This window comes from Tenebrio molitor, chromosome 4, assembly GCF_963966145.1.
Source record: "Tenebrio molitor chromosome 4, icTenMoli1.1, whole genome shotgun sequence".
Classification (NCBI taxonomy): domain Eukaryota; kingdom Metazoa; phylum Arthropoda; class Insecta; order Coleoptera; family Tenebrionidae; genus Tenebrio; species Tenebrio molitor.
This window is the reverse complement of record NC_091049.1, coordinates 16,105,631-16,177,719: the sequence shown is the minus strand read 5'-3', so window position 1 is coordinate 16,177,719 and position 72,089 is coordinate 16,105,631. Positions and strand designations below refer to the sequence as shown.

Below are 72,089 nucleotides of genomic sequence, written 5' to 3'. Positions count from 1 at the left end.
ATTCATTTTTGCCTAGTTTATTTGCATTATTCATGGAAAAAGTTCAAATGCAGGAAGAATAATTCATTAAATGTTTTCAGATTTCCAAAATTAACCAAATATCCTTAAATTGTGGTTGGATGCATGTGACCTAACTGATGTAGACGATGTTTCTCGTCTAAGAATTTGTTCTAAACATTTGTAAATAAAATCAAATTAGAGAAATCTGTAGCGCAAAAATTTGTGGACACACAACCTACAGCAGAATTTTGTTTAAATTTCAACAACATGGGGGATATTTTTAACTGCAAAAATAAATTTGCAAAAGGCGACTTCAATACTCCTTTAACAGATGAGACATACGAATCGTTGAAAATTCATGCCGAACAGTTTGAAACATATATATGTTCATTGCGCGATGAACAAGAGGTTCCCATTCTACAGACTGGAAGAAACGGGATTTCTTGGAATGATAGTTCTTTTAAGAAACATGTTCGCACTATATGCAAAAGTAAAACCTTTGGGAATGTCATATTTATTGACATATAAATTGTCTCAAGATTTCCTTGAGACCTTTTTTAGTGCAATTCGCTTTAGAGGAGGTTTCAACAATAATCCGAAAGTTGTTCAGTTAAAAAGCGCCTACAGAAGATTGTTAGTTCGTCACGAACTTAAAGAATTTGAAACGGGGAATTGCCTTTTCGAGGGGGTAAAAATTCTACATTGTTCTTCTGCAACAAAAAAAAAGCACCAGAAGCACCAAAAAGGTTCCAACAAAGTATCGATTTTGGGCATAATTACATCCAAATTATGTCAGATTTATCACCTTTCGTGGAAAATGTGTCAGAGTATATTGCGGGCTATGTTGTCGCAAAGGTGACAAAGAAAACCAAATGTGTCACGTGCCAAGAGCAGTTGGTCGGTGAAAAAATGCCAATTTTATCCAATTTAAAAAAGAGGGGACCTTATTTGGCACCAGCAAAAGACGTTTCCGACATTTGCGCAATTTGCGAAAAAATTATTCGGCAGTATTCACTAAACTTGCTGAAGAACAATGTAAAAGAATTTTTAATTAATAAAATTTTTAGTTATATCGGGGTTCCATTTTCAAACAAAATCATAGACGACCATGTTGAAATAGAAAATTTTTTTGATAACAAAAATCTCCTAAATAATCATCGGACAGAATTATGCAAATCAATTATTAATTTATATCTGGATGCAAGATTATTTTATGAGTGTAAAAAAACTGAAAAAAAAAGACATTTTACGAAAGAAATTAACAAAACTAGTGTTATTTAAGCACCAGTGATATTTGTAATAAGTGTAATATTTATATACCTATCTAAGTTTTTTTTTCAATAAATTTTTAACATAAGCAATGCTTCAATAATTGTAATCTAAATCGGATCACATAGTTCGCATCTCAAACTCGTTCGCGCCATAAACTCATATATTTGCTCAGCTTAGTCATTTATTCATGAATCCGATCTCAATTCGTGGGCCGAGAGTCAAATTTCATTGGGTCAAATTTCCACCAACTTCTATTATTAAATTCATTTATTTATTTCTATAATTTGTTGGGACCAAACACCACCACACTCGATTATTTGTTAAATAAAATTTAAGTGAAGTGTTCAATCGTTTTAATTCTATTTGGAAAAACCTTCCGAAGGTACGGCCTCTCGCTAGAACCTAATTAAACAAAATGAAAAATAAAACACAATGTAGGACCCATAAATATTTCTTTCTCATTATTTTTGTTTCGTATTTTTCCGCAAAAATAACATCCGAGGGAATGCGGCAACCAACAATACACCAAATGAGGAAAAAAAAAATCATCGAGGAAAACTCAAGGAAGTCGAAAGTTACATTGGAAGAAGCCACAAATATTAATTCCTAATCATAACCTCAGCATAAAAAATTGTGAATTCAGCCATGTTGGCCGAGCCGCCGGTTGGCGCTTTCACGAGCTACGACGCTCGAAGATTAAAAAATGTAACATTGCCGCACTTATACTTGCACATGCGTAGAATGGGCCAACTACCTAGGCCGTCCTTTACTGTTTTCCCACTTACAGCACATTGGGCAAGATAGGGAGCTGGCAGTATAGAAGTACTACATATATGTTGCAACGATATATTATAGGGAATTAATTATATTTTAAACGAAAGAAAACGTTAAACATCAAAATCAGCTCTTTATTATTCGGCGGTGTGTTACAGAATGCTTCCAAAAACTGAAACTAAACAGTTTTAAATGCAGAAGTGTGATAATTATGACATTTACGACCTAGCTGGGGCTCGATAGTTAATCACCCCAGCTGCATGCTCTTGACTTCGTCGGGGTTAAAATAAAATCCCACGCATTAACTCAAGTTCATAAAAATGTTGACGATATAAAAAATATAAATTCTAAACATTCACTTAAGCACATAAAATATTGTCGATAAATTATACAAAATTTAACAATTAATCCGAATACATGAAATTTTGACGACACGGCCAATCCTGCATGGAGCTCGCCCTCGAGTTCCTTCACAATTGATCGGTACCTGTAATTACAATACAATGAGCAACACACATTTACTACCAGTGTCATGTCAGACTTTCTTTTATTTCTACTTTGATTTTTATGAAACCAACGTAATATCCAATAATGTAACAATCACTCATTATGCCGACCTTGATATCGAACTATCAATGTGACATTCAAACAAAGCAATAAAAAAACAATTTTCGGTGTGCCAACTTTGATATCTGCGTACCAATGTGACATCGAATAACATCTTTTCGTGTGCCAACTTTGATATCTGAGTACCAACGTGACATCAAATAACATCTTTTCGTGTGCCAACTTTGATATCTGAGTACCAACGTGACATCAAACAACATCTTTCCGTGTGCCAACTTTGATATCTGAGTACCAACGTGACATCAAACAACATCTTTTGGTGTGCCGACTTTGACATCTGAGTGCCAATGTGACATCATCCGAACATCAGTAATAATAAATACCGTATCCTCTTCTTCAACCACCTTTTAAGGTGCTCCGTCGCGGCTGAGGTACACCTCAACAAGGGTGAGATCCGGTTCAAAAGGTACCTCCCAGGCGACTTTACTCCTAACTACTTCATAAGGGCCTTTACAACGGAGTGCCAACTTGTGTCGCCTGTTGACCACTCTCTTCAGAGCCACTAGGTCTGCAACCACGAAGATAGGGCCAGCTGGCTTAGCGCCCTTTTCTTGTCTTGCAGCATTCCTGACTAGTGATTTTGCTACTCCTTCGCGCATGATCCTCCTGTTGGGTGGTGTTTCTTTTACTGCCAAACCATTCAACGCTCAATTGTTGGAACGTTTTCGACCAAACAACCGGTGCAGTGGTGCAGACCCCCTGGATTTCGGCATCGTCGTGTTTGAGACAAGCTGGATCTTCCAGAGTCCCTCGGACCAGGTACATGGACCATCTCTGCACTCTACTCGCAGCACGTCTGCAATGGTGGACATGTAGTACTCCACTTGCTCATTCGCGCGATGTTCATGTGGTGCAACGAGGTGAAGGTTAATTCTAAATTCCTATAACAATCGTTTAGCAGATTAACAGAAAGCATTTATCGGTGATCAACCTCTTGGTCGTTCGGAACAAAGAAATAGTTTTAAATCAAATTTTCCCCTTTGGTAAACGGGTAGAGCATTAGCTAACCCAAAAGGCATTTTTAAAGATTTCATCTGAGTTCCCTGAGTAGTAATAAATAGGTTTTCTTTTTTTTTTTTAATTCAGTCTTTTTTTTAATCGGGATTTGATGGAACCCACTTGTCATGTGTAAAGAGCTAAACAACTTGTTGCCTTACAATCAATCGATTTGATTCTCAATTCGAGGCATTAGGTAAAACTGATCCTGTACTGTAATCGATTTAATGCGCGATAATCTACGCACATTCTGGAAGAACCATTCCCTTTTTTTTTTTTATTAATAAAATCGGACTTGCGTACGGTGAGCAAGAGTGTCAAACTATTCCCCTTTGAGATAAATCATCAATAATTCCACGAGACTTTTGCCTTCTTGCGTTCGAAATACGGTAACACCTGACCTAACGAGAACATTAGTCGTCAAACAAATTTTAAATTCACCCATTGTGACAGTCGAACAAGCGGTACCGGTGGTAAAAAGTGACTGAATCTCAAAAATTGAATCTTTTAGCGATTTAGGTGCGTTTTCAGGTAAATACTGCTCATTATTATTGTTGCTTTTATTCAATTGCGGTTCCTTGTATTTGCCTAAATTCATTATACCGGGTAATTTGTTTTGAAATAATCTAACTTCTTTATTGGGCTTACGATGAAATGAAATTAACTCCTTAGCCCAAATGTCGGTAACAAGGGTCGATCCGTCATTTTAGGAATAATATAAAAATCCACTTCGACGGTAAGTTCCGGAAATTACTACAAAACGTAACCTTTTCCGTAATTTTTACCTCCGAAATAATTGATTAATTCATGGTTTTTGCGGGTACAAAACAACTCCGGGGTTACAGCTGCAACCTCCGCACAACCGCACCGCCGACAAGTGACAGATCAGTTCCGGTATCAATAAGATAAGAACATCAACCGGTACTCCGCGAATGATGACACTGATGACAGTCAAACAGTCCGAAGACCTGCCGGAGCACAAGAACTTTACTGATTTTTCGTTTCTGCGACTACGGTGTTCGGCCTTTGCCGAGTACATGTCTCAAATGTCCGCGAAGACCACAATTAAAATAACATTTTTGCTGTTTTCTCGACGTGAACCGATCAAGGGGTGCTGACGCGTTTGTTTCGATAAACACGTGCGCCGACAGAAGTTTTCCCGAAATAATCAAATTCACAAAAAGTAAAGTAAGGTCTGACACTGATTATTTTTGAGCCTGTGTCACCTCATCTCGTGTTTTATTGCATTCAATACCCCGTCAATTAGCATTTACAAGTTCCAACTCGGTTAGATTTTTATTTAACGGGTTAAAATGAGCCAATTTCGTCCTGGCATCTGGCATACCTATTGTTATGACGTACTGCTAGCCAAACACCCTCCTTTTAGCAGGTAGTTTATTTTAGCAGGCAGTTTAGGGCATATTTAAGAGGACGCCACCACGGTGGTCGAAACAGTTCGTCTTATCGTCTTCTGAAAACTAGTCACGAACGTTGTACTTTTTAATTGTAAATAAATAGATTAAGGACAACCTTTAGTATTATTACACATTCGACGACAGGTAGCCCAAAAGAAAGTGTAGCGAAGTACCGACAAAATCGGGCTACACAACACTATCAAACGAGATACGAGGGAAAAGTACTGGACTTACTGTACATTCAAATTCCATTTCAAACCTTATTCCAAAGTCGATTCGCCTCAAAAAGAACAACGTAGTTCGATAATAAAATTCGACCATTTCCTGTCCGAAATCTTCCACCTTTTGAACCATTCCAAGGCCTCTCCAACAAGATAGGGCGACACCCGGTGTATTGTCTCGTACTCGTCCCAGCCGTACATCTTTTTCGCTCTTTCATTGTCGGTGATCCAGTCCCTGGCATTTTCCTCTTCTGGATTAAATATGGACAGTCGGATGCTCTCGTGTCCACGGGTATGGCTTCGCGTGGTATAATAGCAGCTTGTCCGCGAATGTCGTCCCCAGAATTCATCCAAAACTCTGATGTAGTCGACGAATCTGAAGTCGCACTGAAAGGCGCGAGCCTCAAACATTGCGATGTATTTTTCTTTATCACAATCACAACCACAACAGTTTTTCGCACAACACTCGAACGATCCCACTTCTGATATAGGGAATTAATTATATTTTAAACGAAAGAAAACGTTAAACATCAAAATCAGCTCTTTATTATTCGGCGGTGTGTTACAGAATGCTTCCAAAAACTGAAACTAAACAGTTTTAAATGCAGAAGTGTGATAATTATGACATTTACGACCTAGCTGGGGCTCGATAGTTAATCACCCCAGCTGCATGCTCTTGACTTCGTCGGGGTTAAAATAAAATCCCACGCATTAACTCAAGTTCATAAAAATGTTGACGATATAAAAAATATAAATTCTAAACATTCACTTAAGCACATAAAATATTGTCGATAAATTATACAAAATTTAACAATTAATCCGAATACATGAAATTTTGACGACAATATATTTGTCTCTCTATCAGATACATGCTATAGATGCTATATACGTTTGTTGTGTTGTGAGGTTAGGTAGTGTGGATGTTTGTGATATAATAAATATAAGTGACTGATAAAAAAGAAAATAATGAAGGCGTTTAAAGTATCGGATATACATTGGGAGGTGTTAGTGACTTTCATGGAAAATCACAGTGATTTTGCGGTTAGACGTTTGAATGTACCCTCTGCCAGAGACACCCATAAAAAATAACAGGAAAGGTTAACTATGGAACTATGGGAATAGGAGAAAGAAAGACTGACAAGTGGCAAAAGTATGCAGTAGAAATTAATTTAAGAGTAATAATGTACCTACCAACCACATTGTAGCCATGGACTGATTTCACGTACAATTTAAAACAAAAGGCTTAAACGTTTATGAGGAAAAAATTCTCCCGCTTTTGGGAAAAACATTTCATGAGGGACTTGCCAGGCGTGAAAGTGGTGTAAGTTCTTAAAATATGTTTTGAGAATCAATCAACAATCATATACCTTAAAGCATTTTAGTTTGATTTTACAAATGACCCAAAAGTTTGTGATGAGAATGTGAATGAGCTATCATCAACTTCCTCAATGTCAGTGACACCATCCACATGCAGCAACTCCCAGTAATAACATGCAGTTCAACAAAAATATTCAGAACTGCAATATCCAAAGTCATGATTATCACAATTATTTGAAGACGTCCACTAGTCGAAAAGGTAAGCGCCCAATGGATGAGATTTGTGAACAGACTTTAACGGTCCTAAAGGAAATCGGCAATAACTTGCAATTGATTGCTAATGGAATAATAGTTTTTATCTAATCCCGTGGGATAAATGACACTTATCCCACTCATTTGAGTGGAATAAGGAACTTCATTACCGGACGCATTTCATTACTCCACTCAGTGGGATAAGTGAGCTTCATTACCCCACTCAGTGGGATAAGTAAGTCATTATTCCACTGAGTGGTGTAATGAAACTGGTGTAAATAAATAAGATTTACCTTTTTTTTTTTAATTCGGGGCGGTCTTAGATAAAATTTTGTACATAACACGTGGGCTAAAGCATATTACAGGAAACTCGTGTGATTACAGATGAACTCGGGCTGACGCACTCGTCATCTGCAATCATCACACTCGAATCCTGTAATATTGCTTTTATCCCACTAATTGTGTAAATAACTATTATATAATTAGCGGCATAAAAGCAATATTACAGGACTCGAATGTGAAGATTGCAGATGACGAGGGCGTTAGTCCGAGTATATCTGTAATCACACCAGTTTCCTGTAATATGCTTTAGCCCACGTGTTATGTACAAAATTTTATCTAAGACCGCCCCAAATTAAAAAAATAAATCTTATCTATTGATTTTCGCCAGTGAAATAAATGAGTTTCATTACCGCACTCAGTGGGATAAGAATTTACTTATCCCACTGAGTGATGTAATGAAACTCATTTATCCCACTGAGTGCGGTAGCAAAACTCATTACCTCACTGAGTAAGGTAATGAAAATGCGTGAGGTAATGAAGTTCTTATCCCACTCAAAATTAGTGGGATTAGTATCATTTATCCCACGGGATTAGATAAATAGATTAACAGATGTTGTAGATAAAAAACTAAACTATACTATTTTCAAACTAAAGTCTGGTCAGTTGTTAAATTGTCAAAATACCAAAAGGACTGATCAGGGTGCAGGGTGGAGATGGGTTCGGTTTTCCGTAAGAACAGTGATAAAAAATATAAATTAATGCAAGAAGATGATAGTGAAGAGAAAATCAGCCGAATATATTTTTTAAGTGAACAATTTTCTCTTATTTTTAAAAAACAGAAGCGCTACAGTTCCAAAGTGATAATTACCGCCTTTTTCATTTTTATGCAATCAAAAAAATGCTAGGAAACGCTGAGATCGAATAATTTTCTTATTCTACCTCACCCAAAGTATATTCAACAGCTCACGGGTTCTTTGAATATATATCCTGAGAACGTATCAGAAAACAAACACTTTTTGAAATCAATTGGTGCCAAGTTAAACAAGGATTCTGATAGATGGGTTGTACTACAATTGGACGAAATTTATGTCAAAGAATCGGTGAATATATTTCTGGCAAAATAAAAGATTTTGCACAAAATTTAAGTCAATAGCAGAGGCAAAAACTATACAGGCTTTTCTTATTTCGGGTTTATTTTCAAATTATGACCATGTTGTAAATTTAACTCTTGTAGAAAGCATGACTAGAACTCGCCACAATGACTTGCAAAAGTAGACTTCTCGAAACTTGTGGCTTCAAAGCATTGTGCATAATTTCAGACAACAATAGGTTGAAGCAAAATATGTTCTCAATATCGAGACAAAATTCTGCGGATCTAATTAAAAAAAAAAAATACGGAGGCTGTGGAACTGACCGTGTTTGTGTTATGGTAACTGTCAAAATTTCTGGTGTGAGTTTTTGCAAGTGAAAACTTGTTTTCATCAAAAATGGGACCTGAAGAGGTAGCAAAAGCAGTTGCTCTGTCGGAAGATGGACGTAGTGTGCGATACATTGCTGAAGCTTTAGGTTTCCCACGAAGTACCGTCAATAATGTCATTAGACGATTCAACCAGACTGGCTCTTACAAGAGAAGGCCTGGATCAGGGCCGAAAAGATGTACTGACGAGAGAGATGATCGTTTTATGCGTATGTGTGTTTTGCGAGATCGGGGCATGACTTCCAATATTGTTGCACAGCGTCCGGCAAACAAACGTTTCTTCTCGTACGGTTAGAAGAAGGTTAAAGAGTTTTGGCCTTACCTCTAGAAAACCTGCAACAGCTCCGCTACTGCTACCACATCATCGAAGAGCAAGGTTGAATTTTGCTATGGAGGATACATATTGGACAGAGGAACAAGGGGGAAGTGTTCTCTTCACAGATGAGTCGCGATTTACGCTAAGATCTCCAGATGGTAGAGAACGAGTGTGGAGACGTCAAGGGGAACGCTATGTGGCTTGTTGCATTTCTCCACGAACACCTTTTGGAGGCGGAGGTGTTATGGTTTGGGGGGGAATTTCTTTAGAAGCTCGTACAGAGCTAGTGATCATAGAACACGGCTCAATAACCGCCAGAAGATACATAACGGAATGTCTACAAGATCATGTTGTTCCATATGCAGAGTTTTTAGGCGAAAACTTCATTTTAATGCAGGACAACGCTCGTCCGCACACGGCTGGAATCGTTAGACAATATCTAAATGAAGTTGGTATTGTTACATTACCATGGCCAGCGAGGAGCCCTGATATGAATCCGATAGAGCATGTATGGGATGAACTAGGGAGACGGATTCGACACAGAGAAAATATCCCTGAAACCATTCAAAGCCTGCGAATTGCTCTTCAAGAAGAATAGGAGCAGTTGCCCCAAGATGTGATAGCTAACTTAATACGAAGCGTGCCACGACGGCTAGAAACACTGATTGCAGCCAGAGGGGGTAACACTCGTTACTAAGAAGTGCAAAAAGAAGATTTTGCTGCATGTAAAAGTCTTTGTTTTCGTGTTTTGAATTTGTTGTTTTTCCAATTTTTGATTAAGTTTATTTTAAGTAAATGTTTCTAAGCAAATTGTGTCAATTTCTTTATAAATATTGCTAAAAGGCATTGTAAAATAACATGACAATCAATCCTCCGTAGGTGAACAAATTACTCCCGAAAAAAAGAAAAAAAAAAACAGGTGTCCCAAATTTTGTGTCCAACAGTGTAGTTGATCAGTATTATTTATGTTACCGGCACATAAAATACACGAAAGACAATCTATTCACCACCGCTGTTGATGCAGTCAATGCATGTAATTTCCCGGGATCCGTTTGGACGGCACGTCGGCGTCTGCGAGGAAATGGTCTCCAAAATCATGTTGCAGCAAAAAAAGTTGCATTAACACTTCGGCATAAGAATCCAGAATTGGATTTGCTTTGCAACATCTGCTTCAAAATGATGCTTTCTGGAGCAGAATCATTTTCTCGGACGAAAAAGTCTTTCAGTCGTCCCCCAATGGCCGATTAAGAATCTATTGGCCAAGGAATACCCGCTATGAAGAGCGATATGTTCAAAAGGCAGAAAGAAGTGGACGTTTTTCGGTAAACATGTGGGCATGGATTTCTGCTGTTCATCCTGGGATAATGCTGCATGTGGAAGATCGGCTTAACGCGGACGTTTACATTAGGATTCTTCACCATTTTTTCCAAATGGCGATTTCATTTTCCAGCAGGATAACTGTTCTGTGCACACTGCTAGGGCGGTAACGGGTTGTTTCGAGAATCATAATATAAACGTTCTGGACTGGCCAAGCCGCAGCCCTGACCTTAATCCGATAGAGAACATGTGGGGATGTTTAGTTAATCATTGAGAACGACGGCATTTAATATTTCGAAATAGGCAGAAGCTGTTAAATGCCATTACAGATGCATGGCACCAGATAGACGAAAGTTGTAGAGGCCAATGGAGGAATGACGATATACTAGTTTTATTTTGAGTTTTAGTTGCCGAAGGGAACAGGAATGTCCGTAAAAAGATAAAAGGGTGGGCAAAGGAACTACCCAGCATACAGAAGAGAGTAGTAAGCGAATACCTAGAGATAAAAGAAGAACTAGAAGATATGAAATACCGTCTAGAAGTAGAGAGGGAGAAACATAGGAGGAAATGCGAGGCGCTAGAAGCCAAGTGTGAAGCCTTAAGAATTGAGAATGAGCAAGCGAGGGCAGCAACCTGCAGTTCCTGCTCTAAAAGAGTCCCGGTGGAAAAAGAAATCGACACGAGAGCGTTGGACTTCAGTCAGTTCGGAGGGCTCGCTGAAGTCCTGGAGCGAAAGTGGACGAAGGAGAGCTACGAGCTCATCAATTTGGAGTACGGTGACCCATTAAGGCCCAACACTGAGAACCTCGTGGTCTTCTGCGACGAACAGCCAGACAAGTGGCCAAAATATATTAAGAGGGTAATAGATACCTACCCCGACGAGAAGGTGTCCTGCGAAGGGGGCAGCTACGGCGTCCTAGAACAGATAATGAAAATAAGGACATCCAAGGAGGCGAAGGGTTTACGAGGAGAGTAGGAAGTGTTTTGTGGCGGCCTTCCTTGACTCCTCCAAGGAAGACACGAACGTGGAGAAGGACGTATTCCACGTTACCAGGGAGATAAGGAAGCTGTTTGGCGATGAAACTAGCACGAATGTAAGAATGACGCTACCTCAAGGCATCCAGGAGGGGAAGATGAGGAAAATAGTCGAGGCCGCATTCAAAGGTTTCGCTGGTGCGGTCACAATTAACGCTCAAAAGAAACAGAATGGAAGCAGTACCCCCCGCAGAAGAACGTCAGGCAATGCCATCATTGTGAGCGCAAACGAGCAAACGTACGCGGAAACTCTAAAAACGTTGAGGAACCAGATCACGGACGAAGAAGTTCTAAAAGGGATCAAAAAGGTCCAAAAAACTAACAAAGGAGAAATACTTCTCCTAATTGAAGATAAGGCGGGAGAAAACACCGCGAAGAAAGTTGGAAGTGCGCTCCAGAGCAAGGGCCAAGAGATAAGGTACTCCATGAGGAAAAACGCACAAAACGGTCCACATTAGAGACATCTATGGGGTGGCGGAGCCGGAAGAAATCAAGAAAGCCGTGGCAGAAGCGGTAAACGAAAAGGACGACGGAAAGATAGAAATAAAAGCGCTGCGACCTGCTCAGAAGGGAACGCAGACAGCCACAGCGACGCTAGACCGCGACTGGGCGGACAAGCTCATCAGTATGAGAACTATCCGCATTGGAATGTGCATGTGCAGGATCCAGGAAAGAGTGGATCTGGGAAGATGCTATAAGTGCTGGTGCTATGGCCACATGGCAAGCGCCTGCCTAGGAACAGATAGGACGAAACTGTGCCTAAAATGCGCACAGGACGGGCACAAGAAAACTGAGTGTGGAAGGGAGGCAATTATGAAAGTGTTGCAGCTAAACGCTAACCGCAGTGTTGCCGCCCATGACATGGCGGCTGTAGTCGCAGCAGATAAGGAATGCGACTTTATCGCATTCAGCGAACCAATAGAAAGCGGAACACATGCCGGTAAGGGGTACCTCCAGAAGTTCTGCTCAACAAGAGCCGAAGTACACCGCTCCACATGCAACGTAGCATTGTGCCTTAATAAAGTAAAACATTGTTTTATTAAATTTCATAAAATAGTTATTTACGAACCAAGTGCGGGAAGACGATGTTCCCGCATGAGCGCATTTTTTAAAGCACGAGCGACGAAGGAGCGAGTGCCTTTAATTAAAGCGCGAATGAACGGAAGATGTCTTCACGCAAGTGGTTCGTACAATATTTTTTGTACGAAAATTAAATTAAATTTTTTTGTTTTAATACATTAAACATAAACGAACATAAAACCAAGTAGGCAATGATTTTGGTTATTGGAAACAATTGCTTCACTTGATATTTCAATTTTTGCAATAATTTGTGAATTTTGTAGGAACAATTTTCAACGATTATAAATCTTTCCGTAATTTTTTAATGGAGGAAAACCCAGGGAAGTTGTATTTTATGAACTAAATTTTATTATTATCGAGACAGATTTTTTTTTGAATGCCTCAAAGGGCCAGTGTTTTTTGCAATTTTTACATTCGAGTCGACCGGGAAGCACTCGTTTCGGAGAGAGCGTTGGATGTTGGAAGCGTTGCTTTCAAGGCTATGAGTACAAAAATTAAATAATCGAAAACATTCTTGAAAAAAATGCACTTACATGCCGGTTTCTCTGCCTAACCACACCCTCCCCAATCAAACCAAAACGCTCAAAAAATTTGAAAAAAAAAATTTCGTTATTTTTAGAGCATATTGCCTATGGTTACCTAAAAATATTTAGCATTTCTCGAAAATGTATTAATTCGTGCTGCAAAGGGATAGATATCTAATTCCACAGAAACGGATTCTGACGATTGCTGACAATGCGGCACTTTACCCACCAGCTAGCGTCCAACTGCTCGACTTACAACCTTGCAGGAATACAGTTTCCAAGAGATGACGTGAGCGACCCTTCTGGGAAATGCACATTGGCCCTGAGCCCTGACTCGTGGGCCTTTAAAACGCTCGCTTCGCGTTTTAAACTGGCCCACCCATGCCAAAAAAAGCCCAATTTATACAAGAACGAATTGAATACGTTTTTTTGTTCGGCGAGCCCCTTAAAGGCTTCATATGCTTAAAATATTTAAAATTAGCTTAACGTTTCATTTTGACAAGTTGTGACATTTATCAAAATCCGTTCACACAGGAGAAAATTCTCAAATTGTGACTGCCGAACAAAAAAAACTATTACATACTAAGTTTTTGGAAAATAAATACGAGGTGATTGCTCAATTATTTAAATTTAATTTAAAATTAAATTAAACAGCTTCATTGGACCACTACAGTTTAACAACCGACATCTGGACGGAGACTTCTCAATCTAGAAGTTTTTTAGGACCAACCATACACTTTTCCGAAAATTCGCCTATTACATCCGCAACTTTGGGAGTCTTGGAATTAAATTAAAGACATACAACAGCTTATTTAGAAGAAAAACTGAATAACATTTCTGCCGAATGGGAAATGAAAGAGTGACGGCGGTAATTAGCCATGGAGCCCGAAATATAACAAAACCAGTGGAAACTATTTTTGGAAAATGTAGGCCTTTGCATTGTTTTGCCCATCAATTGAATTTGGTAGTGGAACGAGCGCTATTGCATCATGACGATATTAAAGTACTTATCAAGAAAGTAATAGTATATTACATACCGAAGCGGCAAATACTCCATTCCTGTCGAGAGAACAATTGTTTACAGAGAGGCTTGCCCTCGAGGTGAACTAGTTCTCGAGACACAGGAATGGTACTTTCGCTGAGATTTGTATACTATTAAATATTAAATTAAATAGTTAGAAGTTTCTCGAGCTGTTACTCTTCTAGAAGGAAACAAAACACAGCGATATGTTGCGAAACAGCTGGGAGTAAGGCAATCCGTCATATGGAGGCTTTGGAGACGGTTCCAAAATACTGGAAGCGTTGCTCGTCTTCCTGGACAAGGTCACCACAGAGCAACGACGCTACTGGATGACCGTTTTTTGCGTTAACAAGCTCTTCGGAAACGTACAAACACAGCACGCAGTTTACAAAATGATCTTTTACGTGCCAGAGGTCTACAAATTTCTGACCAGACCGTAAGAAATCGACTGCGAGAAGCAGGCCTGAGATCCAGACGTCCAGCTAAAGCAATGCGTTTGACGAGAAATCAGCGGCAAGCGCGAATGCACTTCGCCCAAGAACATCATAATTAGCAAATTCGTCACTGGAGAAGGATTATGTTCACTGACGAGTCTAGGTTTGGTCTGTGTTCGAATGATGGCGACGCGCAGGAGAACGATTTTTGCTCAGTACGGTCCAAGAAGTAGTCCCGTTTGGCAATGGTTTCGTCATGGTGTGGGGCGGTATTTCAATCGACGATAAAAGTGATCTCGTCGTTATAAGAAATGGTGCTTTGAATGCACGGCGTTACATTGACGAGGTGCGGCAGACCCAGATACCACCTCGTGCACATGCTGGCGGTGAGAACTTTGTCTTAATCACACTACTGGAATTGGAAAATGCTCTTTTAGAAGAGTGGAGACAAATCCTCCAAGAAAACATCCGTAGACTTATCCGCAGTATGCCAAGACGCTGTGCGGCTTTAATTCAAGCAAGAGGGGGTCCAACCAAGTACTAAGAAATCAAAACCGAAAAAATAAACACGAAATGGCATCAAAAACAATTATGCCAATTCAGCATTATTTGTTATCTGCAATTTGTTAGAAACTGTTAGACTACGTCCACTGATTTTTGACTGACATTTTTTTAAATATCCTTAGATAACAAAATCCCCAAACCATAACATTAAAATATTAAGAAAGTATCATAGATTGTGTTGGTAATATCTTGAAGCATTCGCGCCACTGATTCTCATTGGTTGTTATGAAACCCAGGCGAAAAATAAATTACATGACATTTCAAATTCGAAATTGTCAGTTCTGTCAAAGTGGTTTAAGCATTTAGATTTGCGATTTTTCATCTTTAGAGCTTTGTCTTGCGATTCTCTGGTTTTAAAAGTTATTAGTTTTGATCGTGTTGCTGTTTTGATCTGTTCCGTTGCGATTTTTTGTGAATTTTTTTAAATTTGTGAAGTGAGTGCGTGTCTCAAGAATCTAATTACAAACATCGAAAATGATACAGAGGTAATTTTTGTTCATGCATTCAATAGGAGTACATATTAAATAATCTCTTGCTTGTGTTTAGCCATTTCCGAAAAAAGCTGGATATTTTAACTTCAGTAGCCAGCTTTTTCGGAAATTCGAAAATGTATTTTATTTTATTCCGTCGGGGACATTATTACTCGTGAAATACGCTGTATTAATAAAACCTAATATATAACTCCTACTGTACTAAAGTTTTCTTTCGTCTTTCCTAAGTGCAAACATGCAGAATAATAATAAAACATCACGTGTAAATCTGCTCTTTCCATTTTTTAAAATTTCGCGCCGGATCTATTTGTTGTAGCGTAGAGTGAACATTTTTAGTAACATTTATGTCAAGCAATCTATGAGTGGACAGAGTTTAGTACCACTGTAAAACTTTTTTAGGCTTTTGATCATAAATGTTCCTTCTTTTCGAATTTATCATTTTTATTAAATTCAAGATTCATATGAAATATATATTGCCTTTCAAAAGTTTGACCCTTTAATTATTTTGAGTGGTCAGATGGAAGATTTAAAACGTCAGCTAGAAGATTCCAAACGTCAGATGAAAATTGTTTTAATAAAACACAACAGACTTAACAGCATTTTGAGGATTGGTGAGAAGGCACTAATCATTAGATCTCTTGTACTGCATCAAGTTTTTAAAAACAAAACAAAGAAGGATGCAATTAAACTATCAACTGAATTTCTTGACAATGACCTAACCAAAACAATGAGTGAACTTGGAACTTGGAACAAAATTGGTCAAATGTTTGGAATAACAGGTAAGCCATTATTAAAGTTGATAAACTCGGTTTCTGAGATTGTTGCGGATAAGCCGTAAAACTGGGTTGTCATAAATCAATAATAATCACCGCTTAACACACATATGCAAATTCCTTTTGTCTGGAAGGTACTGCGCTCGGCTTACATTAACAAACTGGCCATCCTCGTTCTGAAAGCTGTGTGCGGGCGTAAGAGTGAGAAAACATGATGTTTGGAAGATGCTAAATAAGGGATATTACTTTAGAGCACGAAATCCAAAAAGTTGGATTGTAACATATTAATATCAGTAGAATGGCCTAGGTGCTTATAATTAATTATTCATGAAATGTTTTGGACGCACTAGAATCTGTCAGCGCTTCGGTCGTTTTATGGCTTAGCCGCATAGGCCTCACAAACAGAGTATATACGTGTATTGTACTAATGTACTTTTGTAAATATTTAAAAGGTGATGACGCTGTTATATACTTCAAGGGATTAAGGGAAAAATACCTACGAATAAAACGTAAAAAAGCCGAGGCTGAAAGAAGCGGAGCCGGGGCGTATTGTAAAGAAAATTGGCATCTGTTTGAACTACTGAGGTTTTTGGACGAAGTGTCCTAGAAAGTATCGACTTTAATGCTTACTTAAACGCCGTTCAAAAATCAAAAAACCATTGTGGTGCAAATAACAAATAACACACATTTTTCATGACATTTCCTATTACATATAACATTTATCACAGTGACAGATAAGTCATTTACACCACATTGGTTTTTTGATTTTTGAACAGCGTTTACTCAATAAAAATGACATTTTCTATAGGACCATTGGTAATATCCTAAATAGTGGAAATAATTGAGGGGTCTACAATCAAAACCGGATATATCCATTTTTACTCAAATAGAGTTAAAGTAACGCTTAAGGTATAAGATTATATGGCCCTTTAAAAGTATTTAACCGGAGATAAACGTTCCTTTTGTCGCAATTGCAGTAGGCCAGCCCAACCATAAATCATGCTTCAATCAATTCTCTGTTGTGAATTCCAGAGCCGGCCTCAAAACTAATGCGTACCGACGAAATTATACTTATTTATTAAATATACAATACTATTACAAATCATCTTTACTGTTTTCAAGACACAAAGTACTAAAGGGAATTTCGTTACAATAACAAAATTTACAATAAACATCAAAAACATGTTCTTTCACAAATTTTTAATCCCTGCCCTGAACGAAGGAAAAGGGATGCAGCTGCACGAGCCGAGACAACCATCTTAACGCCAATATTGGTTTCCATTATTGGGATAATTTTAGTGCTGCCATATAATCCTATATCTTAAGCGTTACTTTATTTGCGTGGTTGTTTTCGTCTTTCCTTTCTTTATGGTATAAACGTACTTCATTGCAGCAAGATCGGTTATATCCACGTCTTTTAGGTAGTTGAAATCGGTGATTGGAATCAAACTCGGCAATATCCATCACTGTATCAAAACCGGCTACATCCTTTTTGAGCAATCAACGTTTAGTTAGTAATCACGTGATGTTGGTCCACGTGCGCGCCATGCTGGTAAAATGTTAATGTTGTCATACCTTTTTAGGTGTAGTTTCTTCCTGTGATTCAGTGCAATATTTTGTAGTTTTTGCAATAATTGTTGTGTTAATCAAAGTTTGTTAACATCATGGAGGTTAACGTTTCTCCAGTTACCACAGGCTTAACAAGGAAACGGCAAAAGAATACAGATCAGTGAGCGCGAAATGTAGCAAACAAATGAAGTTACTTGCACGTAAAATTAATTATTATCCTTTAACTATTCGCCAAAAGGTTTACCCGTGCACCCAAATTGTCAACATAATAAGAAAACTAAATTTAAATGTACTTCCTTGAAGAGACTAATAACACTGTACTAAGTACTGAAGATGACCCAGAGGAAATTCGAGTAGAGTTCCTATTAGATGACATCTCACAAGATGATCCAATAGAAGCTATTGTTGTGTCACCTTTAATCATACGCACTGATTCATCAATAAATACCGATACAATAAATAGCACTTGTGACATGCATTCTGTGGATTTATCATCTGTGAGACCAGCAGGGACACCAACAACCTCAAGAAATGCCAGATTAAAAAGCCCTATGTATGTAAATAGACTACTTGGAATAGGTATCATTATATAACTGAAACTATTGCTTTGTAGAGTAAAAAAGGGACATAAGTTTGAAGAGAAGATGTCGACCGCATTGGACAACATAGCAAACTCTTTAAAAATTCCCAACAATGACTATATTAACACATTCTGCTCCACCACCTGGCGGCACGGCAATTTTGCCGGAGTACATACACTATTACGGATAATACTATCAAGTAATAATACAGTGCTTATCAACATAATTACCGGCGTCTCGCCGCCACATTTTGACTTTTTTGTGTTTTATGTTCTGTGTCAATGTTAAGGAATTTCCTCACGATATGACATGAGTATAATAATATACCTTTTTGAATTTCAACTACCAATGTGTTCTCTAAGTCCAAAATTTTTAAATTTTTAAAAAGAGATTGCGGTACTATTCCCGTTGCTGAAATTATAAGTGGTAAAATCGAAATTTTCTCTAAACACCAAAGATTTCTCATAGCAACGGAGAGTTCTAAATATTTATTAATTTTTGTGTTATATGTCTCTGTTACATTGTGTGAATTTGGAACAGCTATATCAAAAAGATATGCTTGGTTTTGTTGTTTATTTAAAATAATAATGTCTGGTCTGTTATGGTGAATATGAATGTCAGTTAAAACTGTACGATCAAAATATAATTTGTAATTGTCGTTTTCCAAACAACTTTCTGGTTTATAAATGTAATGTGGTTGTGTATCCTTTAATAAGTTGAATTTAACTGCTAAATTCATGTGTATAATTTTAGCGAATATATCATGACGTTTCTTATATTCGCTTTGAGCCTTCAGTTCCGCAAATCCTACATTTATCAATGATCGATTGCAAACCGCATATGTTGTAACGCGCTAAAGCGCCCCATTTTTGACAAAAAATCCCAAAGTCGTGATTTTTGTGTTGAGGGTTCCTTTGCGCTACGTGCTGAAAAACTCTCTGACTCTGCCTCAGAAACAATTGTTTAAAATACTCATTTCCGGTAATTCTTTGTTTATTTTGGTCTGTCAACAGTCTTCTCTCATAAAAATCCAACACACCACTTTTCCTGCGACCGCAGCATACGGCAGTACACCATTGACCCACTCAATTTCACGTGGAATTAACAAAAACACCGAGTTAATAAAAGGGAGAGATAAGGGATTTTAGCTCTCTTCCCGTTTTGCGTGTACACCAAGCTTGTTTACGTGGTGAACGTACGGTCTAATTACCGTCAAGTGCCGCAAAAGGAAAGAAGCTGCTACAATCTCGCAGTCGCAGTCGAGAAATCCACGACTGGACATCTCGCAGAACAATTTCCCGAAAGGCCATAGTAAAAGCTCAGGTGAGACCTCCAATCTTCTTATCGTCGACCTTCCGTCTTTTTTTCTTCAGCTGGGTAATTTTCTATTGTCTTCCCCAGGCCTTTTTTTCTTATCTCGTCATTCTCGCGTACTATCTTCGATCTACCGCAAAATAACGTCTTCGTGTCCCGGACTCTCCAGAGGCAAGTCCGTGTACCCACAGGAGCTACCGCCGGATCCTTGAGGCGAGCTACTCACAACGCTCCGCGCCGGCGCAACCATCACCGCCAAAAGCCACCCTCACCGGAGTCCCGGAGTCCAGCTTCCGGCAGCGACCAGCACCGCAGCAACTACGGTCAGAGCTTTTCATTCTTAGCGGAAATTTGCCATCAGGAACGGACGATTTGTTCCGTTAATCTGCTACCTAGTTGACGCGCAAGTGCGCTGAATTTTAATAAAACAACTTGCAATAAACTTTGTGAAGGGCTAGCTACTACGCGTGATTGTTCGCTCGGATCAGTCAAATATTTTTCAAGTAAATCAACGCCCTGTACGACACGTGGCCACGCGCTCCAATATAGGACAAATTCCCGGGTCAAAAACCGAATTGAATTTAATTTTTACATTTAAATGGTAGCGGCTTCCTAGAATAATTCAAGTTTATTTTGACAACTCCAATTATCAATCCAAATACTTTTTTCATGTTCATTTTTTCCATTTTTTATCAATACACGTTTTTTTTTCAACGCGCTTGTATCATTAAGTTGCCGGAATTTTCCTCTGAGCTTTTCGGATTTGGACCCAGAGTCAAATTTGTAAACTTTTTTTTTCAACCAAATCCGTGGCGCCCTATTTTTGTCGAAAAGGAACCCCCCAATACAAAAATTGCTCTACGACTGATGCCGAGGCAGTGGACCATCCTTTCAGGTAGGTTACAATGTGTTTTTTTATTATTTTGTGTTTATTATAATAAATCTACTCAAAAGATCTTACAGATTTATTGCTTGATTCTACCACTCAACACTTATATATCTATATATACTATATCACCATTTACATAATCTTTTACATAGTTTCGTAATTTCAAATTCATTTTCTATACAACGCCGAGCTCGTGAGAGTCGATAATTAAATATACTACTCTACACGACCGTTAGTGAATGTAATAATTCCGAAATCATTTTTAATAATAGAAAGTAAAAATTCTCACTCTTGGGATTGGAATATTTATTCTCAAACACTTGCTTTTTATGTGTTTTGCATGTATTTTCATTCCATAACAAGTAACTGAATGAATATTCCATAATAATGCTCAAAGAAATACATAGATTGCCATGGATTTCAAAACTGCCAGTGTCAGATATCAATGCGGGGTCCTAATTGTTTTGTGACTTTCTGGTCGTGGAGAATTATTGCATGGTCGTGGAGACAATACAGTCTGTTACTCGGTTAGAATGAAAATTCGATCTACTCGTGGTTCCTCACGCTCGCTAACGCTCGCGCTCGGAATCTTCCACTCGTAGATCGAATTTTCATTCTAACCTCGTTACAGAATATACTATTCTGACACAGACAGTACCCGTCCTCCAAAGGGTCGCATCAAGTGCACATGTAAGGGGAACGCTTCGTCGCCTACAAAATACAATGGTGTCGGTGTTCTTAAGCCAGGAAAAGGCTTGTTCTCTGGTAACCCTAACAAATTGTTATGTAATTTATGTCCAAATGATGAGAAGCGTAAAACACCTCGATCACTTTGCGAGCCGTAGGCTCCAATATCGACATATAAAAAGCGATACTTGTCCACATTTAAACTCTTCCTGCACAAATGGTTTTATGTAATAGTTAATCGTGTATAATTGAAAAACATGTCGGGATCACCTAGCCGCATTTCCTGAATTAAATTGTGGTGGTCCCCTTGCTGACGTCGGTTTTGATTAACTTGTCGCATCCACCAACGCCGTTTTTGTTTCTTATTGTATTTCTTCAACCAGATGTAAAAATAACTAACTATAGCTAAACCGGCGAGCGCAGTACGGTTTCTTCTCCTAATGGCACCACTCATTCTGCGCAAACACTAAAACAACTTAACCTAACTTAGTAACCTGAAATCTTCTGTCACATTTGTCCGTTTTAACTGCGCTTGCGTCAGGTCTAATTTACAGATTAATTTAACGCCGAAGTTTGGAGTTTGCAAGCTTTTGCCACTAATTCAAATTACTAATTATTCATTCGATGGTTGTGAATGATCACATGTAAATGTATATAACTAAATTTTTTCGTTTAATTGAAAGTACAATAAGTTAGTATTAATACTAATTATGAGGTTGTGAATGTAACTTTAGCCGCATCAAAGTAAATTGCTAAATTAGGAAATTCAACATTACTAAATTGAAACAGCAAATGATGCCAACATACTATCATATTGAAAGCACGGATGTCATTGAAAATGACTATAATTTCTAAGTTCTGTTGTAAGTTAATAATAATATACGTCGCGGGGGAAGCTGTTTTATAGTTGAACATTTATTGCTGTGCTACATACCTAACCTCGAAACTATCAAACAAGTGGACAGTGCGTCCAAATTAGTGGAATAAAATCTTCATCTACAAAATGTTTCCAACAAACACGCATATGCTTAGTAATTCTCTTTCCAATTTTTAATTTAATTTTCCATATTATTAAGAAGTGGACATTGGTGCCACAATTTGAACTTGTTAACACTGTAGTTAGGGACTTTTAACATCTAAGTGCGCATAAGCAGAAAGCGCCGTTTTCACTTTTCTTTGAATGTAAGACTGATTCCTTTTGCCGTTTCAACCATCGAAGTGGTAACACGTACCTATTATTTTGTAACTCTACTATCACAACATTTTTTCTTTTGTTCAAAATAAACTGTTAAACTCTTCGACGCTGACCTGATTGTATCAGGTTATGGGCCCTGCGTAACAAGAACAAAAAATTTATTTGAAGAAGCCTTTCTTCACTGAAGAACGAAAAAAACAACGTTTTGGTTTTGGTCCTTGTAACGAGGACAAAATGGCAGACGACAAAAACAGGGTCCCTTTGTTTGACGGAAGAAACTTCAGTAACTGGAAGTGTCGGATGGAAGCGCTGCTGGACGAAAAAGACCTTCTTGAACTAGTGACGGAGCTGTATTCCGCCAAGGTTGTAATTCAAAAAGGAGATAAGGAACAAGTGAAAAAGGAAAAGAGAGATCGTTTGGTAGAGCTTCGGAAAAACGACAAAAAGGGCAAGTCGAAGAAGAGCAAGTCGAAAAAGAGACAGATGAAAAAGAAAGGTTTGAAGATGACACTGAAACTGAAGAGATTGCTGAAGAAAAAGCCAACGAGTGTCAACGCAGCAGTCGTAAGAGAAGGCCTCCTAAGCAGTTAGAAGACTACGACACTTCTATGATTGCTCTAGGTGCATGTGTCGAAAGTGTACCGGTGACGTATAGGTAAAGAGTTAGAGGGAAGACCTGATGAAGAAGATTGGCAGCCAGCAATTCATGAAGAAATGACGGTGTTAAAAGAAAATGAAACGTGGACACTTGAAGAATGTAAACCAGTTAAAACTCCCATGGTGCTGAAACCTGCAATTGAAAGTGAAGAAAAGGACGAAGACGTCCCAGAGAAGCTCTACCGTGAATTAGTTGGAAGCCTCATGTTCCTGATGCTGAACACAAGACCAGACATTAGCACAGCCGTAAATTATTACAGTCGCTTTCAGAGCGAACCGAAGCACAGTCACTGGATTGGATTGAAGACAATTCTGAGATACCTTCAGCAAGTCATGGTCTTTTCTATCCGAGAAGTGAGTGTCCAGCGCTAACCTGTTATGCTGACTCAGACTGGGCTGGAGGGGCTGATCGAAGATCCACCTCGGGCTTTCTCATTGAAGTTTTTTGGGCAACAAAAAAACAGACTACCGTCGCCTTGTCCTCCACCGAGGCGGAGTATGTGGCACTTGCAACAGCCACCACAGAATTTTTGTAGCTAACAAATCTTGCAACAGATTTGAGCATCGATGTACATGAGCCAGTTGTGATTTATGAAGACAACCAGTCCTGCATCCATACACTACGAAAGTGGGAACACCAACGGCTGAAACACGTGGACGTTAAGTACAGCTTGCTGAGGGATTTGTATCAAGAAAAGTACGCTACATACAATCTGAAGATCAGAAAGCCGACATCCTCACTAAACCTTTGGGAATGAACCAATTTAATAAACTTCGTGCTGAAATAGGTGTTAGGCCTGGATAAATTGTACATTTGTAAATCTGTAAATAGATAAAATTGTTAGGTTAGGAGTTTGACAACCTTGACATGTAAACATCCTAGGGAAATTCAAATTGAGGGGGGGTGTTAAGAAGTGGACATTGGTGCCACAATTTGAACTTGTTAACACTGTAGTTATAGTGGAGTAACGTTACATTTTTATTTCGGAACCGGCAGCAAGAGCTCGGATTTGAACGAGATTTTTTTTGTGTTATAAATAAAATATATTTTTTGTTCGACACTGTCAGAATTTGAGAATTTTCTCCTATGTGAACGGATTTTGATAAATGTGACAACTTGTCAAAACGAAACGTCAAGCTAATTTTAAAGGTTTTAAGCGATTTGGAGCCTTTAAGGGGCTCGTCGAACAAAAAAACGTTGTATTCAACTCGTTCGTGTGTAAATTGGGCCTTTTTTGGCACGCGTGGTCCATTTTAAAACGCGAGTGAAACACACAAACTCGTCAAATAAACTACTATAAAACCTTTATAGGTTAAAAATTACCGCTCATTGTTTATTTAATTAATTTATTGATTATTATTTATAATGACTGAAATTTTCCAGTTAGAAATCGTTATTTTCGCAAGAAAAATACTACAGGACAAGAAAATGTCCCGTTTTATGAATCATTTTCTGTCATAGACCAACAATATTGACCGTGACGAAGATGATAACAGCGATATATACAAATTGAATTTTTTTTTTAATTTAGTTACTTTTCATACTTAAAACCAATAATTGAAGTACACTTCTATTAAAAAAAAAAAAGCGTACCCGTCGAAGACTCAGTCGAAATAATCAAACAAAATTTGATAACACAAGGACTACGGGAAGATATTCCAGAATTGGTACGGTTTTGCCTAACATCAACATACTTCCTATGGAAAGGAAATTACTACGAACAGAAGGCAGGAGCAGCAATGGGATCCCCACTATCTCCTGTCATAGCCAACTTATTCATGGAAACTTTCGAACAAGAAGCCCTTGAGTTAGCTCCACTTAAGCCGAAACTTTGGAAACGGTACGTGGATGACACATTTGTTGTATGGCCACATGGACGTGAATTATTAGATCAATTCTTGAACCACCTGAACAGCCTCCATTCATCCATAAAATTTACGATGGAAATAGAAGAGAACAACCAGATACCTTTTTTGGATGTGTTGGTGACACGGGACAAAGACCAGCTTCGTCACACAGTTTATAGAAAGAAAACACATTCTGACAGATACCTCAATGCGCAATCTCACCATCACCCACAACAGAAAAGATCCTTGATGAAAACTTTATTCCATCGCGCTGAAACCATCTGTGATGAAGACAGTAAAGAACGGGAATTGAAACATATTAAGTTAAGTTTTTCGATTCGTATCGCACCGCCAACCAACACATGGATCCCGTCAGAACGGCTACCAATCTGCGCGAAAAAAAATTTAAATTTCGAAAATCTCCAACAAATAAACTAAATTATTGTCAGTTTCAATATAAGCGTCCGCCGGTACTGTTTCTGGTTACGAATGCCTACGGTATGTTTATAACAAATTCTGAAAATTTTACCCAACGCACGGTCATTCACGACATTAAAGCTTTGCAAGTCAAACATCGCGTCGCAATGTTAGTGCCAACGGTGGACTACTGATGGAATATAGAGAGTAGTGAACTTATGAAAGCATTTATCGAGCATTTTGTTAACGATTTGAAGTCGTTAGCTCAAAATAATGCTTTTTGTTCCGCGTTTGAGACGTTTGCTATTAAAAATGTGCCTGCCACTTTGCAATTATTCCACAATAAACAATTAAATGCTACAAAGAGTATTAATGGGAAACAACAGCCTGGCGTGTTTGGGTTTCGGGTCTTTAATACCAATTCAATACCGAGCACAATTTCCGTTCCTCTGGGAGAGATAAAAGACAAACAAACCCAAATGCATAAATGGAAAAAATTGGTGACGCCGGCACATCTACATACAATGATGTTTGTTCAAGTACATGGATTTAAAATAACGCGATCAGGTTTTACGTTGGATATGTCTCTTGAAGCTATGTTTTACGAACGCGCCGCAATTGTTGATAATGAGCGGCTTCGCTCATCATTTATTATTCCCAAAAATTCACCCTACGTCATTGCTGGCTCTCATTCATCATCTTCCAGCGATGGTGATGATGAGACTGTGGATAACAATCGCGGGACATTTCATGGACAAATTTTAAATACGAGCAATTGGTAAATTATCCGTATTATGTAGGTACGTTTGCATTCACATTGTACATTGATCCTTTTTTGTGTGTGTGTGCACCTTCAATCTTTTTTTATTTAATTTTTCGTGTTTCGTTTTTATGTAATTTCTATGCAGCCGATGGTACCCCTATAATTTTATGTCATGTATTTAGTTCCTTAGGTTGATATTTTAGGTGATTTTCCATAATGAAAATATGTTTTTTTTTTGGATGATAATAAATCCTGCACCCTGTTAATTATATATTCGCTTATTTAATTTGTTTATCCATTTAACATTTATAATTCCATTGTTTTTTTTGTTTGTATTTGGTATTGTTATTTATAAAATTGTAATAAACAGTGTTCATTATACATATATCGTGTTCGTTTTCAACACCCTCCGATGGTTGCAAGGATTTCGAGATCTGTGAATTTTTTTGTTCGACGAGCCCATTAAAGGTTCCAAATCGCTTAAAATCTTTAAAATTAGCTTGACGGTTCGTTCTGACAAGTTGTGACATTTATGAAAATCCGGTCACACAGGAGAAATTTCTCAAATTCTGACAGTGTCGAACAAAAAACAGAATATTGTGAAACAGAGATGAGCGATATTTCACTACCGGTGATTTTATCACCGTGACTCGGAAATCACGAGTAACCGTGATTAGTGATTTCACTACATATTTTCTTAAATTCTTAAATCCCTGGTTATTATGCAGTTACCCTATACACAACAAAATAGAAATTGTAACTTTAGCATTTTCCTATTTTTCCTTACAGAATTCTGTAATCTGAAATGTTATTACCATCTGGCACTATTACAAAACAAAAGCTATCTCACTGAAAGGTAGCAATTTTTGCCAAGCTAAATCTGGAGTGATAACGTACCTGTTCTGTTCATGATAAGCCAGAGTGTAATAATACATTAATAAATTAATAATTATCTTTTAAATTATAATTTATAAACAGCTTAAAATAACTGCAACTAAAGTAACTGCATCATGTGTATTAAGTGATTTAGGGATAACGATTTCCTGTAAAAATTAGTCGTGATCAGTGACTGTTTGAAATCACGGTGACTCAGAAATCACGGTCACCAGGAACGACGTTTTTGAAAAATCACCGGATCGCTCATCTCTATTGTGAAATAATAATTACACTGATTATTATTCCTGGATGTCTTTAGCAAGCAATTGCGTGACAAATATTGATCAATCAAAACGAAAAAACAAAAAATAACCCGATAAAATTTCTCTAAAATGCACATGTGCAATAATCTGATAAAAAAATATCGGTACCTGTTTTTTTTTTTTTTTTTAATTATTTTGAATAAAAAAGATTGGAAATAATGCGTTTGGTTTCATTCTATTCAGGAAATAATCAGCCGTATACCCTTGGTGCAAAATTAAATATCGGCAATTTTTTTGCTAATGAACTCAAACATCCATAAATTATTCGATCAGAAGACCAATTATTAGAAAATAAGAGCACGAGACGAAGTCGAGGTCTTCAGACCTCATTTATGTTTGTTTTCGTTCATTAGCAAAAAAATTGGCGATAAAAAATGTTGCACTTGGGATATAATATGTGATAAAATTATGTTCTTTATTTACATTGTTTTGGTTATTTGTTTCTATTCTAACAATACATTGTAAACAATAAATACTACTAAAATGGTTAAAAATTACGTTAGGAATGGCAAAATGAAGGTAAATAATTTTGACTAACTTTCACCGTCTGTGCGCCGTTGTAATTAACACAAGTGTTAATTGTTCTAGTTAGCATTTAGTGGTGATTGTGATAGTGTATCAAGCAAGGGATGGCATCTAGAGGTGACAAGAAAAAAGGCAGCAATTTTACGGGCGAAGAGACCGACTTGCTGATGGCATTAGTGGGGAAACATAACGACGTTATCGAAAACAAAAAAAATGGCCAAACGATGCGGGAGATGAAGAGCAACATCTGGACGTAGATTGAACACCAATTTAACAGCAAGTCCAGCACTTTCCGCAGTGCAGAGTCCCTGAGAACAAAGTTTCGTAATATGAAAAAAGATTGCAAAAAAATTTTTGATGAGAAAAAAACAACTTTGCGTACAGGTGGAGGACCTCCAAGTCCGAATAAAATAACAAGTTTAGATTTAGAGATGCCTAAGGAGCTTATGGGAGCTACTTGTGTGGAAGGGCTAGTAGCTATAGATGACGATGACTATGAAGATAATCGTATGATATGCAGGATTTACTTTTACCCTGTTAATTATTATCATTAAACTTATTTCAGATCCAGAGGAAGATGTGAATAAACACATGTTAGATGAACTCACAGAAGTCCCATTTGTTGAGGAGATCAAACAAGCCAAGCTGATGAGATTATTATAAATACAATAAGGAACCCTTGTGGTAATATAGGTAGATTTCCATAAAATGTACATGAATATAAATTAGTTTTTAGGGGCAAAGCAAAGTTGGTCCCAATATTCATCTGTGATGTTATGATTATTATTATTATTATAATTGGTTAGTGAGCTAACAGGCTTAAAGCCCAATTACAAGCCCCTATCAGTATCCATGAAGCAGTTTATGTTGCAACAACCAGTTGAAAAAAAACTAAAACCTAATTCTAATTGAAGAAAGGAATCTGGAAATAAATATAAAAGTAAGTTTGACATGACAATGTTTCTCAAAAATAAATAGTTTCCATTTATATTATTTACAGAAACAAAAACATTAGCTACCACAAAATCGTAATTGTATGAAGAAGTTATGCAGGCCAAATTAGACTTTATGAAACTTCAGATAGAAACATTTCTGGAAGAGCATGAATTAAGGAAAGAAGTGCTTCAAGTTGAATTGCGGCTCAAGAAGCAACAACTGCTAAATGCTCAATTGAATGGCTGCCTAAAATAAATCTGTGGTGCGAAAGCAAATGGTGATAAGTCTACTTATTCCAACATTGATTTTATTAAAATTCAACGTTCGAAAATCCTAGGGGCATCTACTGGCAAAAGGGGATATCTCCATGTCTTCCAGGAAACTCGTAATTTGCAAGAAGAAAAAAGTGTTACTTATCCTTATTGTGACACCAAGATTCATGCAATGTCATTGGCTTCAATTTAGCAAAAGACGTTATGTCTAGTTGTACCATTTCTTAAGTGATAAAAAGTTAGTTGAGGTTTGACAAACAGGAATATGTATACTTATCCCTTTTTGTCAATAGATATTTTATTAAAATGATGGCTAACAGCGTTCTATATGTCGACTTATCTTGTATGCCAAAGTCTTGTCTGTTGTCTGAGTTATTGTTATTATTCAGCAGTGAAGAATGATGTCCAGTCAAAATGAAAGTGTTATTGGCATACAAAGTAGAAGCTTTAGATTATTGAAACCATGTGATAAGGCAACTAATGAATGTAAGTATCAAAATCATATATTTACAACTTTTTTTGTAACTAATATTAAATTTAACCTAAAAAATGATTGCCGCCTTTATTAAAGCAATATGCAAGAAAAAGTTAGTACTAATGTATTCTTTCTAAACGCTCGCTCTCCGAATTTTTTGTTAAAATCAGATGTCCAGTGATTATTGTAACTAATGACAAGGAATAAACAGAAAGAATTGTTGTGTCAGTTTGTGTCGATGTTCTTTGTGTTTTTACAAAAAACATTGCTCAAAATCCTGTAGACGGAAGGGAAACTGTTAAGGAAGCGTTTTCGTGTACACCTCCCGAAATTGTAAGTGCAGCAAAAAAAAACAGAATACACACTTCCAGAGCACGGATTACTTTTCAAAAACTGTAATCATTGTACAGTTAGAGACACGGAATTTCGGGCATCACTGTCATTATACTGTCAAAAAATATAAAATAGGCCTTACATTATTAACCTCAATTTTACCATTTGCGACGATTTTGATTGACATGCGATTGACGTTGAACAGAAAATAAATTTCAAAATTCGAATTTTTGAAGGGCACGTTGACAATAAAGAGTAATTTATATTGCAATTTTTTGAACTGACAGAAAAATAATGTCCGAAATTGCGTGTCCCTAACTGTACTTTTAATGTCATTATTGCGAATAATTAGTTTCTGATTTTAATAAAGTATTACATTGATTTACTCCAAATAAAATAATATGTAGTAGTCATAGTTGCAATTGTAGAAAAAAATGTTGTGTATATTGCGAGCGCAAATGTCCATTGTCGATTTCGAGAAAACAATCTCTCAATCGACAATGTATCACTTTGCGCTCTTAATACACAAATAACTATTTACCACGTTAGTAATGTTAAAAAGGAGATGAGCATCACACCTGGTTTGCAGTTAGACAGTAGCCTATCCAGAGTGATTGGTAGACCAACACTTCAATCATCACATGAGAACTCGAATGAGTAGGTATGCCTCCCATGCTTTAGTGTACATATATGATGGCTGGCGTTTCTCCCAGATTGAAGCAAATAGTTGCTTATAATTTTACGGCCAATTCATATAACTCTTTGGAAGCTTATGAATGTTTGAAGGTAATAATGAAAGCTCATGAAATTGGCATAACAGTGCGTGCAATTGTATCCGACATGGGGCCTCAAAATAGGAGCTGTGTTGCTGGAAAACACAGTGGGCCGTATCACGACACCGTTTTTGAAGTTGCCAATAACTAAAATCGTGATTAAAGTAAACATAAAACGATATAGATTTATGGAATTATAACGTGACAGAAAGAGATGAATTCATCATCAAGGTAATTAGAGTCATGATTAAACTCAATAAGGGTGTCGTGATAGGGCCCAGTGTTATTAGCAATTCCATTCCACATCCGTGTCTTAGCAATGAACGACTTTCGGTTGTACCAGATCCTGTGCATATTTATATAAATATAGCAGCAGCGCTAACAAAAGGTTATAGTTTTATTTTGGGAGATTCCATTGTGAAGAAACATAAGCTGCAGTATAACATCGTTTCTATTGAACCCATCAAAGGACTTTATCAGCTTGAAAAAGATGATGTGGTAAAATTATGTCCCCACTTGAAGGAGAAGGTAATCAGACCAATACACTTTGATAAAATGAATGTTTCTCTAAGTACTGCACTGCATTGATTCATGATATTGCGGCTAGTCTCCTGTATTATATTTCATTAAAAAAAAATAGTGAAAAACACAACGACTGCATGGTTTTTACAACTGTTTCATAGATGGTTCCGATTATTGACATGTCGGTATCCAAGTTTGGCCATATCGATGAAAAATAAGGAAAATTATGACGACAAAATCATTTGCTCGAAATCCGTCCAAGATGTTACCTGTATTATGAAGATGACCGTCAACAACAAGTGGCTACCATTTCAAAGTGGAATATTATTGCCAACAAAGTTAGCATTGGATTTCCAAAAAATATACTTCGAAGTAGAAAACTTTGATTTTGTTATGTTGGGGAGACTCACACAAGATTGTCTGGAAAATACATTTTTATCCATAAGGTCGCGACAATCTGTTCCAGATGCCCACATGTTTAAAGTCAGCTTACGATTAGTCTGTTGTTGTTGTTGTTGAAAGTCATTCCAAAAGCACTAGTTATCAAAATGATGAGCGTAATTTAATTATTAAATACTGTAGTCAGTTAAAAGAAAACAAAGAACTGGTAACAATAGAAACCACTGTAGTGCACGAGCTACAAAAGAGGAAGATGAATTTTATTCATCTCTTAATTTGTCCAGCGCAGTGCAGGCCAGCTTATATTATTTTTTAGGTGCTGTTTTACACAAAATAAAACAGTATTATGCAATATGCGCTAATTGTAACAAAGCAGTACACGAGGTTCCAGATGAAGCTACAGTTTTAACTAGATTTACGAAATTAAGAGAATAGTTAACATTTTAGTATATCCAACATTATCATTATATGATTGTTGTATATTTAATATGGATTTAGAGGACATGAAGAAGACATTTTAGAAAATAGGTTAAGTGTAGATGATTTTATAAGTAATGCTATGAATACTTTTATGTGTCCTGATAGTATGTACTTCGAATTGTCATAGCAATTTTGAAAAAAATTGTAAAATTTATTTAGCCCGAGTTCATCTGTAACACACGAGTTTCCTGTAATATGCTTTAGCCCACGTGTTATGTACAACATTTTATCTACGGCTGCGAATTATTAATTTAAAAAATCAATTTTAGGCAAAAACGTCAAATTTGACATTTACAAAAATATATTTTGATAATTGTTAAATGTCAGTTTCAATAGTTTTAATTCAAAATCAAAGCAACAAGACTGAAACAATTTGCTCGATACCAGGACAACCAGCTAATTGTGCTTGTAAACAACGCGTTGTTTTAAATTTTCCATAATTGAGAACCGGGTCGTTTACGTCTTATCGCGTTTATAAGGGCCTTTAAAGCACTTGCGACGTTAAAAGCACTCCGCTACGAGTCGTACTCTTAAGGCTTCCTTATAAACTTGTATCATAATATACTATTCTCGCACTTCTTTGCTTTGTAACAAACGCGTGCGACAAAATGGTGTCTTATAAAAACTTGATAATAAATTAGGTACCTTTTTTTTAGAATTCTATCAAGCCGAGGGTGACATTGTTGATGAAGAAATGCGATCTGCATCTTCAACAGAGGGTGAAGACGAACATACAACTCAGCGCCTTCATTTACCAGTAGAAGCTAACAATATTGTTTTGAATGTGCATCATTATAACAAGTAAATAATTGCTAAAGATGCTCACAGTGTAAGATATGCAATATATGAAATGCTAGAAAAGAAAATAGTTCCGACAGTGAAAAGTTTGAAAGATAAATTAATATCTGAACAAAGAATTGGATTTGAATTTTCTGTAGAAACTTTGCAAAAATTTTTACAAGTAGGTAATTGGGTTCCATTACAAGACGATTGATAAGAGACAGGTTATCATGGAATCTCCGCGAATTAAAAAATGGCGTTATGATTATTTAGTAGAAATTAAAAAATGTAGAGAAGAAAATAAAACTATACTTTCTCGATGAAACATGGTACGATAGTCATGATGTTGTCAAAAAAGGATGGGTCAACGGTGCTAAAAAATGCGTTTTGGATGTCAAACCAGGAACAGGAAAACGCATTATTATATTGCATGCTGGTTCTAAGTTTGGGTGGGTTCCGAATGGCTTCCTCTTATCGGCAAAAGCAATAAAAGACGCAAATTTTGACTACCATGAAGATATGTCTGGAAATTTATTTTATAATTGGTTTAAGGACACTCTTTTGGCAAACATTGAACCTAATAGCGTCATTGTGTTAGACAACGCAAGCTATCATTCGGTAATGTCAGAGAAAATTCCCAACAGTAATAGTAAAAAATGTGAAATTGTCGAATTTCTTTATAAAAGACATATTTTTTGAAGAAAATTATTCAAAAAAACAGTTACTGGAAGTTATAAAGGCTTTTAGTTTTAAAAAAATGTACCAAATAGATACGTTAGCAGAAGAAATGGGCAATAAAATCGTTAGATTACCTCCTTATCATTGTTGTTTTAATCCCATTGAATTAGTTTGGGCGACTTTAAAAAGAAATATAAGAAACAATAATACTAATTCAAAATTTAGTGTAGAAACCATAACACTTATCGAGAACGAGGTTAATAAAATAGATCATACATTATGGAGTGATTGTATAAACCATGTTTTAAAAATTGAAGAAACTTATCGCTCAAAATTTGTTAGTGCCTTAATTATAAATTTAAGTATTGATACTGATGAGAGTGAAAACGAATAAAATAAGTATGTTTTAAATAAATTATAATGTATAGTCCATTTTTTAGTTATAGTCCGATGGATCAATTAATAAGCAGAGCAACTGTTATATTGCTATCTCTTTTCAACATAATGTAGAACAAGCTATTGGATTTTTGTACGTATTTTATTAAGTCCGTCCCACTATGCATCTCGCTTTGACATGTGCGATTAGAGCAAGATGCGAATGAAGAAATCGCAAAAGCAGCCATGCTTGTGCTAAATATTTTAGGGGAACAGATATAAATGGGGACAAAATGAAACGACTTCTACCAAACGCGGTGCCAATAACTTCTAATTGCGAAAAAATTACATTTTGGGAAGAAATAATCAAAATTAGTAATGACCACACAATCACTGGGCAAAATCTTTTGGCTTTAAAAAGGAATATTGTAATGAGACTGGGAAGCAAGTTACAAGAAATGGGGTGGGATTTAGGCAATGGGGAGAACAAAATTGTTATACATATTTAAGTTGGAAATGCCCACCTCGCGTTAGTTTATAACCAAACAGTTTCAATAGCCCGGAACACAGCAGAACATCTGAAATATTATCAGTAATGAACACCGTTATTTTACTGTCCCCAAGGTGGATTTAAACTGTATATTACAATGCGATAATGCATTTTTGAACTGTCGCAAAATTAGATCACTCATATTTGACAAATGCGAATTCAATGACAGGTTTAGTGGATTTCGAATTTTTTCACCAAATGTTGGAGAAGGAATGTTGCCAGACTGTGGTAGGCCATTCCATAGCACACTGTCTTTGGTCAGTGTCATGGCCTGGTAAATGAAGATCGCCTTGAAATTACTATAACAAATTTCTTATTAGCGTGTAAGGGCAGTGACCTTACGTGGCATTGCCGAAACAAAATCGAGGAAGAAAGAAAGACAGTCCAAATCTAGTTGTTAGTGTTGTGACGATCACTTCCGGTGGTGACGTCACGGGATGCAATTTGACGCCGGTCGGTCGCGGTATGCCTCGAGCGCCAGTCCCTTTTTCGGCTGTGGTGGGACGCCACACGGCCGGGGTAGCTCTGCGGAGTGACGGCGTCCAGGGGTCAGCTGTCAGGGCGCGGGGTAAGGGGAGGAAGCAAACAAACAGTCGTCGCAAAACCTTTATTTACACTATGTACAAGGGGGACCACTTGGTGAAGGCGAGATCCTCCGGGGATGGTGCCCGTGACCTGGGGGATGTCCTCGGCGGCAAGGAAGATAAGAGGGTGTTCGTACTTACGTCGGTCGGCCCTGGAACTTCCTCTTGGCGGCGTGCTTCCTCTTGGCGGCGTGGCGAGAGAACCGGTCGGGGTGTGACGGGGCTGCGGGGGTGTGACGGGATCCGGGGGGATTGGGGGAGGCCTGGTTCGCTCACTAGGGGAGCGAACGGGCCGGAGACAAGGGATGAGCGGGATGACCTGGTTCGCTCACTAGGGGAGCGAACGGGCCGGAAACAGGGGATGAGCGGGATGACCTGGTTCGCTCACTAGGGGAGCGAACGGGCCGGAAACAGGGGATGACCTGGTTCGCTCACTAGGGGAGCGAACGGGCCGGAAACACAGGATGAGCGGGATGACCTGGTTCGCTCACTAGGGGAGCGAACGGGCCGGAAACAGGGGATGACCTGGTTCGCTTACTAGGGGAGCGAACGGGTCGGAAGTCAGGGGTCGGAAGCGGAGTCGGAGGTGTATTGGGAGCCGGTTCGGAGCTAGTGCTAGGAGTCAGGTGGATGGTCGGACTTGGGATCGGAGTCGGAAGGTGCTCGGAATGGAATTGTCCTCTGCAGGCTCTGCGCGGGCCTTTTATTGCCTCGATGGCTGCGCGCGGCCGTTGACTCGCGGCTGTGGCGGTGGGAGAGCTCTGTTCAGCGCGGAGTCCGGGTATTGTCGGCCGGAAGAAACACGGGTTCCGGGGCGGATTCGGTGGACACGGTTGAGGTAGTCGGCTCCGCGCTAATTTTCTGGCCCGGCTCGGAGAAAGAACGAAATTTTTCCGCCACCGGGAGCGTTTCCTAAGTAACTTCGTTACAGCGTCGTTTTCAACAACTTTTAATATATTTTACTTATTAGTTGATAAATAGTTATCAAATATTGGTAGCACCATGCACTGCTGTCAAATGTCGAAAGCAGACGCAGGTCATGTCGACTTCTTGATTCGGACTAAGCTCATCGGACTATAATAAAAAATGGACTATACTACGAAATTGAATTTATTTCCTGCCCCAAACTTTAATACACTTTTGCAAACAAATTGCAAATTACTGTATAAATAACTTCAAAATGAAGTCATTTACACCAATCACCACACTATATGCGGTCTGCACTTCGAGAATCATTACTTCGTTGCAAATAATAAATTGAAAAATACGGCTCTACCCACTTTAAGAATTCCATACAGTAAGTTTAATGATATTTACATAAAATGTCATGTATACATTTTGCTTTTTTAGAGCAAACATCAAAAGACCAACTATGTCATCTGCAAGATGAAGTAATCCCTTCCGTCAGCTTACAAACTCCTGAAACTCCCACCTTGTTACAAAGCAGGAAGTTCGAGACTTTCAAATCTCGAAAAAAAAGCACTGTCACCTACTGCCAGCAAATTGTATCAGTCCTTGTTAAAATTTAAAAAAGTGGCACGTACCAAAATTTTGACGTTTATGCGACAATACAACGTACCCAATGTTTAAAACACATGGTGGCAATTGAACCAATGTTAGACCCGGAAATATTACAAGAAGTAATTAAACAGTAAGTCGGAGTCTTAACTTGATAGTTGCTACAAGTATCCAGTACCTAGTTTACCTAATATATTAAATTTCAGTTGTACAAATGATAGTAAGCCAAGAGTCGAAAATTATATTGAAGTAATTCAAGCTCTATCACGATCTTCCTTTAGAGAAGATTATAGAATGTACCCAAAACATTTCATAGAATATTACAGTTCCTTGGAGATCATTACGAGTATGTGCGTCTTGTTGAAGAAGACATTAGAAAGGGAAAGGAGCGAATATCATTAAAAAAAAGCGTTATTGATAGCCCTGTCCATTTTATCAACTCCTAATAGCTATCGCTCAGTTGGTCGACAGTTTGGGGTTCCAAAATCAACAGTTTTATTCTCGCTTCAAAAAATATTTTTAATAAATATAGTTTTGTGTCCAAAGTTTATCAAGTGGCCTTCTGTTGAAGAGCAAAATGACAGACATAACCACAACTTTTTTAGAAAAGAAGGCTTTTCCAAGGGTTCTGGGAGCCATCGATGGGTGCCATATACCCATTGAAAAACCTACAATTGATGGAAATTATTATTACAACAAAAAGAAGTTTTTCTCTGTGGCGCTGCAAGGCATATGTAAGGCATATGCAAGGCCCAGGCGCGTACATGATGCACGTGTGTTAAGAACTTCACCAATTTATATTTTCAATAAGACGGGGCTACAGCACAGGAGACTCTTCGTTATTTGTGGCAATTTTTTGATCATAGGTTGATCCATCGAGATCTCTGGCCTGCACTTTCAATGTGCATCGAAGCTCAAGGCTATCATTTTCAACATTTCCTTGAGACTTTGTATATTGGCTGTGGTGCTGGCCCTGCAGCTGGTATTTTTTATTTCCAAACTGGAGTAAGATGCCACTGGAATAATGTTTGGAGTCTGTCATATTTTAAATTAGTTTAGTTACTTTAGTGTTAGGAACGAGATCCTATGTTTTAAAAAAGGACACGTTCTAGAGCTCTAGACGTACTGAGTCACCGCCGCCTGTCAACATTCACCACTTTCTGGCTGACTGTTGCCTGGAGCACACGGCTGTTAATTAAATATGTAATTGTCCTGTTGGATGATTTTAAATGTGTTATGAGTTTTTTTTTATTCTTTTTGTAAAATAAATCTTACATTACTGTTATTAAGTTGTCACATAAAGAACTGAGATGGCGTCAGCTTTCTCAAGAGGTACTGTAGTTTAAATTTGGTTGTAGCTCGTAAAATTTTATGGTACTTTAAGTTAAAGATCTTGCGGGGCTTATAAATCCTAGTTTACCACTAGCAGGTAATATTTTAAGCAGGGTTGTATTGTACATTTGGTATATTTGCATTGTACGGCAAACGGCACGCGCCGCTTCCCAACCTTTTCAAACCAAACCATTGTGCCCGTTAATCGCTCATAATATCCAATAAAATTTTACGACCTACAACCAAATTGAAACTACAATACACGATACCTGCATTGTCAATCTGTTATCTTTAGTTAAATAAATACTTAAAAATACAAAAGCCATCATTCTAAATCAGTATATAACATGGTGTCAGAAGTAAACAACACAGAAAAGTGAGCCAAGAAAGCCGATGAGCGAGGATACATTTGTTGGCCAACAAAAAAAAAAACACTAGGTAATCGTAAGGAAGAACTCAATCCGAGGTTGCATCGAGGGTGTTACACTCTGCCCAAAGTAGTGATTCGCGAAGAACACAAGAAAATGGAAGGAGTAAACAAACCGACAACGCTCAAAATAAAAGGAAACGTAAATGTGAGTTGGCGCAAATGGTAACAAAGTTTTGAGACATATTTAAGTGCAGCTGATTTGGAGGAAGCGCCAGACAAGAGGAAAATAGCTCTATTGATAAATCTAATTGGAGAAGACGGCCTGGAAAGATTCAACAACTTTACGTGGGCAGATGCAGATGACAAGAAAAAGTTCAACTTGGTTGTAAAGAAGTTTAAAGAATACTGTAGTCCAATCAAGAATGTGATCATAGAAAGGTTCAATTTCAACAGCGTAGTACAACGTGACGGTGAGACATTCGAATCATTTCTCAAAGAGCTAAGAAACAAAGCGTCAACGTGTGAATTTGGAATATTAAATGAGGGGCTCATAAGAGACAGAATCGTATTTGGCATTCAAGACAAGAATCTGCAGAAACGTTTGCTAAGAGAACCAAACTTATCGCTGAAGGATTGCATTGAATATTGCCTGACTGCAGAACACAGTGAGCGACAAGTGAAGAGACTTCAAAATACGTCGTCCCAAGTTGAAACAATCAAGAAGGTACTTACCAGAAAAAAGAGAACAACATCTGATCATGTGTACAAGATGCAACAGGAAACATGAAGCAAAGAAGTGTCCAGCGTTTGGGAAAAATTGTTTATCATGCGGGGGTATGAACCATTTCTCAGTGGCATGCAGGAAGAAAAACACCAGAAAAGGAGAAAATGCAAGTAACGAAAACAAGAAGAACACAAAAAGAGTTCAAGAAGTCGACACAGAAGATACTGAAGAGGAAGTTAAGTATGTTATCTCCGAGGTACTGTCAAATAAGAGTAAATGTTGGATTTCTAAGGTTAGAATTAATAACGTTGATATCAAATAAGAGTAAAGGTTGGATTTCTAAGATTAGAATTAATAACGTTGATATCAAGAGATTTTGTCAACGATGTTATTGTGAATAGTGCCTCAAATTGTGTAACTAAAAATTAGTACATTTACTGCATAGGTATTCCTAAGTATTAACCACAATTATGGATACCAATAAACGATTTTTTAAAACAAAACGGCATATTCACAGAATCATTGCCAAAGAGACATCAAAGCTACCTGCAAGTAAGAATGTGTTAGTTGGAGTGAACAATTTAAACCATAACAGTGGTTCGAGTACGTCAGCTTGTCAGGAAGTAGCATCGCCACAAATTCAGTTAGAAAAAAACAATATTGGTGAATTTTATTTGGACGCCGTTTGTACTGCTCCTCTAACTGCTACGTCGTGTTTGGGATCAACAATAGGCAATCCACTTAATGAAATTAATTTGTCGGAGCCAAAAAAACAAGACTTCACTCAGCAAATAAAAAAAATGGTTCTTAAAGTATTGAAGTAGTTTGTCACAAAAAGCAATGAACGAATTGTTGCATTTGCTTCAAGAAGAAGGCTATGATTTCCCAAAGGATGTTAGAACTCTAATATAAGTACCAATGAATTGCGAAGTTATTAATGTATCAGATGGACAATATTCACACATTGGTGTTGAAAATAATTTGCGATATATTCTAGAACTTGAAAGTACATTTTTCCAAAAATGTAAGAGTGAAATTTGTTTGAAATTGTCTTTAAACATTGATGGGCTTCCTTTATATAAAAGCTCTACCGAGTCAATTTTGGCCTATTTTTATGTCCATTGATATGAATGAGTCAACTATTAACAAGCCTTTTATAGTTGAATTTTTCATGGTTTGATAAAGCCTGACACACTAAATTTTTTGGATCTCGTATCCCGGCGGCACGGCAATTTTGCCGGAGTACATACACTATTACGGATAATACTATCAAGTAATAGTGCAGTGCTTATCAACATAATTACCGGCGTCTCGCCTCCACATTTTGACTTTTTTGTGTTTTATGTTCTGTGTCAATGTTAAGGAATTTCCTCACGATGTGACATGAGTATAATAATATACCTTTTTGAATTTCAACCACCAATGTGTTCTCTAAGTCCAAAATTTTTAAATTTTTAAAACGAGATTGCGGTACTATTCCTGTTGCTGAAATTATAAATGGTAAAATCGAAATTTTTTCTAAACACCAAAGATTTCTCATCGCAACGGAGAGTTCTAAATTTTTATTAATTTTTGTATTATATGTCTGTGTTATATTGTGTGAATTTGGAACAGCTATATCTAAAAGATATGCTTGCTTTTGTTGTTTATTTAAAATAATAATGTCTGGTCTGTTATGCTGAATGTGAATGTCAGTTAAAACTGTGCGATCAAAATATAATTTGTAATTGTCATTTTCTAAACAACTTTCTGGTTTATAAATGTAATGTGGTTGTGTATCCTTTAATAAATTGAATTTAATTGCTAAATTCATGTGTATAATTTTTGCGAATATATTATGACGTTTTTTATATTCGCTTTGAGCCAAAACGGTGCAAGAAGAAATGATGTGTTCAATGGTTTCCCCTTCAGTTCCGCACATCCTACATTTATCGATGATCGATTTTTTATAATTTCTTGTATTTATAACACGATCTTGTATTGCAAATATAAAACCCTGAGTCTTAGGATGAATATTTGATTTATTAAGCCATGCATGAGAAGCTTGAATATTAATTTCTGGCTGTTCTAGCTCTTTAAAATATCTCCCATGTAAAGACTTTTGTTTTATATTTGCTATAGTGTCAGGTATATTTGGCTCAACAATATCTGAAATTATATTATCACTTAAATTTAAAGGTGTGTAACCTTTATCCGCTGAAACCAAAGCATTAAAAAAAGTGTAATCACGAGCTCTATTTAGAAAATAATTTTTTAGTGAAGCAATTTGATTTTGTTGTAGAATTTCTAGATTTGAAAAACCCCTACCACCATTTTCGCGTGGTAAATTAAATCTTTCAATAACAGATTTGGGGTGATGTTTACAGAATTTTGTAAACAGAACTCTAGTTTGAATATTTATATTCTGTAAATTAGTTTTGGACCATTTTATAACACCAAAAGAATAGGTCAACAATGGAACAGCATATGTATTAACTGCTTTAATTAAATTATTACCGTTTAATTTTGATTTTAAAATAGATTTAATTCTTAAATAAAATTGTTTTTCTAAATTATCTTTTATAATTGTATGTTGGATATGATTTGATTGATTAATACCTAAATATTTATACGTTTATTAAATTATTTGAATGTCTTCAGTTAAATGGTATTTTTATCAACAACAAAAAGGTGATCCTATAATATCAAAAATTATTTGTGACGCCCCTGCAAAATCCTTTGTTCTTTGCGTTAAAGAACATACAGGTTATAGTGGATGTACTAAATGCATTCAAGAGGGAGAATTTCTAAACGGAAGAATGACTTTTCCAGGGATCGAGTCCACATTACGCACAGACAAAAGTTTTCAAGAAAAACGTGATGAGAATTACCATAAACCCAATTGTGCAAGTCCATTAGAACGGTTGGGTTTGGGGCTTGTATCACAAGTTCCATTGGACTAATGCATTTGGTGTGTCTAGGTGCATCTGCAAAATTATTAAAAATTAAATATTATATACCGAGAGAGTTTTCACGACTACCTAGAAATTTGAGTGACGTAGACAGATTTAAAGCAACAGAATTTCGACAGCTCCTGTTATACACAGGACCAATAAGCGAACGTGTGGAAATTGTCTAAGAAACAATTACGAGTAAAATGAGGAGAAAAATTTCACGCAATTTCGTACCCTCTCGTTGTATTACTAATGAATAGCACTATATATCACCGACGAAATGTTACTAGGGGTAATTTCACATTGTGGTAGAACTAGATAACTAGAAAATACAGTGTTCAATTCCATATGTCCAATCAGAATCAGAGGTCCAATTGCCGAATGCGTAACCAATATAAAAAAAGGAAAATTCCTGGACTCATAGGACTTTGCTGAATTGAAATGGGTTAAAGCTGACTCAAAGAGGAGAACGACCCCCGATAACACTCTTTTTTCGAACAGAAAACCAGCTCAACAGAGCACTTAGAAGAGTACGCCAATTAACAGGGTACGTAAACATTCTAACTCGTTTTTAATTTTTAATCTAGCTACATTTACTTTACAACCACCTGTTATATTCTGTTTCATCATTAACGACATTGTCGGCTTCTGTCAAATCACCCCCGTCATCTTTTGTAACTTTAACGACCACTTGCAGTAACGTGTGCGAGAGACCAATAAATTCGTCACCTCGTCCGTTAATTATAAATTCCAGTGGGCCATCATCCGATAAAGATAATACATTTTTAAAGGGTAGCCAATGACCGGATTCAATGGTTGTTTGAGTTGGCGGGATTGTGAAAAGATCCATTTCCGATTTCGCGCATTCACACGAGTGGTTATGCAAAAACGACTCACTCTCAAATTTGCCATGTACAAGAATGTATACAAAAGGGTGCAGGTACCCGGAAAAACCCGCTTGTCGGGCGTGAGTGGTGCAGGTGTCCAAAAGCTTGGGAAAAACTCACGTCCTGGACGAGCCGTTGGTCACAGGTACTGGAAGAGATGGGAAAACGCAGTGTTGTTGCGAATTCCGAATTATTCGCTGTTGACTCTCCCTAACACTCTGACCTGTTCTGCCAAACTCCATATTAGCATTTTTGCTCCTTCTGGATTATATATTGTAAGTACATAGTACTGTAGTTTCAATTTGGTTGTAGGTCGTAAAATTGTATGGTACTTTAAGTTAAAGATCTTGCGGGGCTTATAAATCCTACTTTACCACTAGCAGGTAATATTTTAAGCAGGGTTGTATTGTACATTTGGTATATTTGCATTGTACGGCAAACGGCACGCGGCGCTTCCCAACCTTTTCAAACCCAACCATTGTGCCTGTTAATTATTATTATTATTATTATTATTATTATTATTGTTGACGGCTAACAGGCTTGACGCCCAATTAGAAGCCCTGCCAAAAAGAAAATGATACACAAAACACAATCACAACACAACAACCATTACACAGAGAGCATCCCAACACCCAGGCTACAACTACCGAGCACTCATCTGAGTAGGATCGCCCTAATTCACGAGGAGATGGAGAAGAATTTTTTGATTTGCGAAATGCTGCAACAAAAAATATCGATGTGGGCCTCGACACTCTGGTAATTTCGCAGCATTCGAGTGACGGGTGACTTGAGCCCGATGTCAGTGTGGCGCTGACCGATGTAGAAAACACTCCTTACCCTAGATCCCGACCGGCTAACCCTCAAGCTGATCCTCTCCAGAACGTGAGGACATTCCTGCAGCCCTCTGAACAATTTGAACAAAAAGATCACCGAATGCTCCATGCGTCTATCAAGCAGAGACTGCAGACCAACCTCACCGAGCAGAAGACCTTGTGGACACCCACGAGGCGGATATGCACCATTCAACATGAAGACTACATTCTTCAGGAATCTGCGTTGCACTCGCTCCAGAAGAGAAGAGTGAACATCATAAATCGGTGACCACACAAGGGAAGCATACTCGAGCCGGGATCTCACATAGGTGATGTACAGAAGCTTCAGGGTCGCGACATCAGAGAATTCCCTGCCAGCACGCAAAACAAAACCCAGTGCCCTGAAGGCAGTCCCCGCAATGGTCCGAATGTGTTCGCCGAAGGATAGTTTGGAATCGAAGATGACACCCAGATCTCTAATAGACTCACGTCTTGTAAGAATGGAGCCGTTGATTTTATAGTCAAATAAGAGAGGCTTGGTCTTCCTTGTGAATGAGACTATGCTACACTTAAGATGGTTGAGAACAAGGTTATTTAACTTACACCTTCTAGAGATCTCCTCAATACAGCCCTGAAGTCGAAGAGCATCATCAATCGAGTCTATCCTAAGGTAAATCTTCATGTCATCGGCAAACAAGAGGTGCGGTACGTCGAGATCGTCCACCAGATCGTTTATGAAGATATTAAAAAACAGCGGACCCAAAACAGAACCCTGCGGAACGCCAGACTCCTGCTTAAAGGGCTTAGACGCATACCCATTCACTCCCACGTACATAAATCGATCGCTTAAATAAGACCTTATTAGCTCCACAAGATTATCCGAAAAACCGAATGACTCCAATTTGATCAACAAAAGACCATGATCAATCCTGTCGAAGGCCTTCGAGAGATCCGTGTAAACTACATCCACTTGGGAATGGTTATCTAACGCATCAGATAGATACTGACTGATCGACGCCAAGTTCGTCTCGGTGGACCGACACTTTGTGAAGCCATGCTGATTCGGAGATAGCTTGTGGGAGACATAATGGAGTGAGGAATTATACAGGACATATTCAAAGACCTTTGCAAAGTTACTGATTAAGGCAATAGGCCTGTAGTTGGTAATCTCCGATCTGTCATCCTTTTTGTGAATGGGGCGCACGGCCGAAGTCTTCCATCTCATAGGATAACAACTAGTATTTAATATTAGGTTGAATAGGAAACACAAAGGATCGGCGAAGACCGCCGCACAATCCCTTATCACAAGGCTTGGTATCTCATCAGGTCCACTAGTCATGTTAGGTTTAAGGCATTTTATGGCTTTAAGTACATCATCGTCTGAAACTCTCGTCAGAGTAAGATTATCATACGGAAGAGAAGCAGATGGGAGAGTGCTGGCGGCATCCCTCGTAAAAGATTTTGAGAAATGATCAGCAAAGCTGTCAACTATGATTTGAGGATCCGTTATAGTAGCATTGTTAAAAACCATGGAAGCAGGAATAGAGCTGGAGTTATTCTTGGAATTCAGGAATGACCAGAATTTCTTTGGATCTGTTTTGATGTCATTGTTAACTCGTCTGACATATTCTCTGTACACAGCGGCAACATCCGCCTTAAAGCACCGCCTTAAGGATTTAAAAGTTTCAAAGTCGTAGACAGATCCGGTTGTCTTATAACGTCTCCATGCCCTATTCTTCTTTTTCAACAGAGTAATCAAGTTCTTGTTGAACCATACCGGATAACTTCCAGAACACCTACCCCTCAACGGCACATGACAGCGAAACACCTCATTCAACACTGAATAAAAATCGGACACAGCACACTCAACAGTTGCACAAGCAGAGAGAAACGACCAATCCACACCGTTCAAAGCATCGTAGAGAGCAACAAAGTTACATTTCCTAAAATTGAACGAACTGCTTCGACCGATTGGAAATCTCTTGAACACATCACCTATGGTGACGCCCACCTCAAGAGATGGATGATGATCGTCGACTCCAACCAACGGATCACCTGAGTCGATCACGGAACAACTTAGACACCGATTGACAAACACCAGATCCAAGAGCCTATTGTTAGAGTTTCGAACATTATTGCATTGTTTCAAGTCGTAAAAACAAATCAAATTGTTAAGCAGTTGACAAGAGGTAGAAGCTTTGGAATGACCACATACTCCGTTGACGTAATCCGGAACATTAAAATCTCCCACAATTAATAGATTGCTGTCATATAAGAAATGCAAAGACATCAGAAGATCACAGAAGACCTTGTACGTAAGATCATGAGAGTTCGGGGGAATGTAAAGCACCAGGACGTACACAGCACGATAATTAAAATTAATCTTGACTAGCAAAAGATCGATTCTGGACATAACATCACACACCACTTCGCACCTCTCAGCATTAAATTCATTCCGGACTGCCAGCAACACTCCACCACCCCGCCTAGGCCCTTCCGGAACAGTAGTGCGATCATGTCTAAAGACTGTGAAGGTTGACAAATCAAACAATTCACTATCGCTGATGCCCTCATGGAGCCATGTTTCGGTAAGAGCTATGATGTTATAATGCGAAGCAGCAATCGTAGAGAGATAAAAATTGTGAGTTTTGGTTCCCAGCCCCCTAACATTTTGATAATAGCAAACTAGAGAACTGACTGTATGAGTTTCAGATGGGTTGTGGGAAAGTGAAACATCTCTCCCCCGATGATACGAATGCAGTGGTTGCTATTCGAGACTAAGGACCCTGCTTTTGAAAGTAGCAAGATGTGATTTGTAAGTTGTACACTTGGAATTATCCCATGCCGCATGGGTACAGTCAATGTCCGGATGCTCATCTCGAAGCGCCGAGCAGTTAATACACTTTAAAGTTGTGGATGTACAGTCCTTAACACAATGATGACCGGCACACCTGGGACAAATCGGTTCAGGTTAATCGCTCATAATATCCAATAAAATTTTACGACCTACAACCAAATTGACTTCAGTACTGCCTTAAGTTAAATAAATATGATTGTAACATTTTACAATGCTTTTCAAGCTGTCATGTATCATTTGAGGGTAATTATACAGGGGTGCGTTCAGTAACTACGCTCGAGCGTCTTTTGCGCGTAAAATCTTACCCACGAGCGTTCGTAAACTCATCTGAAGAAAATAATTCCCTCAAACGTCTCGTTCATAAACTTCGCTTTAAAACGCTCTGTGCGCTCAAAAATCGCCGGCCTCTGGTACATGGGCGAAATAACGCTCGACATGCGCATTGTGAAAGTTGTGGATTCTGAGTTGTGGTCTGTGTCTGGAGTTGGAGGTTGGAAATCATATTAAAATTTATTTAAGTATTTCATGGTAGCTCGGTGGCCGCATGGCTGTCGGAGACAGTGCTCCGAGGTCGCGGTCCCGGCGCTAGTGGGTTCGAATCCCACCGAAGGGGGAGGATTTTTTCGAAGGAAGGAAACTCCGCCGGGCCATGGATGTGTGTGTATGTCTAGTAGGGGCTGACGGTAGGGTGGTGGAAGGAAGAGCGACACTCTCCCGACACCACCGCGAGGTCGGCAGGGTTTAAATCCCAGGCCGGATGGCCTCCCATGGATGTTGTATGTTGTGATATTCGTGCTGTGTCGTCCAGAAAAAGGAGAGGAGAGAGGGTGGGCGTAGGTAGCCGGGGAAAGTACCCCGGAGCCCCGCCGCACCACAAAGGAAAAAAAAGAAACCAAACCGACCGTAAAAGGTACCTGATAGGCCTGTTAGGTGAAAGGGGAAAGGCAAAAAAAAAATTAAGTACTTCATATTTTTTGTAAAGGTATAGTTTTCGACGTGAAAATGAATTCAATAAATAGTTCAAACTACCAAGTAGTAAAAGTGGACCAAGGTCTGCTTATGACGGAAGACGGAGAAATCTACCTCCAAAGCAAATTAGGTGGGTAAATGTTGTAATAAAAATATATAAGTAGGAGAAACATGTTTTAGAGTTATTGTTCTTTTTTAGACGGAACATTAATAAGTGCTGAAATCAATGACGAGCTCATGAAAAGCTTTAACATTCCAGGATTATCAGAGGATTCACAATCAGGACCAAAAGAAAATTCCCAAAAAGTTACAAGACTGAAATGGACTGATTCTGCGATTCGTCTTTTAATTGATTTACGAATCAAGTTAGATAGTCAATTCAAATCCACTACTGCTAAAAAGAAGTGGTATGGAAGATGGTAGCAGGTGAGATGGAAAAACAAAATTTACCATACACCTCCACACAGTGCCATGATAAATGGCGGTATTTGAAATCTCAATATGCTGCAAAGAAAGATAATATGAGTGACCGGCAATTTGGAAGTGATCGAATGGATTTCAAATATTTTGAATTGATGGATGAATTTTTGGGGAAAAAGCATAACATTAGGCCTATTGCAGTAGCATCATCAGTCCAGGGTGATACACGTATTAATTGCAGAATTAAATCATGTTCGTTTAGATTATATTGGTCTTTGGTTTGTTATAGTTACTACTGAAGATGAAGCAAACAGCTCAGAAACTGATTCATCAATTCAACCATCTGGCAAAAAGAAGAAAGTTACTAGTGTAGGAGTAACAAGAAGAAAAAATACATTTGAGGAATTAGTTGACAAAATAGAAACTGCAGGTACGCTAAGGGAAGAAAACCGCGAACGACGTCATCAAGAAACTCTCCAAACCAGAAACAATGCCGTGGAGGTTTTTGCTTCAAAAATGGATGCACTTTTAAAGAAAACGTAAAAATAAGTTGGTTTAACTAGAGGAATAACTTTTTTAAGTTAAAAGAATTACTGTTTTGTTAAAATAATCATTGTTTTCTTGATTTGTTTATTTTTCTAATATAAAATACAGGGTGGTCCCAATATGACCTGCCAGAAGAAATCCAGTAATAGGTGACGATGAGTAGAACTCATACTCAAAAAATGTTTCTAATGAAAGTCTTTTCGTTTTCGAGATAAAAATAATTGAAAATCTGGTCAAAATTTGCTGTACGCTAATGAGTTAATTGGTTTTAAAAAGGTAATTCTGGTTACTTGGCTGCAATTTCTTTAGCAACGGTACCTGTAACACCTATGACATTTGTCAAGTTTAATTTTAAATTTGCGAATCCTTCAAAAAGTTATGAAATTCACAAAACAAGCATACGCCGATTTGCATTTACTCTATGGCGAAACACGTGGTAATTCAAGACCGGCAAGACGACCATACGGCGAGCGTTTTCCTGAAAGAATCCTACCGTCCCGTTGTACGTACTTTTGTGGAGCTACATCAGCATTTACGTGAGGTTGGTTCCGACTGATTCCATTACGATAGCGTCCCCGATCCTCCATTTGACTCCTCTGGATTTTAATTTTTGGGGCCACACGAAAGATTTGGTAAACGAAGTTGAAATAAATACAAAAGGCCAACTCCAGAAACGCGTAACAGACGCCACGAACCAGATTCGTAAAAACCCAGAAATGCTAAATTCTGTTTATGAAAATTGGTACCGGCGTACTCAAATGTGCTAAAATGCCAACGGAAGGCACACAGAACATTTATTATAAAATAATTTTTCTAGTCTAGTTTACCTTTCACTACTTAGTAGATATTCTCAGTTAGAGTTGAAAGTACAAATATGTAAAGTGTAAATAAATTTTCCGACGACCACTATGAAAAATGCGTAAATTCGCACAAATAACTATTATTGAAAGTTGGCTATTGCATGCAAATAGCGAACCCGTGTGCAATGAAACTGGTTAGCCAATCAGATACCTTCTAGCCTGTGCGCAATGAAATCATTGCACACAGTTGTAGTAACCATGGCCACCAATGTATGTTTTGTCCGCAGCTCTGTCGAATAATATTTGAAGTTTGAAGGAATACCGAATATTAGCGTTTTTTTTGTGGTCGTCCGAAAAATATCGTGTATACCACGTGTTGAAAATTCGATTTCACACTCGTTTGCTTAAGCAATACAATATACTATTATTCAATACATTATTTTGGTTATTTAACCACAATTAAGACGATACTCTTATTACACAGTTTTTCCACAATTTTGCACACACTACCTCTACATTTATTTACACATTGAGGAAGACTTTATTTATTACCTACTCATTCATCTCAGTCTACAAAATCAGCTTTTGTACCTAACTAAGCTCGTGAATTAACGCACACAGTGTACAGCGTTTTCAATAAATGTCATTAATTTGATTTAGTTTGTCAGATTTGAGCACGGCCTCCTAGATTCATAAGAGACTCGTCTCTTATCCGGCCTGCCGCATTCGTAGTTCTAAGCATTATTTTTGTTTTATAGGGTGCGCCACAATACGGGGCTTATGTGTTGTACTGGTTGCCTGCCTTGCAGGAAATTGTTTTATAGAGGTGTTTTCAACATTTTTCAACAGTTTTAACGCACACACACATCTGACACTTTTTCAAAATCTCAAATCAAAAACATTTTTTATGAACGGTAAATTTAATTTCAACAAATTTCTTTTTTATTATTTTTTGTTATTTGTCTGTGAGTGCAAGTTACAAAAATTTACAATGACAGGAAGTTCTAATTTTTAAATAAGTGTCTCACTCACATTTTACCATGAACAGGACAATGAATTAGTGGATTTCCCGAAAGATATGAGGCCAAGATATTCTTCAAAACAAAATTTATATTTTCCTTTGAAATGCTTGGTAGAATTTCTACTATTATTGAAATTATTGTAAATTGTATAGTTTGCGAACGAGAAATTGGAATTTAAGTTTCTTCACTTGCAATGGGTTTAGGGTAGATTGTAAAGATTATAATAATGAAGATTTACAATAGTGGTAAGTTTATCTACCTGTTAGTTACTAAAAAGGGGTGCCCAGTATCGGTAAAATGCAGATTGTTTGTCCCTCCTGGAATGAACTGCTCATAGTCGTAAATCTTCATTATTATCTATAATGTATAACCTACCCAAAACCCATTGCAAGATGCAAGTGAAGAAGCTAAAATTCCAATTTCTCATTCCCAAACTATACTAGACCCACAAATTGATCATTGGGGTAACTTAGCCTTCCTCTATCATTCCAGTAACGGGATTTTCTTTTTCGATTTTGAAACTTGTAAATGTGACAAGCAATAATCACATCCATGGATTGCCGTCGTTATTTTCATAATTAAGTAGCCACATAAAAAAGCTGTTGCCGCCGTCTCAATTTGAAAATTGGTACTTGGCAAATAACTAAAAGAAGACAATTTTTCTAGTTTTTCCAGAGAACTATCTTGCAAGGTGACTGAAATATTTACATTGGTCCTTAAATTTTGGAATCTTGGTAAAATTTTACTACTTGCATATTCTGCGGCACTCATGATATGATCTCTCAGTCCTGTCTTCGAGTGTCTTTCATGCCGCATTTAAAGTGATATCATTGGGTAGATTATGATAAGAAGTGTTAACTTTATGTCGTGAACTAATACAACATTTTTTCTTTGTTTGTGGCATTTTTTAAAGTTTCAACTGCACTTAGTTTTTCAAATTGACAATTTATTATATAAAATGTCATTATTCATACGTATTTTTAGTTGCATATACTAATATATGGATCACATTAAAGTCGCTAGATGGACATACTATACGGGGAATTTTCAAAAACAGACATTTATCGAATGCGACAGGCCGGATAAGAGACGAGTCTCTTATGAATCTAGGAGGCCGTGGATTTGATATTTGTCATAAACGATTCAGGTAAATACCTATGTTGCTTAGATATTGTCATCCTTACAAACACCAACAATTAATTCCTGAGTAGGTACGTATTTTTGTGGTCAGCAGCGTCGAATGTGTGTGGATAGGAGTTAATTTATCCCCGTTATTTTGGACCTAATGAAAAGGGGTTTTTTGGACTTGTTAGATCCTTCTAATAACCCAGACTTTTTTTGGCAGATTATATCGGGACCACCTGTATAATAATTTGAAAAACTAAAAATAGATTTTTTTTTAAATTGTAAAACTAATTGCGATTGGCATACAATTGTTGGCATATAGCGTCACGTCGAAGTCTGCCTTCCTCACCAATAGCATTGACAATATTACCATCTTCATCATTATTTCTCACGTCATGTCACCTATGGCTAAACAAATGTAGTCATCAATTAGCAGGTCCTGAAAGTCCAGACATACATTGTGAAGCACCGTGGCAGCTAGGACCGTTGCAGAGATCAAATCAGTGCGATTCATATCGAGAAATTTCAATCTTCTAAATCTTCCAAATAATAGAGCAAAGGACCTTTCTACAACTTCGCGGGTTTTTGCTTGAACATTATTAAAATGGACCTTAGCTGGTGTCAGATTTCCTCGGTTGATATATAGTGGAATACACCATGATAAAACTGGGTAGGCCTTATCTCTAATTATATATTCATCTTCAGGAAAATGGTTACCAATATGGGTTCTTATTTTATTATAAACGTCGGAATTTTTGAAAATTTTCGTTTCGCTAACAGATCCTGGATATCCAATAAATACATCCGTAAATTTTAAGAATGGATCTGATATGGCTTGCAATGTAAATGCAGAATTACATTTACGTGTTATATAAGATTCTGGATCTTCAGCAGGTGCCTTAATTTCAATAAATGCGCCATCGATTGCCCCAATAACATTATCTAACCCTGCAATAGCATGAAATCTCCTTTCGATATTATTAAGACGTTCTCCTTCTGGCCATTTTATTACTCGAGGAGCTAATGAATTGAGTGCTTTAATAACTCTGATAAAAGCTGCAGAAAGGGATGATTTTGCTAAGTTAAACATTTGACCCACTGACCTGAAACGATAATTGTAATTTAAGAGGTATGAGATCTATAAAAGTATATTTTACAAACCTATAAGAATCTGGTGTTGCAAGTAACCATATGACTGACAATAATTGCTTTTCAGCATTAAGAGTAGGTCTTCCTGTAGGAGAACGCCGAAGTAACTCTGGAGCAATTATTCGCAATAAATGTTCATAAGCAGCTATAGTCACTCGAAAATGTTGCTGAAATTCTTGCGCTGTGTATCCCGATACCGTCCTTTCAATGTAATGCTGAATTCGTATCGGAGCATTCAGTTTTTTCCCTTTACAACCTATTAAAACCATTTTTTCTTCTTCCTCACTACTTCCATCGTCCTCACTTTCAGAAAATGATATAGGAATATGCAACAATTGTTCTGCTCCAAAAAAAGTCAGAACGGTTTTAAATATGTTTTATTTTCCATTCTTAAAGTACATTAATGGTGATGTTATTTATAGTGAATAGTGAGGTTATACATATTATTCCCCTTGATTCCCCAAACAGAATCACTCAAGACGTTCAAAAACATTTGACACTCTAGCGACACTCTGGGAACGAAATCACATCGCTCCACATTGCTCCAACAAATACTTCGTTTGGTTTCTGAACGCACCCCAGTTTAGGTCGACAAATCTGACGCATGCGCAAATGAAACTCTGAAATTCCGAAACTCAGTGAATCTAAAACTGGATTCAAAATATACGGGTCCAGCATGAAGCATTGTCTGTTTTTGGGTAGATACCTAGTTTAAATATTTAAAATAAATTGTTATTGAACAATCTGGTAACATCGCTAGCAAAATCCGCGTGACATTCAATCATTTGCGCATGCGTCAGATTTGTCGACCTAAACTGTATGATTACCCATTTGAGTCTTTCAAATTTATTCAAATATTTGGATGCCACTCCAGCTTCCAGATGCATAATAGAAGGTGAAGATGTATTGAATGCACAACACATAATTACCTGTGGCATAAAAGAACAAAGTAGTATCTTAGTTGAAGTTTTCGCGTTAGTGCTCCAAAGCAGCGGTACAACTACTGGACTACCACATGAAACTACAGTTACATTGTTAAAAAAAAATTAATATATTAGACATATCAAAAAGTAGTTGTACTTGTAAAGCTGGATTGTCCCAGAGATGCAAACATATTTCTGCAGTTTTGCTCCATTGTACTAGGTAGGTTGTATTAATTTTAGTTTGCCATTTTCCACAATTTTCTTTTCAGGGTTAAAATTGAAGAAATGGAAGTATTCTCGAGCACTGATTTAAAATGTTGGTGGAATACCACAAAGAAAAATGTGTTGAAGAGGTACAGACCAGTTCCTATCCGACAGTGGAACTGTGTTAAAAGAAATATCATTGTGAAAAGAAAATGTCTATCTGATGATGAAGCTTCTGAGGTTATAGCAGAATTAACACAAGTCCAACCAAATTCAGCTATAAGTAAACACATGTAAGTAGAGGTGATAAATGAATTCTAGTAGATTGAGAACGTTTAAGACAAATTACAGTTCAAAAGAACGAAAGTTGATGCAAAGAAAGTCGGTGGATGTAGAAAGTTCAATAGGAAGTGAAGATTTCATTAACATTATTATAAGTAATGCAGTACTTCACATATGATTAGTAGAAAAAAATATAGAAAATTTCATTTTAGATAATGGACGTCAAAATAAATTGTTAAATGAGCTGGATGTATCACATGAAATAGATATGAGGGGATGTTGTAAAAGAATATTAAAAAATCTAAAGGATACAAATGTATTTAAAGCAGCTGAGGCACCACAAAAATCCAAAATATGGCAGCAAGAAAGAAAATTTCGTGTTACAGGATCCCCGATTTATTCCCTATACACATATGGAAAGAATAACTGGACAAAAAAATGTAGTGACTTTTTTTGGCCCAAACCAATACGAAGTAAATACATCAAGCATGGGATTACATTCGAAAATGCTGCTAGAGAAGCCTATATACAGGATATAGGAGGAGAAGTTCGGGAAATAGGCCTAGTTATTTGTAATAGACATCCATGGCTGGGATTTACTCCAGATGGAGTTATATTCAAAAATGGTGTTCCCACAAAGTTGTTGGAAATAAAATGTCCATTTAAAGGTTGCTTGTATAAATACGCGCTATGTTTTCAAATTTTATTATAAAAGTACTTGATTACAGAAAAAATACAATCAGCTGAAGATTTAATAATGTCATGCAAGTTTTTGAAAAGAACACGAAGTGGACTTCACCTTAATCAAAAACATAAAGGTTATTTTCGTGAGAGACCGGATTATTTATTGTTGACCGGAGCGGTTAAATGAACCAACGGAGTGGTATGAGTTAACGCGAAAACGTACCGGTTATTAAAAATTTAGGTTATGAGATGGGTTAGCACAAAGTCAAAGCTTCAAGTCAAAAGCATGGACGTTGCACGGGGCTGTTTTTTTTTTTAATTTTATGTGACGGTAATCTGGAAGAAGTTATTAAATACATGATTTTATGTCGTAAATCAAAGAGAAACTTCATTAAGCTGTTTATTAAAGAAAGAGTAGTTCATGTTCGACAACATGTTGACATAAGTTTGTGGATAAATGACTATACGGAATTAACATTTTATCAACTATTCAGACTAAAGAAAGAAACATTTCAAAGCCTACTCAAGGTGCTACTAGAACATTATGAACAGCAGTTAATCAAAAAAAGTACAGAGGAGGAAATTATCCAGTGCAACCTGAGAAATCTTTATTGGTGTTCCTCTGGTACTTATCTAAACAGGATACTTTGCTTGCAATAGCCGATCGTTTTGATTTGGTACCTTCAACGATTATGCAAATAGTCAACGTTTTTTTATACATTTTGAACAGCTTATTTTTTGACCAAAAACGATGGTATTTCCATCAGCTGTATCCATTGTTAGTTAAATGTATACAGAGCACCTATTCGATATACGGGGTGATCAAGAAGGACTGTTTAAGTTGGTAACACTGGATCGTATTTTAAATCGTATAACAGGAGTAACTTCCGGTTGTTGGTGGCTTGTCGTTGTTAATGCTATACCTATATTAGATATTTGTCAAATAAACCAACAAAACATATCCAGTTGCAGTGTTATAAATAAAAATTTTCTTAATTGTATTGCCAACTTAAACAGTCCTTCTTGGTCACCCGGTATATTCCATATTTTAGGTTATAACACAAATGTCACAATGCGATGTAAGTGACCACCCAATGTAACATTCACGTTTTCGCGATGAATGTATAACCGTCCCAGAACTCGCGGATCAAACTTACAGTGCGTTTTCCTTAGTGATAACTGAAAGCAATAGCGTTTAAAAAAAAGGACAGGGTATAATCGATTTTTTGTAATGAATAATTAAAGTTAACCAATCAGAAGGACGCTGTTAATTTGAATTTCACGTAAATTTAACCAAAGGTTTGAATTGCCTAGCAACATAATTCTAGTAAGAATGGTATGGAATTTCAAGTAAATGTTTGGGCAACTGTGAAGATTTTGACAACGTCAAGTTATTATTTGATTCGAAATTGTCAAACTTCGTATTGAAATCATGTATACAGCTGCAGAGTATACCGAAATGCTCATAATTTATGGAGAGTGCTGGCGCAATGCACGTGAGGATGCAAGGGAATATGCAATACGTTTTCCACGACGTTTGCCACATCCAAGTTATAACGTATTTCTACGGTCGGTGTACCGTGCTCGAGACACTGGGTTCCTGTGCTGGGTCCTTGGTGCCTACCTGACAAGAAATTGGTGGTCCCGCGCGAGAAGTTAGAACGCCAGAGACTGAAGATGCTGTTCTTCAGTCCTTTGATGACGACGGTAGAAGAAGTATATTTGAAGAACTATATTTACCGCGAACCTATCAATATTTTAGAAGAACTAAATGACCAAATTCACGAAACACTGGCTACTGTTATTCCTAATATGCTTAGACTGGCAAGGGAAAATTTAATAAAACGAGCTCGCCTATTCCTTCAGATGAAAGGTGGTCATTTTGAACACTTGTTATAAATTATTCTTTTTATTTTGCATGTTTCTTATTTCATTTGTTGCATTCTACATCGTTTAGTTATAAAATTTGATCTTAAATTTTCACTAATAATGATGCTAAAATAAATAGGTTAGTTCAATCCAGTTTTGTCTTCTTTCTTTCAGAACTGCCACTATGCTTGATCTGTTATTCAAAACCTACGTGTGACTCCAGCTTTTTTTGCAATGTCAAGAATGTTCCTAAAAGTCTTTTCTTTCATTTCAACGATGACGAGTCCCGCTCGTGTAGCTGCGCAAATACGTTGCAGATGCAGAGTGTATCCACAGGAGTCAGGATAAATTTCTTGTGATTCCGATTCACTTCACAGGCCCTGCATATTTCACTTTTTACTAAGATTTTTAAGGTAGTAATATGTACTGCTCACTTGACGCTACGTCGCCATTTTACCTTCCATCAACAAAGGTTCAATTCATCATATCCCTCCCGTCAATTTCCCATACCCCTCAAGGTTACAATTGCTCTGGAAATTTTCACTCATAACAAACCATATTTCATTCATTGCCGGAAGAAGAAACTTCTTACGTTCCCTGATTTAGATTCTATACATTTGTTCACCTGCTTTTGGCGGAATTATCCCATTTTTGGTTATTTCAAAAGTAGCTGTCACTTTTGACGTCTGCTTCGACAAGTTGACCAGATAAATATTGAAAATAATTTTATTATTCATCGAATTATACGTTGCTTGGCAATTGAGGGAAGGTACTCAATTTTCTCATAAAGGGAAAATTAGATCGAGCTCTATTGGTCAATTTGATTAATTCATAACTAAAAAGCTGGTGCACCCTGAATATTTTTCTAAACGTTTTTTACCTTCATTACCATCAAGGAATATACAGTTTCAATTTGATCCGCGAGTTCTGGGACACCCTGTATTAAGGGCCGCAAGAAGGAACTTAACATAGTTACAGTATTCAAAAATAATGAACGTATTGAACTTTGTGGGAGAATCTTGGACGTGGCCAGCGAAAATTAAAACGAAAACACGATGAAAATTACGTCACAACATTGTTTTCACCGCCCCCTAAGTTATTGTTTACTGTAGAAGAAAATAATTGTACCTTCGTTTCTGAGGTACAGTCGATGGACAAATAAAACTGGGACAAAAATGACAATCACGTAAGTCAAAATTTACAAATTTGCATCGTTTAATTACGGCTTTATCACAAATAGGTTAACTTTGGTATGACATATTATATAGACACTGACAAATACAGGCTGTTTGAAAATTGCTAGTACAAAAAAAAAACTGGTAATTGGTGATGGTGAGTTGAAGTCATCGGCAAAAAAAAATTCTAATAAAAATCCTCTAGTTTTCGAGATAAAAATGACTAAAAATTGGGTTAAAATTGTTAGTGCAGCACTGAGTTAAGGTATTTTAAAAAGATACTTCACGTTGTTTAGCAATAATGAAATAAAAAATTTGATGTTCTTAAACTGTCAATCTGTGGTTGCCAAGATCTTGCAAAAAAATATAAATTTTTCATATTGTTGTATAGTCCTTCATTATCACGCTTGGTTACCAAGGTTTAAAAAATATTGCCCCGCCTGAGGCGTAGAATATGCAGGGATAGGGTTACTTTATCCATTTTGTTTTAAAAAATTAAAAATTGGTTTCTTGGATTTCTTAGGGCTTCCAGATGCCACAGTTTTTTTTTTGTACTAGCAATTTTCAAACACCCTGTATATTGACGATTCAATGGTCTGATTTACACAGATTAAATTTTAAGTGTCCCAGTTTTATTTGTCCACCGACCGTACGACACACAAGAGAGTCTTACTGATGGTGAGTGTATACTGCATTATAATAACATGGTTTTGTGGCATCTATATAATCATTATATCAATTAACAGTTAATAACTTAATTTTCATATAAATAAATAATACGGTGATTGTACTGTGGCGGCCAAAAAATTTTGGCCGTCACTTTCTTGACATTCAAGTAAACTGTAAATAAACCTTTAGGAATCGTAACCCCACTTTCGATTCTTGTCATTTTGACAATCAATTTAAACTGTTTGAAGCTCAGATATTCCAAAAATCCGACATGAATGAACAAAATTAGAGCAATCGTACATAGATAACCTGAGGTAAACGTTCTATTTAGTAGAAATGACAAAAGTATCAAGATTTATTAAAATTTAACATAAAATAACATTTTTAATTTACAATGCGAAAATTTCCGATAATAATGCGGAATCTGGAAAAGTGCCCCGAATGCTTGCAGCGTTTCCACGTTGAATGGCAAGGGAAATCCTCTCAAAAAGGAATTTCTTAGATTTTGAATCTCCTGATGACAAAATAATTTTGAGTTTTGAAATTTACCACCCAAAAAATAACGTTCATAATCAAGACGGTAATCATGATGACAATAAAGTACGGATTACAATTTTTTTTTTTTAATTGACAGATAATGACGGCCAAAATTTTTTGGCCTGCATAGTACCACGTGAATCAAGTGCAGGCACAATTGAAAAAGTCAAATGAAATTACATCGGTTTTTTTTATTATATTTTTGCCAAACTGCCTTTTCTTGTTGACTTTCGTTTGTTTTTTAGAAAATCAAGACAATATCAACACAGCAAATGAAAATCAAGACAACAGCAATAATATCCCAAATATTTGGTCCACTGCCAGAATTCCATCGTATACTCCTACCTTGGGGTAAAATCAATCCCTACAACATCATTTGCAGAATTAAACGGTGAAGGTATAATTTATTAAATTGTACATGCAATTATATAGATAGTGTTGGTACCTACTTTTTTAAGATGCGACAAATATGCTTATTAGAACTTTTCAAATGTTGGTGGAAGTTAAAGAAACAGTTAAAGAAATGAAAAGTTTCCTGGAAAATTTTAAAATCACAAATATGACGGAAAAGATTGAGAATGACAGTTTGAACACCACCCCTTTGCAGCCATTTAAGAAATTTAAAAAATTATTTGATCATCATATTAATATGATGCTAAAGAGCGATGAAAATAGTCGAAAACAACTTGTAATTATTCAAAACAAATATTTATTTCAGAGCAACGGATTATAATCCTATACAGTGCATTTTTTTTAACTGTTGCCATAGGGAATTGCATGGTAAAACTTATACCCCCTGTTAACTTTTGTTCTGATGAAAATATTCAAACCATTTTTGGAACAAAGTTGGAAGATTTTTTAAACTATCGGATAGTTTACAATTCAATATCCTAAACTGTCGAAAAAGTTGTGAAAAAATTTAAAGCGCGCCGAAATAATAGTACGTCGAGCGGCCGCTAGAATAGCGTCCCTGTCGGCTCAACCAGCACCTAACCAAATTCCATTACAGTGCGACATTTACAAAATAGTCGAAGAAAAACATTTCGAACAATTCCTTTGATAATTTCTATTAATTTGTTGAATTATTTGTGCGTTAACGTTTTTACGTTTTGTTTTTTTTTTATAAAGAAATTTAATCATAGCCACGAGAATATCTCGCTATTTATTTTTTAAATGAAACTGATAAAAATCGAAAGTGGGGATAGGCAGTTGCTGGTTGAGCCGACAAGGACGCTATTCTGGCGGCCGCTCGACGTACTATTATTCCGGCGTGGTACAAATATTTTTTTCACAACTTTTTCGACAGTTTAGGATATTGAATTGTAATCTATCCGATAGTTTAAAAAATCTTCCAACTTTGTTCCAAAAATGGTTTGAATATTTTCATCAGAACAAAAGTTAACAGGGGGTATAAGTTTTACCATGCAATTCCCTATGGCAACAGTTAAAAAAAATGCACTGTATACTTATCAATTGTAGGAAGCGGTGTTCTATTTACTGGGGGGTCTTCTGCTAAGGAAAACCTTAGAAGAGGATTATGTAGAATATTTAGCAATAATAAAATAAAATTGGCGACACAATGTTCGTGGACGGGAAGGGGTGGAATTTTCCACTTCAAAATTTGGTAATACTGCGTTTGTTAAGAGGTAAACATCTTTTTAAATTTAGCTACAAGAATTTCTTAAAAACATTAATTCTAACTTCTATTCGCAGAAGATTTGTCGAAATAACAGACCACTATTTGGAAATGGAGGTAAAAATGTGGTTCCGTCAGGCTCAACTGCCGTACAAGAGAGAACAAGAAAAACTATTAGGTACTCCCGAATAATTAACTGTTAAAATATTTTAATTTTTTTTTTATGAACTTATGTATTACATTTTATTAGGAGTATTACTTACTTAATAATCTTCGTTTTTTTTTATTATTGTTAGAGCATATATTTTTTTAATTATTGTTAGAGTATTTTTTTTAATTATTGTTAAGTAAGTATATAGAAAAAGAGCTTATACAGCGTGATCAACAAGGACTGAAGCTGTTGGCAGCAAATGACAGCAAAATATTCCCAAAGTATGAAAATTTTTTGTGCGTCAGTGTTGGCATCCGCTGTAAGTTGTGAATGTCAAAAAATTTAGGTTATGTTACGGGTTGGTAGTTTTAAAACACGATACGTACAAAACGACCAAAAACAGTATAAAAAGTAATTAGCCATACTTAACTAAATGGCCCACTGTTTCGATATTCATAAAAGCGACAGACCGTGCCCGCATGCCCCTCCTGAGAAACAGAAACATGTTTCATGCGTTATTATTTTCGTGCTGAAAGTCTGCGGGATGCAGGGATTGGATCCGGGAAAATTTGTAAGGGTGGAACTTTCGTTTCTTCTTTAAAATGGTTAGGCAACTTCCATATGACAAGCCCGTAAAGTAAGGAAAAGGAATGACGGGATTTTTAATGGTACGTAAGAATTATTAGGCCCTGCATTAAACGTGTCCAACAAAGAACATTGGATGCGTGTGTTTTAAATAAGAATCACACCCTTTTGGAGTGAAAGTTTTCGCATTGAGTTTCGAGGGCTTTGTTCCATTCTACCTCGAACGTTCTCGACTACATCTTCTGTGAGTGTAGATGTTCTACCTGTAGGTTTTGCCTTTTTCACATCACCTGTTTGCAGGTAACGTTGCACCAATCTCGTGCACTGCTGCCTAAACGCAACTAAGGTAACAACTTGCTCGGGGAACATTGAAATTGGTGAAATGCATCGTCCGTGCTCCGTGGAATACTGCCAACCGTTAGCAGCATCAAAATTTCCAGTCCGAAAATACGTCATACCAATAAAAATGTCTTGCTCTAGTGTAAAAATCATTTTAATTAATAAATTGATACAAAAATGACACTTGATCTTGAAGTTTGAATTTGCCAGTCAAAATTGACAACTGAAAGTGTAATGCTACCAACTTCACTGAAATTTTTATCATGTTGTCATTGTTGCCAACAGCTTCAGTCCTTGTTGATCACTCTGTATTAATAAGTATATTGTTTTTTTTTTTTTTAATTTTTATTAAATATATTTTTTATGTTGTCACAGGTGTACTTATTAACCCAAATAAAACTGTTCAGATGTGTTTCAAAATACCTACTTCAGAAAGGTTTCATATAGGAGCGAAAACGAAATAAGTCAGAGAGGTTTCGTAGGAGTGTCAGTAACGTTTCAGTATTATGTAAATATGTGTTTCTTGAATCTTTCTTATGCAATGTATTCTGAGGGCGAACATCTTCCGTTACTGAGATCTTTATGCAACAATGAAACAATAAGCTGAATGTTTCAAGTTTTATTGCGACCTTTCAGAGACATTTAAGAAACGAATTTTTGCTATGTGGGCTGAAATTGAACCAGTAAATATTGATAACGTTTGATTACTGATGGATGGTGCGCCAGCACATTCACCCAGAATAGTTACGAATTATCTATCGCCAGACCTTTTCGTAAATGACTTCTTTCTCTGGGGGCATCTACATGATAAAATTTATAATCTTGTAGAAATTCAAACAATTGAGGAATTACGACAACGAATAATTAGAGCCTGCCAAGAGTTGAATCCAAATTTTATACGAAATGCAGTGTAAGGATTTCATCATAGACTTGCTTATTGCTTGGAACAGGGGGGGGGGGGGGGGCATATGGAATAGTTGCTATAATTATAGTGTCTTTGTTGTGTTTATGATTTTGTTTATTATTCAACATGATTGTGTTTAACAAGAACTATAGTTCATTTTTTAATGCTGTAGAAAATGTCAGGCAGCCCAATATACACTTTCAATAGTTCACTGGATTCCTATTTTAATTTTGTAAATTACTGCAATCCATGATGCCATATGCCACAACAAATGCACTAATATCAATTCGTGTCACTGTCAATTAGGTATTAATTTCAAGAGTAGTTTGGTCAAGGCTTTTTATACTTGATTATGGATGGGATGCACAGAACAAATTATGTTCAACGAAAAAGTAAATCGCCCTTATCCGTATTCGAAAAAAACATGATTCTGAACATTTATAAACATGTCTGTGATGAGCATGCGGAACTTAAGGTTGGGGATACGGTTAAACTAACCGCACAGATTGCAGGTAAGGCTAGTTTATGCACAACCATAATTTGAATAAATAATTGTTACAAATTTAGGGACGTCAAAGGCAACCATTTACAATATTTTGAAAGAGAAAAAAACTAAAAATTATGTAAGTGCTCCAAAAAAAAGTTCCGGAAGACCTGCCATAAAATTGGATGAAGATTCCAAATACGCTATTCGACGAATTGTGCATTCATTTTTTTTTAAGAACGAGCCTCCAACTTTAGACAAAGTACTGACAGCAATACACGCTGATGGAGATTTACCCAAATTGACACGATCGGTTTTATGGAAAAGTCTGAAAGAATTAAATTTTTGTTTTAAAAAACGAAACAGAAAGAGTATTTTAATTGACCGTGAGGATATAATTTTGTGGCGAAGAAATTATTTAAGATCCATTAAACAATATCGGCAAGAAGGAAAAAAAAATTATTATTTAGACGAATCATGGTTGAATGAGGGTCATACCCCAACGAAAGTTTGGCACGACAATGCTATTAAAAGTCGTAGACAAGCGTTCATGGAAGGATTTTCTACAGGCTTAAAACAGCCTTCGGGAAAAGGAAAACGACTTATAATTACGCATGTAGGCAGTGACTCTGGTTTCGTACCTGATGGTCTCTTATTATTTGAATCAAAAACTAGTAAAGATTATCACGAAGAAATGAATGCGATCGTTTTTGAAGATTGGTTTCAGAAAATTTTAACTTTGATAGAACCAAATTCGGTTGTGGTAATGGATAACGCATCGTACCACAGTCGCCGAGAAGAGCGCTTACCAACAACATCATGGCGAAAAGCAAACATCCAAAACTGGCTGTCGGAAAAAGGCATTAGTTATGATGACGGAATGGTTAAGACTGAACTCATGTGCTTGGTAAAACTTCACAAGCAAAACTACCTTAAGTATGCTGTTGATGAAATGGCGAAGGCTGCTGTAGTAACCGTACTGAGCTTACCCCCATACCATTGTGAGCTGAATCGAACTGAGCTGATCTGGGCTTATGTAAAAGGTCGCGTAGCTCGAGAAAATACAACGTTTAAGTTAGCAGACGTAAAAATATTATTTCAAAATGCCATAAGCAATACCACACCTGAACTGTGGAGAAAATGTATTCAACATACAATTGTGGAAGAAGAGAAAATGTGGCAATTGGATGTGTGTATTGAAGCGACTGTGGAACCACTAATTATACACGTTGGAGAGTCTGATGACTATTCGGATTTACCGGAAGAATTCGAAGATGAAAGTTAATTTTTTAAATCCACAATAAGCCTGAGTTATCGTTAATTGTTTCTGTTTACTAATTTATTGTTTTTTTATTCATTAATTTTGATTAAACACATTATTAAACACGTTTTTTCATTTCAATTAAATTTTTTTATCAAATGTCAAAACTTGTCAGACTGACGTAGATTTTGACAAACAGAATTTTTAGCGGCATCGTGGATCCATATCAATTATAAATTAATCTAAGGTATCTAGGCACCATTGATAAATGTATATTGGGCTGCCTGACTTTTTCCATTGCATTAAAAAATGAACTATAGGTAAAGTCCATTCAAAAATCAAAAAACCACCACCTGTTGCTTTAGGTTGCTAAAATTTAAAAAACTCTAGGTAGTTATTTTTTCATACTATGTTGGTAACTATAAATTACGACATTTGATTCAAAATAAAATTCAATTGCTTTGAATTTCGTTCAAATTGTTTAATTATTGCTTAGCAGGTTTCATTTATTTATTAGTTTTTATTATTTTTACGTAAGCATGCCCAGAACAGAATTCACACGAATCCCCCATAAATTTGAGTAATTTGACGCTTAACCTAAAAATTACAATTCTCACCAAATTTTACACTAAATAGCGTTGCCGATAGTAATTATCGAGGAAAATGCGACGTTGGTGGTTTTTTGATTTTTGAATGGACTTTAGTTTCGGTCTCCATTGAAATAAAACTCTAATTAGGCAACCGACAACTCACATAAGCAGGGTTGATAAACATCCGACAGGCGTAATAGCTTGACACTGTCGTTTTAAAACTGAACATAGCACATAGCCTACATTTAGAGTTAAAAAAATGTCCAGGTATAATAATTATAATGAGATCAACGCAGACGACGATGCAAATAATCTCTGTGACATATTAGTTAACACTAGTTTCTGTCATATTTAAAGCTTCTCAAAGGGTAAATCTTTCATTTTCGTAAAAATCAAATCGAGGTACCTCACATTACACAAATGCAGAGTAGCAAACTGAAAAACCCTTCACTCAAGTGACTAAAAAGATTGAATAACCTATACTCGTTTCTTACAAACATTGAGAGTAACATGTCAAATAATTCATCCACTGTCAATATATTGCAACAATGACCTGCGATACCCATTTACTGTACATTTTTCTAACATTCTGAGAATTCCACAATCAAGCGCTTAGAGACTTACCATTCGGTGGTGAGTCACTAATTGTTACAGGTCTTCTCTGGTGACTTCCGAAGATGGTACCCAGTTCTGTACATTGTTGCTTTTGATATACCACATCCTGATTGACAACACATCTCTCAAAAAACACACACACGACGGTCCGTTGATCGGTACAGTTCATTCTGTAAAATACAACAGAATAAATAATATACACGGAAACTTCGATTGTGCATAAAAATAACATAACCTAAAAATAGAGCTACTCGCTTTACACTTTCAATAGTCGCAATCAGTAAATCTTAATCGTGCGTCAACACACTAGTGCATGTGAGCGATTATGACCGTCATAATGAAAAATATAATAAACAATGACCATAACGAACAAAATAATATGAAAAGAAAAACTTACAATTTCACTCACTACTTGAAAACTTCAGTTACAGAACTTCACTCATGAACACCAAAACAAAACCCACGTGGATTCGTGGAATGATTAATGGTCGAATGTCCAATCTGAATCAGAGGTCCAATTGCCGAATGTGTAACCACCAATGCGCCAATGCCGCCAATCACAAAATAATGAGCGCACTCTACAATTCGGAAGAACTAAATTTGAAGACAAAAACGATTATTTTTAAAACAGTCCTGTCAGCCAATCGTAATGAGAACAATTCCACTCAATAAATTTCAACCAATCAGCTTGTAATAATTTTGAATCATTGGACCAATTAGGAACGAATTACACCACACCGATAATTTAGCATGGTCCTAAAATTATCGAAAAATTATCTGTACTATTGGGGACAAATTTAAGTCCATTCAAAAATCAAAAAACCACCAACGTCGCATTTTCCTCGATAATTACTATCGGCAACGCTGTTTAGTGTAAAATTTGGTGAGAATTGTAATTTTTAGGTTAAGCGTCAAATTACTCAAATTTATGGGGGATTCGTGGGAATTCTGTTCTGGGCATGCTCACGTAAAAATAATAAGAACTAATAAATAAATGAAACCTGCTAAGCAATAATTAAACAATTTGAACGAAATTCAAAGCAATTGAATTTTATTTTGAATCAAATGTCGTAATTTATAGTTACCAACATAGTATGAAAAAATAACTACCTAGAGTTTTTTAAATTTTAGCAACCTAAAGCAACAGGTGGTGGTTTTTTGATTTTTTAATGGACTTTACTTTGGTCGTCAAAGTCAGTTGACCAGTGAACTCCATACTACCTGGAAGGGACGCGAACGTATCGGCGACTGAGGCAATCTACAGATGTATGCAACCCGCCACTGTGTGGTATTTCTATCCTTTTCTGGCTTGTGGCCGGTATTGACGCATCATACTAATAATGCTAACAAGAGGCGATAAATAGAGGAAAGTAATAAATAAAAGCCATTTTAAATAGAATATCAATATTTACTGTTACGGGACACAATTAACTATTATTTAAAAAAAATAGAAAATTAACAATTTTTGAATAAAATTAATTTTGTCATTTTTTGACGAATACTTGACGCTTTGCCGTGTAATCTAAAATTTAAAAGTTTTGCATGGTGATGCATTCTGCATTTTAAGAACACATCAGTTATATTCTTAACAAGTTGAATTTCATGCAAATCTTCATGTATAAATTCTTCCGTCACCCGGTGTTTTGGCAAAAATAGTTGCAAATTTTGCGCAAAATTAGTAACGGCTGCATTTTGCATCAATTTTTTTTAATTTGACTTTGTTGTAACAAGCTTTCTTCTGGTAGAATAACAGATAAAAGCACTATCGAAGGTACACCTGACAACGAACGCAGCACTCTTAAACGAGTTAGACAGCGACGCAAATACTTCACAGTGAGTCTGTCTTTGTTCATGCGCCTGACACAAAAACTGCTACGGTCGGCAATAGGATGGGTCCTTTCCAGATACGAATAGTATTGAGTTCACTGCAGTTGACTGACATAAAGTTGTAAAGTAAGCATTAGGGCGGTTAACCTTATTTTTTACTACTGTCAACCACTGTCACTGTCAAACTCATCATTGCAAAATGTTAAATACCGAAAAATGGACAACTGAAGGAAATATTCCTAGGAGGAAAAATTGAAAAGGTTTCCACAAGGCAATTTGGCTCATGGACAATCCCCCAGAAACAAGGGACATGTGAGAAATTAGTGAGAAAACTATCAAACAAGCACTGTCTGAAAGCGGTGGTAGTTTTCTTAAAAAGAAATTTACAGGAGAGTATTTACCTTCATCTGTACTCCATTATTATTTAGATAAAGATATCTTCGATGTTTTGCGAATACACTCTAAAAATCAATCTCCAGTAGATAATCATGTAATTCTTTTAATAAAAGCAATTGCCAAAAAATATATTGACATTAGGTTGCATTATATTGCCAAGACAGTGATAGATAAGTCACTTTCAAAGCGGCAGTTGTTTAATAAATTAGTATTGTTTAGTGGAGTTTAGTGTCGAGCTTCGGCCAGCGAGAGATTGGGAGATTTTAAATTGTATTAAATTAACCCAACACTACAAAATGCACTAGAATACATTAATTAGAGAATAATTTCAGGGCAAAAAATGTTACTGCTTGATGGTAAATAAATAAATGATTTACGCTAGGTAGTATTTTCTCTGCGTAGAATTTAGTGATTTTTATATCGACCAATCTCCCGCTGGACAAACCATATACTCTGAATACATTTGTAATGCAAAAAAAATTATAGTGTCTTATTTTCTTGCAGTTTTATTGTTAATTCCCGACATCTCAAGTGTTAACTGGGGCGTACCTCACGGGTTGCATATACTAAATGGCGCCCGTTTCCTTGTCCCTCACCGCATCATTTTACCGCACCCATAAGCTTGCGTATGTCCCCTCCCTATTATTCTATACTCCTTGACTGCATTAGTGCATTCTTCCCAGAAAATCAACCGGCAACGTTGTGTACTTAGATCTGATTGGTCTAGCGTTTTAGTATAATCAAGATTGCCATTATATACTAAATTAAGTTAAAAAGCTCGAAGCGAGTCAACTTGACGTGGACGTGTGTTTTGAGCTCTCTGAATATCTTTGCTTATATAGGTACTTAGTCTTGGAGGTGTGGTTTAATTTGTTTAAGTTGGACTCCAACTCAATCGACTTTCTTGGGTGAATACTTTTGTATAGTTTAGTGCCCTTTTTTCTTCAAACGTCCGTAAATTATGACATTATCCTGCTGCATTGATAATGCTAAAGTGTCACTTCATTGTCATGGCATCTAACGAGCTGACGAGCGGCAGATAAAGTTATTAACTCCGCTGAGGGCGTCCGTGAAGTTATTATCTTCGCTGATAAGCGGCTGTAAAGTAAACTAGCTAAATCATTTGAAATTCCTACCTGGTTTCTTAACATGTCTTAAATAATTTGTTAAGAAGGTTTGAAGAAAAAATAGTATATGTTATTCGGAGCAAAAATGGTTTTATGTGCTTTGGCTGGTTTGTCTGCCTCCCTGCGTTCGGCAGCCAAACTATCAGCCGCAGCACATAAAACTTCATTTTTGCTCCTCATAAAATAATATACTATTGCGATCGTTGCAACGTGTCTTTGTCTGCGATTTCGGAAGTTAAAGCCTCTGTAGACGAATTAAAAGCAACTTTTGAATCTCGCCTCGAGTAGTTAGAAAATCTCATCAAACAATCGACTTCAGCGCCTCATAAGAGAGAATCTGTTATTAACGAGTCAGTTGAAAGGTCATGGAAAGCGCGAAACGTCATAATTTACAATGTAGACTCGTGCGAAGAAAAGCGGGATGTAGACATTGTGAATGATATCCTGAAGGTCTGTCATACCTACCTCCCTGGTAGTAGATCCAGGATAAATGACTCGTATTGGAACAAAAATTACAAATAAACCGAAACCAGTAAAAGTATCTTTCAATACTCCTGATATGGCGCGGCTCTGCTTACGGAAGAAAGGGAATCTCATCCACCATGCCCAATTTTCGAAAATACTTATTCGAGATGACAAAACTCCGCTACAAATAAAAAATTTGCAGTCTTTAAGAGAAGAACTTAACATTATGCGTCAGCGGGGGGATGATAAGGCAACTACATATAAAGTACGTTCACAATATTCCTCAAATTGTTAATAAAAAAACTAGAAACTGGCAAACCATTTAGCTTATCCATTTTATACACGAACATCTCGTCAATTATGGCAAAACTTACTACACTTTCTACTGATATCGCGAAAAGTAATCCTGATATAATTGCCATAAGCGAAACATGGCTACACTCAAACATTGCAGATTCAGAAATATCTATTAACACCTAGGTATACTATATTTAGAAAGGATAGAACTATATGTAGAGGGGGTGGGGTCTGCCTATATGTTAAGGACTTCTTACTAAACAATTTCAAAACTATTGTCGTAGATATCGAAAGAGATCCATATGATTCACTTTGGGTTAAATTTCATAACAAAGTATTTACTTTCACACTTTGCTGCTTATATCGACCTCCTGATGGTACCATTTTAAACTCCGTTGCTCACGATGCAAAACTGAATAATACATTAGAATCATGTTTTACAACTTTATCTAATTTAGTCGTGATAGGTGACCTAAATTTTTCCTATATCAAATGGAGTGAAGTGAAGGGAATCGACAAGCAGCCGTGAAAGTGACTTTATTTCAATGCTCAACCACAGTAATGTATCGCAGTTAATTTCTGAACCCACTCGCTTTAGACAGAATCAACAACCATCCATTTTAGATCTTTTATTAACAACAGACCCAGATCTGATATCACAAGTTAATGTTGGCGACCCAATTGGCATCTCTGATCATTGTGGAATAACGTTTGATATACAAGTCCTAGTGTACAATACACCCAAAATTGAAATCAAACTTATAAAAAAATATCTTCTGCTTCTGTTAGGTAATGACGACTTAGCCGGGCATGACTGGTCCTCCATTGGAGACCTCATCATGTGAAGGATATACATACGCTTAACCGAGTACAACATGCAGTGACAAGATGGCGGACAGGCTTTAAACATAAGCCCTGCAGAGAGAGGTTAAAGATTCTACAATTGCCTGAATTAAAAGTCAGATATGATAGAGCAGATATGATCCAGATATATAGATTAACACACAATATATGGCCAGGTGACACCTCGGAGTTCATAGACATGCAAACGGACCCGCGACTACGAGGACACCAATACAAGCTTAAGAAAGAGAAATTTAAGACATTTTCTCGACAATATTTCCTAACAAACCGCGCATTTGAAACCTGGAACAAACACAGTCGGTAACAGCGCTAATGTCTGTGCTTTTAAGAAGCAATATGACAAAACGCAGGAATAAATCAGTACACAATTGTCCAATATACAGAATTATACAACAATTAAGTTGCTAAATAGGTTTGCCTCAGCAACAATTTAAATGAATAATAATAATAATGCTTAATATAGCCTAAGGGAGTCCGTTTCGGCTCAGGGATGCGTGGGTCGCGGGTTCGATTCCGACACCGAGCGAAATTTAAAATAATAAAAAAAGGCTATATTCTGTCTCGTGATTCGGAAGTCACGTTAAGCCATTGGTCCCGGTCTATTGAGTTGGTCATCATGCCCCTCATAGATTTGTAAACCAGTCCTAGACTATGTAACAAATTTTTTTTTGGCTCAAAGCGAATATAAGAAACGTCCTGATATATTCGCTAAAATTATACACATGAATTTAGCTGGTGAATTCAATTTATTAAAGGATACACAACCACATTACATTTATAAACCAGAAAGTTGATTGGAAAATGACAATTACAAATTATATTTTGATCGCACAGTTTTAACTGACATTCACATTCAGCATAACAGACCAGACATTATTATTTTAAATAAACAACAAAAGCAAGCAATCTTTTAGATATAGCTGTTCCGAATTCCCATAATATAATACAGACATATAACACAAAAATTAATAAATATTTAGAGCTCTCCGTTGCTATGAGAAATCTTTGGAGTTTAGAAAAAAAATCTATTTTACCACTTATAATTTCAGCAAAAGGAGTAGTACCGCAATCTCTTTTAAAAATTTAAAAATTCTGGATTTAGGAAACACATTGGTAGTTGAAATTCAAAATAGGTATATTATTATACTCATGTCATATCGTGAAGAAATTCCTTAACATTGACACAGAACATAATACACAACAAAGTCAAAATGCGTAGGCGAGACGCCGGTAATTATGTTGATAAGCACTGCACTATTACTTGATAGTAATATCCGTAATAGTGTATGTACTCCGGCAAAACTGCCGTGCCGCCGGGTGGTGGAAATTGGCCACTGCCGACAATGCTCACTCTTAGGCGATTGAGACACATTTTATCAATGCGCCTCTGTTGAATTTCAAGCAACTCTTGCAATTTTATCTTCATTTTATCTGAAACTTAAAAATGATAAATTTTTTCCACTTTTTTGCAATTTAAGTATAGATACAATACTTTTTTCCATTTTAACCACAGATTTGGATTAATGTCGACTTTGTTTTCGTTCTCTGATGCTGATTGACACCCTAGCTATTGACACTTGACAGACAGTCTCGCCAACAAGTTAAAAACTAAAATACCTGTTTGTAAGATCTGTATGTGATCTGAATACTGTGTTGCATATGCTTTATGCTAGTAATTCCGCAAACTTCTTTATTGGGCAGATGAATCACGAGGGAAATTTGAGTTTGATGATGCCTTCCAAAAGCTAATTT

The 72,089-nt window shown here is 36.9% G+C and overlaps 1 protein-coding gene and 4 long non-coding RNA genes across 5 annotated transcripts; 1 reads left to right on the top strand and 4 right to left on the bottom strand.

The window, feature by feature from the left end:
- Positions 1-2,166: 2,166 nt before the first annotated feature.
- LOC138128793 (uncharacterized) lies at positions 2,167-6,149 on the bottom strand. Its single transcript, XR_011158912.1, has 2 exons — positions 2,997-6,149; positions 2,167-2,533 (listed from the first exon to the last, which is right to left on the bottom strand). It is a non-coding gene; the product is annotated as an uncharacterized lncRNA (long non-coding RNA).
- An 8,784-nt stretch (positions 6,150-14,933) lies between these two features.
- On the top strand, positions 14,934-19,018 carry LOC138128999 (uncharacterized). The gene is made up of 4 exons (XR_011158996.1): positions 14,934-16,194; positions 16,641-16,798; positions 16,997-18,310; positions 18,371-19,018. It is a non-coding gene; the product is annotated as an uncharacterized lncRNA (long non-coding RNA).
- Positions 19,019-43,590: 24,572 nt separating this feature from the next.
- LOC138127760 (uncharacterized) lies at positions 43,591-46,523 on the bottom strand. The gene is made up of 2 exons (XR_011158393.1): positions 44,169-46,523; positions 43,591-44,123 (listed from the first exon to the last, which is right to left on the bottom strand). It is a non-coding gene; the product is annotated as an uncharacterized lncRNA (long non-coding RNA).
- A 28-nt stretch (positions 46,524-46,551) lies between these two features.
- Positions 46,552-56,104, bottom strand: LOC138127742 (uncharacterized). Its single transcript, XM_069043812.1, has 2 exons — positions 52,466-56,104; positions 46,552-52,407 (listed from the first exon to the last, which is right to left on the bottom strand). The coding sequence occupies exons 1-2, from the start codon at positions 52,720-52,722 to the stop codon at positions 51,693-51,695; spliced, it is 972 nt and encodes a 323-aa protein (XP_068899913.1). The 5' UTR covers positions 52,723-56,104; the 3' UTR covers positions 46,552-51,692.
- A 53-nt stretch (positions 56,105-56,157) lies between these two features.
- Positions 56,158-65,898, bottom strand: LOC138127755 (uncharacterized). The gene is made up of 3 exons (XR_011158389.1): positions 65,759-65,898; positions 56,850-65,531; positions 56,158-56,795 (listed from the first exon to the last, which is right to left on the bottom strand). It is a non-coding gene; the product is annotated as an uncharacterized lncRNA (long non-coding RNA).
- Positions 65,899-72,089: the final 6,191 nt, after the last annotated feature.

Excerpts from the sequence above, each read along its gene's own strand:
- LOC138127742 (XM_069043812.1), bottom strand. The coding sequence starts at position 52,722 with ATGGTTTTAATAGGTTGTAAAGGGAAAAAACTGAATGCTCCGATACGA. Across the intron at positions 52,408-52,465 it reads GCAACACCAGATTCTTATAG|GTCAGTGGGTCAAATGTTTA; the intron begins GTTTGTAAAATA and ends TTATCGTTTCAG.